The sequence below is a fragment of the Microtus oregoni genome, unplaced genomic scaffold (genome assembly GCF_018167655.1).
Source record: "Microtus oregoni isolate MIOR12 unplaced genomic scaffold, Mior012 000023F_ref0000262, whole genome shotgun sequence".
NCBI classification, from domain to species: domain Eukaryota; kingdom Metazoa; phylum Chordata; class Mammalia; order Rodentia; family Cricetidae; genus Microtus; species Microtus oregoni.
Window position 1 is genome coordinate 1,930,092 of NW_024543082.1, and position 64,573 is coordinate 1,994,664.

General features: G+C 44.0%; 1 protein-coding gene across 2 annotated transcripts; it reads left to right on the forward strand.

Annotated features, from left to right (window-relative positions):
- The first annotated feature begins 26,741 nt into the window (after positions 1–26,741).
- On the forward strand, positions 26,742–49,179 carry Tfrc (transferrin receptor). 2 transcript variants are annotated; one of them, XM_041673028.1, is made up of 19 exons: positions 26,742–26,844; positions 31,449–31,507; positions 32,189–32,390; positions 32,707–32,905; positions 33,643–33,792; positions 33,993–34,095; positions 35,505–35,618; positions 35,989–36,087; positions 36,357–36,496; positions 37,584–37,741; positions 38,733–38,852; positions 40,019–40,104; positions 40,213–40,276; positions 41,753–41,820; positions 42,605–42,663; positions 42,797–42,878; positions 43,440–43,661; positions 45,323–45,463; positions 46,516–49,179. In XM_041673028.1, the coding sequence occupies exons 2-19, from the start codon at positions 31,472–31,474 to the stop codon at positions 46,756–46,758; spliced, it is 2,286 nt and encodes a 761-aa protein (XP_041528962.1). In that variant the 5' UTR covers positions 26,742–26,844; positions 31,449–31,471; the 3' UTR covers positions 46,759–49,179. The 2 variants fall into 2 exon arrangements, with proteins under 2 accessions (XP_041528962.1, XP_041528963.1); XM_041673029.1 differs by lacking the exon at positions 26,742–26,844 and adding an exon at positions 27,255–27,365.
- Positions 49,180–64,573: the final 15,394 nt, after the last annotated feature.

A 64,573-nucleotide genomic window follows, 5' to 3' on the forward strand; every position in this document is an offset into this window, starting at 1 on the left:
TCTTATTTTCTTATTTGCCCTTCAACCCAGAGTTTATACAGCCTACAAAAATTTCACAAGATCTCACAAGATCTGCTTTAGTGCAGATACTAGGAGGTGTCTAAACACAAGGATGGAAGCCACGTGACTACAGGCTGCTTATCCACAGACGTGTGTAAACCATCAGGGCCGCTCTTCTCTAAACTCAAGGCCTGGCTTTCAGGAGCCTGTTACCTTCACGTTCTAGCTCATTCTAGCTCCGTGCAGCACCAAAGTTTCTCACACTAGAATCTGGAGAGCCAGTTACAGAAATTCTTTTTTTTTTTTTTTTTTTTTTTTGGTTTTTCGAGACAGGGTTTCTCTGTGGCTTTGGAGCCTGTCCTGGAACTAGCTCTGTAGACCAGGCTGGTCTCGAACTCACAGAGATCCGCCTGCCTCTGCCTCCCGAGTGCTGGGATTAAAGGCGTGCACCACCATCGCCCGGCTTTTTTTTTTTTTTTTGGTCAATATGAAAACTTCCTTTTATTTAGGAGACACAAGCCCATAAATGTATTCAGAAATTTCTAAAATCCCTTGCTGTTTCGTAGCACCAGATTCCTATTGTAGTAAAAAAAAAATGGTATTTTAGCCAGACATGGTAGCATGCACCTTTTATTCCAGCACTCAGGAGGAAGAAGCAGGAGGATCTCTGTGAATCTGAGGCCACCCTGGTGCATTCGGTAAACTCCAAGAAAACCGGGAATACATAGAGAGGCCCTACCCTCAAAACAAAACAAAACAAAACAAAATGATATTTTTTAAAGTGTATAGGACTGGGATGTATCTTGGTTGGGAAAGAGCTTGTCTACCATGCCCAGACCCCTGGGTTTGACCTCTAGCAACACACACATTAAATCTTTTTTAAAACATATATCCTTTCAGAAATAAATTTAAGAATAGGAACCAAAATTGGGCAGTGGTGGCGCATGCCTTTAATCCCAGCACTCAGGCAGAGGTAGGCAGATCACTGTGAGTTCGAGGTCAGCCTGGTCTACAAGTGAGTTCCAGGACAGTCCTTTAATTTGTTTGTTCTTTAATATTGTTTGTTTGTTTGTTTGTTTGTTTATTGTGGCAGGCTCTCTCTGTAGCTTTGGAGCCTGTCCTGGAACTTGCTCTGTAGACCAGGCTGGCCTCGAACTCAGAGATCCACCTGCCTCTGCCTCTTGTATGCTGGATTAAACGCATGTGCCACCATGCTGAGACTTTTAATTTTATTATTTAATTTTTAAAAGTACATCTGTTGGGCTGGATAGATGCCTCAGCAGGTGTGAACACTTGCTGCTCTTCCAGGGGACCTGAGTTAGGTTCCTAACCCCCACATCAGGCAGTTTGCAACCAACCATTTGTAATTCCAGCTCCAGAGGATCTGAGACTTCCGGCCTCCAAGGGCACTGGCATTTACATGTGCATCCATCCCCACCTGCACACACTTGCACATGCACACATGTGGTATGAAGTGTCTGAGACAGCAGATCCCCTGCAGCGGTTGTGAGGTGATTGATAGGAGCCCTGGGAAAACCAAATTTGGGTCCTGGGCAAGAACAGTGTGTGCTCATAACTGCTGAGCCATCTTCCCAGCCACTGGCCAAATAGTCTACGGCAGCGCTTCTCAACGTCCCAATGCTGACCCCAAACCGTGTTATTCTTTTTTTTAAAGATATTGGGGTATTCTTCTGCTTCCACGGGGACGGGGTCTTCTTGCCTCTTTCAAGCCTCAAGTGTAAGTGCTCCAATAAAGGGCGTTCTGAGAAGGAAAAAAAAAAAGATATTGGGGTGGGGGGTTGGCCCGTCACATGAAGGGTGGCAGTCCCACGAGGGGTAGCGGTGAGTCCGAGACAGAAAGATACGCCATACAGAGAAAGAGCTTGGGTATAGAATTTATTTAGTGGGCTATGGAGCGAAAAGGAAAGGGGTTAGAGGAGAAGAGAGAAGAAGAGAGAGAGGTATTGAGAGGGGGTGGTAGAGAGAGATAGAGGGGGAGAGAGAACAGAAGTTACCTCTTCAGGAGGGAGACAGAAAGAGAGCACTGGAGCAGTGGGGGGATCTGCTTACCTCGGTGAATGGGAGGGTTGGCATGGGCTGGGTTTGTTTCTTTCTTTCTTTTTTTTTTCCTTTTTTTTTGGTTTTTCGAGACAGGGTTTCTCTGTAGCATTGGTGCCCGTCCCGGAACTAGCTCTTGTAGACCAGGCTGGCCTCGAACTCCCAGAGATCTGCCTGCCTCTGCCTCCTGAGTGCTGGGATTAAAGGCGTGCGCCACCACCGCCTGGCTGTGCGCCACCACCACCCAGCTGGGTTTGTTTCTTAAAGGGACAAGGTACTCAGGTGACAGACCAGGCCAGCAGATCATAACAATAAGATTATTTTTTGTTGCTACTTCATAACTGTAATTTTGCTACTTTTATGAACGGTAATGGTAATATATTTTTGGAGGTAGAAGTTTGTCAAAAGGGTCGAGGCCCACAGGTTGAGAACTGCTGGTTTATAGGCTCATTCAGTTGGTGTCTGTCTGATACTTTTCTCTTTAGCTTGGGTTTGGAGTTGGAGAGAGGAAAACCAAGCACTATTTGGTCGCATTATCTCATTTTTATCAAGCATTACATAACCTGCTGCATATAATAAAATATACTACAAATTCTCTTAGCAGAAGCAGATGACTGTAATGGAGGCATATTTTCCATTAGTCCAGACAATGCTCTTCTTAATGTTCCCCAAGCTCCCAACCTCCTGGACACAGAGTAATAACTCTCCCCGGACACGCCAATCTCGTGCCATCAAAGCCCATCTGGATGGCAGTCAGGCAAACCTTTCTTTCTCCATTAGTGAGCTTGCAGTCCTAGGCAGTAGCCATTCCAGGGCTGAGCAAACACAAACCCCTCATGCCCAGTCCAGGGAGAATCTCGAACTGCGTCTCTGCACGTGAGACATACTAAAACCCTGTCCTTATGCTTCTCAAAGATGACCCAGCTTTGGCTCCCATTCAAAGAGGCCCTGCTTGGGAACCTTCTTGACTAAAGACATGTCGAGTCTTCATTTATTCTTTAACCAACCATTTATTTATATTAGTAAGATATCATTTGCTGCCGGCATTGTTAATTGTTTTTTAAGTCAGGATTTTTTGTGTAGCTCTGACTCGCCTGGAACTGTAATACAGAAGCTAAACCACCACACCTGGACACTGTCGTGTTGCTCCAAGAAGGCTTTCCTTTTTGTTTGTTGTTGTTGTTGTTCTTTCTTTCTTTCTTTCTTTCTTTCTATCTTTCTTTCTTTTTTCTTGTGATGGGGTTTGGAACTCTGTAGACAAAGCTGGCCTGGAACTCACAGAAATCTGCCTGCCTCCAGGACAGCCAGGGCTATACAGAGAAACCCTGTCTCAAAAAGACAAAATGAAACAAACAAACAAATGTTTGTTTCTGGCCATGTGAACAGTCCTAAACAACCAACAGAAAAGTGTAACCAAAGCTTATATGTTTTTAATAATACAATGAATAATACTGCCCAGCACTACGCTTAAGTCCATAGGGGTGTTATTTATTTCTCATTAATGATTTTCTCCTTGAAAAGGAAAGTGCTATCCAGATGCAGAGTCACAACCTTGACTCAGTTTCAACACTGCAGCCAAGAGGAACAGACCCACTGAAAATCAAATGATGGTTAAATCTCTTTTTCCTTCAGTGTGTAACCTTGGCTGGCCTAGAACTCTGTGTGTAGAGCAGGTTGGCTTTGAATTACAGAGATCCGCCTGCCTCTGCCTCCCTGAGTGCTGGGATTACAGGTATGCACCCCCCATACCCCCAAATAGACATTTTTAAATTGTCAAGACCAGCTGAGGGCCTGGTCCTTGGGGTCACCTAGGTTGGGACAAGACCTTGGCTCCTTTAGTTTTTCTTACCAGTTGTTCCATCTTGTGAAATAAGTCACTTCTTCCTGACTCCCTTTGGAAATACTGAAGGCACCCCCACCCCACCCCCACCCAGTCTCCTCTTTGCAGAAAATACCTCTCTGATCAAGAGGACAGGTGACTCAATAAATGTCTTTGTCACATGATCTTTTGAGAAAGGTGGCATAGTTCCCTGAGGACCTAGCTGACCTTGGAGGACAAGGGGCAAAATCTTGTCCCTGTTAGTCCCTCTGTCCTCACAGGTATAGGTCTCCAAGTATGGTGTCTGAATATCCAGAAGGTTAATTATACAACTTTGGTACTTAAAGTATTTTGAAAAACATTATTTTGCATGTGCATGCACGCCACACTACACCACACCTCACCTCTGGTTGTCAGAGGAAATCCGGCAGCGATTGGTTCTCTCCTTCCACCTTGTGGGATGATCTGGCCTGGAGCTCAAGTGGTCAGTCCTGGAAAATGCCTTTACCTGCTAAGTCATCTCTCCAGCACCATCTAATTCTGTGTACTATTTAGAGAAGGGAAAAGCCAAACAAAAACAAAGACGAACAAAGAACAACCAAAAACCAAACCCAATTTAAAATTTGATTTTGTTAAGACTCAATTAGTTACCTTAATTAGACATACACTTTATTTTGTTAAACTAATCACTGTAGATTGGCCCGGTGGTGGTGGCAGCGGCAGCAATGTCCGGCTTTAATCCCAGCTCTTGGGAGGCAGAGGCAGGTGGATCTCTGAGTTTGAAGCCAGCCAGGTCTTTGGATCAAGTTCTAGGACAGCCAGGACTACACAGAGAAACCCTGTCTCAAAAGAGAGAGAGAGAACTCTATTTAGTTAGAGGTTTGATTTGATTGAACTTTGATCTTTGAAATTTTAATATCATATGGGCTGGAGAGATGGATCAGTGGTTAAAAGCACTGGTTGCTCTTCCAGAGGTCCTAAGTTAAATTCCCAGCAACTACATGGTGACCCACAACTATGTAGAATGAGATCTGGTGCCCACTTCTGGAGTGCAGGCCTACATGCAGGCAGAGCACTGTATATATAATGAGTAAATAAACCTTAAAAAATTAATATCATACATGCATCATCTTTAAGTCTTATCTTTTGCATGTCTTATATAACTTATTTGGACTTCCTGCAGCTTACTTAAGCTTTCTGATTTTGCGTTTATCTTTCCTTTTTTGGGGATGGGGGTGTTGAGACAGGGTTTCTCTGTGTAGCCTTGGCTGTCCTGGAACTCACTTTGCAGACCAGGTTGGCCTCAAATGGGGAGGAATCCTTCCATGGGCAAGACTTGGGAGGGAGTGTTTTGTTTGCTAAGTGGACCCCAGGAAAAGGGTCAGGTAACAAGCACATGTCTTTGTGAGCCTCGGTTTATCCTTTTGGAGATGGGTAAACTTGGAGATTACAATTGAGATCCTAACATCTTAAAATCAGTGGCTCAGGGGAACAGACTCAGACCCAAGCCTAGTGGGGAGTTCCCAGTGCTGGGAATTTTGGCACATCAACCAGTGGACAAGGATCCTGAAGAAACCAGAGACCTACCAGGAAATAGAGAACAGATCCTCTGGTGAGGGCAAGGGCCCAGAAATGGAGGAGGGTAGAACCCCAGGGGTCAGTCAAGAGCCAACAAAGAGGGGCCACTAGAAATCCAGCAATTGGCAAAATGTAGGGTCAGGGCAGGGAGGGAAATGGGAACATGTGGGACCTTCAAGGCTGGCAAGCTGGTAGGATGGGAGAATGGGGTGGGGTAGGAAGAGGAGTTGAATATGAACAGGAGATGAGTGTCAAAGGGAGGGACAGGTGAAGGTTTGACAGAGGTGACAGGTGACCTGAATGTTAAGGCCAGGCCTGCAAAGGATGGATAGATAGAGTAGAGGAGGCAGAGGCAGGGAAAGGGACTCCTCATTGTGAGGAGGCAGTAGCAAAAAAAGGTTCTCAGCAGAGGCAGGCAGATTTCTGGGAATCCAAAACCACTCTGGACAACAGAGTGAGTTCCAGGACTGTTAAAAAAGAGAGAGAGAAGCTGGGCGGTGGTGGCGCACGCCTTTAATCCCAGCACTCGGGAGGCAGAGGCAGGCGGATCTCTGTGAGTTCGAGACCAGCCTGGTCTACAAGAGCTAGTTCCAGGACAGGCTCCAAAACCACAGAGAAACCCTGTCTCGAAAAACCAAAAAGAGAGAGAGAGAGAGAGAGAGAGAAGAAAAAAGAAAGAAAGAAAGAAAGAAAGAAAGAGGAAAAAGAAAAGAAAAGAAAAGAAAAGAAGGGGGCTTATCTGCAAGATCACAATGTGAGGAGGAAGGCAAATTAGGGGCAAGGTCAGATTTGAGAGGAGTGGGGTCAAATTTGGGGGCCTGACTGAAAGGATATTTGTAGAGGACCTGAGGGTCAGAGCAGGGTAAACAGAAAGGCAGGGGTGGAAATAGACAAAGGCTTGAATGGAAGGGATATTGGCCCGTTTTCTGGTACACTGGAGAAAGCTTCCAAGGTCCCCACGACCGTGGAAGTCAATGCATCCGGTCATGGGCCAGCAGCCACTGTCGTGGAGGGAGGACCATGGTGGCCAGGCCCTGTGACAGCAGAACAATAGACATTGGGTTTAACAGAGCCTTCCGTCTCTGGGCTGGTGATGTTTGTGAAGAGCCGTGGCATGATAGAGGATTGCTGGTCTCTGACAGGGGAGGAATGAGAAAACAGATCCCCCCCATAAAGAAAGGCGCACTGGGCACTGGACCTGCTGGCATCATGGGAGGGGGCAGGGGTAAAAGGAACTAGGAGGATAGAGAGAGGAAGGAATAGAGCGGAGTTCTCACAGGCGGGGCCACCCCCTCACCCCGTGACTGCCAAATGGAAGGTAGGAGGGGGAAAAGCTAGACAAGGAGCAGGTGACTCGGTTGTGACACAGGCTAGTAAAAGGGGGAAGGTCTAACGAGGGTCTCCGGCGTGACAGCGAGCTTGTCATCTGCTTATGGGCTAGGATAGTTATAAGGCAGAAAAGGAGAGAGGTAGGAGCTGAATTTTTTTCCTTTTTGGCCAGAGGTCAGCCTCTGCAAGGGGTAGCGCCGAGGTAGGGCGTGCAATGAGCTGAAGAATGTCAGATGACCGAGAAGCATCTGTGTGGTGTGGTGTGGTGGCCATGACTGGGATTGATGGGGGCAGGGAGGCAAGAATCTAGAAAAACAACCTGGAACAAAGTTAGTTTTAGTTTGGGGAATTATCATTGTTTAACTAAAACGGAGGGGCATTGCGAAACAGCGTGGCTGTTAGATTTCTGAGGCATCCTAAAGACGCAGTAGGCAGAGACCATAGTCTGAGCTCTACCAGTAAGATGGTGTTTATTAGCACACACAGCAAAAGGGGTGCCCTCTTCCATGGGAAATGGAGGAGTCTGCACAGAGAAAAGGCTGACTGGGATCTTTTACAGGGGGGCAGTTGAGGGGCTTGGGAGCAAGGATATTGTTGCAGCCGTAGGGGCTATACGAGCCAGTCTGCAGTCTCTCCCTCATGAGACTGTTTGCCCAAGGCAAAGGCAGACCATTTTAGGACACAGATTGTCCCAACGTACAGTTCTTTCTGAGCTGACCATCCTGGTTAAACAAGGTCAGTTATAATCTCATAGGAATCTGCGAGGCAGTGGTGACACATGCCTTGAATCCCAGCACTCAGAAGGCAGAGGCAGGTGGGTCTCTGTGAGTTTGAGTCCAGCCAGGTCTACAGAGCTAGTTCCAGGACAGCTAGAACTATTACACACACACACACACACACACACACACACACACACACACACACCAAAACCCTGTCTTGAAAAACAAAACAAAAACAAACAAACAAACAAAAACACCTTATAGGAATCTTATTTTTACAACCAAGGCACTTTATCATTCCAAACTCTAAAAGTATAGAAAAGAATGAAAGTGAAGGCATCAAAAGGAATGGGAACAGGGGCATCAACTCTTCCTTCCTTCTTTCTTTCTTTCTTTCTTTTTTTTTTTTTTTTTTGAGGCAGGGTTTCTCTGTATCACAGCGCTAGCTGTCTTGGAACTAGCTCTTGTAGACCAGGCTGGTCTCGAACTCACAGAGATCCGCCTACCTCTGCCTCCCGAGAGCTGGGATTAAAGGTGTGCACCACCACCATCTGGCAATCCATTATGTATTCTTTTTTTTTTTTTTTTTTTTTTGGTTTTGGTTTTTCGAGACAGGGTTTCTCTGTGGCTTTGGAGCCTGTCCTGGAACTAGCTTTGTAGACCAGGCTGGTCTCGAACTCACAGAGATCCGCCTGCCTCTGCCTCCCGAGTGCTGGGATTAAAGGCGTGCGCCACCATCGCCCGGCTCCATTATGTATTCTTAAATAAACTTTTGAGAAACACTAATGAGAGGGCTCTAAGAAGGTGATTTGATTATAGAGTATAACTGAAGACTGCCTGGGAAGGTGGGGGAAGGGAAGTAGAGGCGAGAGATAGTGAGCCCATGATAGGAAGTGGGGTATAGGGTTGATTCAGGGTGACAGTGACTTACTCCACTGCCAGGGGTGTTGCACCGAAGTGAGCTAGCAGAAGCAACAGGAGCTCCTCAGACGGGCCCCTTCCCCATTTTTTTAGTTTTTAGCCTGTAAACTCAGAAAACCTTGTGGTCTTTGCTGGACAGTGATAGCCCACACCTTGAATCCCAGTACTCAGGAGGAAGAGGCGGAAGCAGATCTCTGGGTTTGAGGTCAGCCTGTTCTACAGAGTGAGTTCTAGGATAGCCATGGCTACACAGAGAAACCCTGCTTTGAAAAATCGGATAAAAACGAAAGAGAGAGAAAGAAAACCCGAGGTCTCTATAATTAGGGCCTGACTGCATCTACCACATAGGAGGAATGACTGCTTCTCAGGTGAGCACCCAGTGACCACCTTGCCTAGCACCTTTTTTCTTTCTTTCTTTCTTTCTTTCCTTATTTTATTTTATTTATTTATTTATTTTTTTTGTTGTTTTTCAAGACAGGATTTCTCTGTGTAACCCTGGCTGTCCTGGAATTTGCTCTGTAGACCAGGCTGGCATCAAACTCAGAGATCCACTTACCTCTACCTTCCTAGTGCTGGGTGAGATTAAAGGCCTGTGCCACCACCACCTAGCTTTTTCTTTCTTTCTTTCATTCTTTCTTTCTTTCTTTCTTTCTTCCTTCCTTCCTTCCTCCCTCCCTCCCTTCCTTCCTTCCTTTCCTCCCTCCCTCCTCTTTCCCTCCCTCCCTCCCTCCCTCCCTCCCTCCCTTCCTTTCTTCTTTTTTTCAAATATGCTGCCTACAGAGCAGAACAAGTTCCAGGACAACTGAGAACAGGGAAACCCTGTCTCAACAAACCAAAAACGAAGAAGGCGGATCTCTGAGAGTTTCAACACAGCCTGGACTACATACTGATTCCCATGACAGCCAGGGTTATACAGAAACCCTGTCTCTAAAAATATCAAAAGATGGGGGCTGTAGAGATTGTTTGGCAGTTAAGAGCAGTTACTGTTTCTCCAGAGGACCAGAATTGGGTTCCCAGCACCCATATCAGGGTTCCAGGGGATCCAGTGCCCTCTGTCCTCCTTGGGCACCATTCACACATGGTGCACATAAACTCACATAGGCACATACACATAAATAAAAATAAGTTGGAAAACACACACACACACATATAAAATTAAGTCTTGTCAGCAGATGACAGACCACTATCTATAGGATGAAACTGTCCTCTATTTTTCTCAGATCTCCAACAGACAAATACAAAGCAAGCAAATTAATTTTTAAAACAACCATCAATATCTCCCAACTATACATTTTAACTGATCAGTCTCCTTTTTCAGCATCCTACAGTCTCTCCACCATTGACAAAATAGTTCATGAATGACTGGGAAAGAAAAAAAAAATTGCTGGATGGTGGTGGTGCATGTCTTTAATCCCAGCACTTAGGAGTCAGAGGCAGGCGGATCTCTGTGAGTTCGAGGCCAGCCTGGTCTACAAGAACTAGTTCCGGGACAGCTAGAACTGTTACACAGAGAAATCCTGTCTCAAAAAACAAAAACAAAAAGAGATAAATATTAAAAGAAATAAACTTAAAAAGAAGTGGGGGTGGGGAGGTGAGGGTGGTCCTACAAAACTAGTTCCAGGAAGCTGAGGTCGTCTCGAAAAACAGACAACAATCTTTCGTTCCTTTGTGTGTGTGTGTGTGTGTGTGTGTGTGTGTGTGTGTGTGTTTGTGGTGTGTGCCTTTGTATGCGTGTGATGGCTAGAGCAGGATGTTAGAGTCTTCCCCTGTAGTGCCCCTTATTGCTTTTTGGCAGCATCTTCTCCTGAACTAGATTTTGGGGTGATAGGCACATCCAGTCATGCCAAGGCTTTTAGCCAGGTGATGGAGATTCAAACTAGGACCCCCATGTTTGTGGAGCAGGCACACTCTTATCCACTGAGCCATCCCCCAGTCTTGAAAAATCAAACTCTTGAACACGTTTTGGGCATCTATCATGTACATTTTGAAATTTTAAACACTGAATTACAGTCACCATTTAACCTACAAGAACTTGCCTGTTCGTTCGTTTGTTTTGTTGTTGATTTTAGAGACAGAGTAGCCCTGGCTGTCCTAGAACTCACTCTGTAGACCAAGCTGGCGTTGAGCTCAGAGAGCCGCCTACCTCTGCGTCCAGGGCGATGGGATTGAAGGTGTGCACCATCACACCCGGTCACTTACACTACACTTTTAATCTATCAATATTTATTTTAAAAGTTATCTTGATTGCCCGAGAGTTCTAAGATGGAATAAACCAGTGGTTCCCCAGGTTATCAGAGGATCAGATAGAACACAGGTGAGCACAGGTTATCAGCTAACCTCTGGAGCTAAGTTTATGGCTCTCTGTGAATCTCACTCTTTCCTGTGCTGATGGAGCTAAGGTCATGGGAAACTGATGGAAAGTAGGGGTGTGGCTGGACAAGAGATAGGGACCCTTCAATTTTATAAACAGCAGCATTAAAATTAAACTCAGGACAATCATCCCATTCTGCCAACATCAAGGGCTGCTATTGGAGGAAGGAGTCGCCACTGAATTCATAATAATAACTTTTCCTTTTGTTTTTGTTTTGGGAGACAGGGTTTCTCTGTGTAATAGCTCTGGCTATCCTGGAACTGGCTTTATAAACCCAGACTGGCCTTGAACTCACAGAGATCTGCCTGCCTCTGCCTCCTGAGTGCTGAGATTAAAGGCATGCACCACCATTACCTGGCTTATTTTCATTTTTTAAAATATATTTATACTAGTTTAGCCTGGTGGTGGTAGTGCAGGCCTTTGAACCCAGCACTCAGGAGGCAGAGGCAGGCGGATCTCTGTGAGTTTCAGCACAGCCCGATCTACAGAGAGGGTTCCAGGACAGTCAGGGCTACAAAGAGAAATCCTGTCTCAAAACAAAACAAAACAAAACAAAGATACATCTGTGATAGGAGCCAATAAATATGGCACCGAGGTTTCCGGCTTTAAGGAGATCCTAATGATTGACAGCTGTCCTGACAAGCATGAGGAGAGAAGAAAAACAAATCCCACTATTATCTGAGTCAATGGCCCTGCTCAAGCGTTCAGTTCAAGGGCAGGCGTTAAGCAAGGCTTCATTCAGGGCTGTGGCTATGCTCGCATCAGCACCTCCAAGGCAGTTAGAGAATTTAAAGTTGGTTTCCAAATCAGGCTCCTTTGGTCCCCAAGCTGCCTGGAATACCTTCCAGACTGCAGGGGTGGGAGCTAAAGGCCTCCTGGGATGGTAGCCTGGTGTCCTGCAGAGGGAATCCATCCCATAACACAAACCAGGCCATGTGAAGCCTGGCCAAGCCAGTGTCCTTGCACTTCTCAGGAAGTGGCCTGGGATGACAGGCTGAAGTACCGAAACAGGATATGCCAATGTTCTGTTTCCTTGTGGAAAGTTGCCACTCGCCCCAAGAACATGAAGATATCAGACTCTGCTGGATGTCAAACATCAGCAGCTCCGACCTCATGACAGTCTCCCACTTCAGGACCTCTGATCTGAAGACACTGCTTCCCAACAGAGCTTCTTTGACTTGAACCCAGGCCCACAGGTGCTCCATTCAAAAACCACTTATTGAAAACCTAGGGCCGGGCCGGGCGGTGGTGGCGCATGCCTTTAATCCCAGCACTCGGGAGGCAGAGGCAGGCGGATCTCTGTGAGTTCGAGACCAGCCTGGTCTACAAGAGCTAGTTCCAGGACAGGCTCCAAAACCACAGAGAAACCCTGTCTCAAAAAAAAAAAAAAAGAAAGAAAAGAAAAAGAAAAAAGAAAACCTAGAGATGCCGGGCAGTGGTGGCGCACGCCTTTAATCCCAGCACTCAGGAGGCAGAGGCAGGTGGATCTTTATGAGTTTGAGACCAGCCTGGTCTATAAGAGCTAGTTCCAGGACAGGCTCCAAAACTACAGAGAAACCCTGTCTCAAAAAACAACAAAAAAAAAAAAAACAAACAAAAAAAGAAAGAAAGAAAGAAAGAAAGGAAAAGGAAGGAAGGAAGGAAGGAAGGAAGGAAGGAAGGAAAAGAAAACCTAGAGACTGGAAAGACTGTTCCTTAAACCTGCCAAGAACGGAAGCAGGCGACACAGGCTGTAGGAGACCAGCCTTGGAAAGCAGGCTGTTAGGCTGTCTTTGGGGCAGGTTGAATTTAAGTGGGTCAGGGTCACGCAGGCACCTGAGGGGAAGGCAGGCTCTGGAACTTAGAGACACAAGGGTCAGAGAAAAATCCCGTGAGCCTCAGAGATCTGAGTGGGAGCTGCGGTGTCTGGCCTTCAGCTCATCACATACCTTCCCTTAGGCGAAGCGTGGTGTCTGTACAGCTCAGGGCTAGTTTGTTTCTACAAAAGCTCTTGGGAGCAGGTCATTATAGAAGATTGTAGTGAGCCTTCCATCCTGGCCATGTGTCTGTGACCTCTGCTCATGGAAGAAGAATGCCTCTCTTAATATTTTAAATGCTCTTGATGCTGGACAAGAATGTCAACCTTGGAAAGACCTCTCCCCTGTAGGCACCTGATGGACACATCATCAGAGAGAAAGCTGGAGGGTTGCTCAGGAGAAACTCTTGATTACGACGGCTCAACAGAGCCTGCTGCAGCCGCACAGTAGATAGCTGACAGACATTTTATCAAAGCCCCGATGAACAAGGGGAGAAGGATGGGTGTGTGGGGATGAAGGCACAGCCATTCTCAGGCATAGAGTCCATTCTGTGAACAGGTGGAAAATGAGAGGCATCCCTGAGTCAGGAAGTAGGGGCTGCACAGATCACCCCAGAGCAAACACAGGCCTAGGACCAGGGTGAGACAGTACGGTCCTGACAGAGGTAGCAGATGCTGTTCACACCAGCACTGGGTAGGAACCCTCTGCCAGTCAGGCCTCAACACAAGTCTGGATCCAGCCCAGTGACTGTGCCTAGCATCCAAAGGCTGGCCCAGAGATATTCAGATAGACTGGGGTGCTAAAAGTCTGGGTGGGCCAGAAAGATGCTGACTAGAGTCTCATGAAGGGATAATTGGTGAGCCTGTTCTAGGTAAGAGATGAAGAGATGATTGGTGGGTTCTAAACACCACCCTCTCTGAACTCACAGTGTGCATTCTGCCTCCCAAGTGCCGGGATTAAAGGCAAGGCTTGTGTGCACTGCTGCTGCCCAGCTGAGAGACCTCGCTTCGAATCAGAGACCTGGAAAAGAAGAAGTGAGCCAAGTCTAGTGCCAGACTCAAGGATCTTGACCAGGCCCTCGTTGGAAGTTCTCCAAATACGTCCTTCGGGATCCGCTTCCTTCTTGTCTTGTGACTATATAAGTGGGTAGGAGCAGGGGAAATCGTGATTTTTGTATTTGTTTCCCAGTAAGATTTTTGTTGTTACTTTTTATTTCTTTGAGATTGGGACACTGATGGTATTTGCTTTAGAAAAATCCTGCCCTAGCTCTAGCCATGGCCTGTTTGCAGGAGCACTTCCAGCGTGGAGCTGTGGAGACCAGCTAGCTAGTCAAAGAACAGCCCTTTCCAGAGCACCTGATAGAGTTCTCTGGCTGCTCCTCCGGTTTGTAGCTTCAGAAGCTTCATTTTATTAGCGCATTGAAGGTTATCAAGAAGTCTGTTAGCCAGGGGCATGGGGCACTGATTTGGAAGGCCACTCACTTTATTTGTGCAGAGCAAGAACCAGTCTGTTCTTCAGACTGGTATCTAGTGTCTTCTCAGGAGGGAGAATCCTCACAAGAATTAGGAAGGTGGATTGCTGGGTAATCAGTAGAGTACTGGGTGGTCTGAAGGCTGCTTGATTTAACTTTGGGTGGGGTAGCCTCAGGAACTGTCAGCGTCATCAAAAGATATTGTAAAACAATAGACCGCACAGCTACAAAAAATTTAACTGCCAGGTAGATACCAGCTGGTAAGCTGGCCACACAGTGCCCTATCTGTGAGAAGAAGAAGGAGCAGCTAATATAATTTCCTTCCCCTGCAGTCCAGCAGCCCAGCTGGTTAGAAATGCAAAGTCATCCCCCACCCCCTTATGCTTCTAAATCAGAATCTGCACACACATTAAAGTTTAAGGCGTTCTGGGCTGGAGTCAAGGCTCCCAGAGAAAGGCACTTTTATCCTAACTCCGCAGGGGAATCTGCCGTCTCTTGATGTCAAGGTGAGAGAGCTCCATCTTAGCCCCACAGGAGAGTGACTGGCTTGAAGAGGTGGGTGGGGCTCAGCAGGACGGACTCCCCCCCCCCCCCCAGGATTCTCTCTCTTCAGCTCTTGCTGCTGTTATTGCTCACAGTAACTCCTGGATTTGACTTTATTACAGAAGCGAGGGATATAAATAAAGATCCAGATCTCACTGGAACCCAGTTTCAGAAGCAACAAACTTGTTTTTGTTCTGCTTTACCTTTTCCTTTTCCTTTTTTTTTTTCCTTGAGGAGAGTGTTTTTTTCGAGACAGGATCTCACTAGCCCTGGCTGTCTTGGAATTCACTCTATAGACCAGGTTGGCCTCGAACTCACAGAAACACCCTTACCTCTGTCTCCCAAGTGCTAGAATTAAAGGTTTGTGCCTCTTTACCTGACTCAGAAGCAATAAGCTTTAGTTTTTAAGATGACTTATTATTTTTTGTGTGTGTGCATTGTTGTTTTGTCTGCATGTATGTCTGTGTGAGGGAGCCAGATGCCATGGAACTGGAGTAACCTGTGGGTGTAATATGTAGCTGCAGAGAATTGGGTCCTGGTTTTCTGGAAGAGCAGCCAGTGTTCTTAACCTGTCCCCAGAAGCAGTACTCTTATGCAAGCTTGGAGTTGCGCTGTCATGCATATATATATTAGACAGGGTTTATCTGTAGCTTTTGGAGCCTGTCCTGGAACTAGCTCTTCTAGACCAGGCTGGCCTCGAATTTACAGAGATCCGCCTGCCTCTGCCTCCCGAGTGCTGGGATTAAAGGATGCACCACCACCTCCCGGCTCATGCTTATACTTTAGGTTAGCTGTCTTTAACCATGGTTTCTTAGGCAGCATGGGCCTTCATCTCATTAGTTAAGCTGATTATAAATCCCTCTGCAGGGGAGACCACATCTAGGGGAGCATTTGGGAAAGTTACCCTAGGCACACTTTTTTTTTTTTTTTTGGTTTTTCGAGACAGGGTTTCTCTGTGGCTTTGGAGCCTATCCTGGAACTAGCTCTGTAGACCAGGCTGGTCTCGAACTCACAGAGATCCGCCTACCTCTGCCTCCCGAGTGCTGGGATTAAAGGCGTGCGCCACCATCGCCCGGCTCCTAGGCACACTTTTGACCTAGTCACTTGGGTTTTTTTATTTGTTTGTTTGTTTGTTGTTTTTGATTTTTCAAGACAGGGTTTCTCTGTAGCTTTGAAACCTATCCTGGAACAAACTCTGTAGACCAGGGCTGGCCTCGAACTCACAGAGATCCACCTGTTACTGCTTCCAGATTGCTGGGATTAAAAGTGTGTGCCACCACGGCCCGGCTTCATTTGGGTTTTTTAAAATTGTTGTTGTTTAGATTTGTTTTTAGGAGGAGCTTAATCGCGACTCTGTCATCAAAATCCTAAGACTGGCAGGAGCATATAAATCCTTCTCCGGTGGAAACAAAGCTTCAATCTTTTTTTTAAGGGGGGTGGAGTGGGGGACAGGGTTTCTTGCTATAACCCTAATGTCCTGGAACTCACTCTGGAGACCAGGCTGCGAAGTGTTGGGATTAAAGAAAAGCTTCAATCTTTTGTCTTCCAAATTAGTTTAAATAATTCAGTGCCTGCTATGCAGTAAAAACCAGTTCTAAAACAGAATCTCAAAACTTCAAAGACTCTGGGCTCTACTATTAAAAGCTCCCGTCACGTGTAGACAATGATCCTATCATCTTCATCTATAAAATGGGTTGGCTTCCCTCCCAATTTACAGAATTGTCGGAGGCCAAATAAGAGGACAGAGACAAGCACTAGCTCTGAGCCTGCATAGTTAAGGGACTCGGAGGCCTCGGGACTCCGGCCACGGAATTCTGCTCTTCCCACATTTAGGACTCAGGTGACATGAACCGGAGGGAGCCAGCCCAGCCCTCCCAGATGTGAGCACCATAAAGTTGCCTCCTTGACCACATTTCCATGTCTAAGAAATGAAAGTTTGGGCAGAACCATTTTCCAAACAGGAAAATTTTGTCTACTGTGCATATTAGGTCAAGAAAAACCAAAAAAATTCTGATGATTTGGTATTTTTCCTGCACATTGAATTTGCTGACTTGGAATTTTTATTCCTTGTCTTCTAACTTCATATATATATATATATATATATATATATAAATTTTAATTAAACTCATGCAGTCAGGATTGGCAGCAGGCACCTTTAACCACTGAGTCACCCTGCTGAGCCAAGTGGCTTCTTTCTTTCTACATTTATTCAATTTTCCCATAATATCAACAGTTCCAATGTTCTTTTCAAAGGCCTTTCCTTAATCTAAACAAACATAAATATAAAAACCTCTCTCAGCTTAACTAGTGCTTGACCATATGATACAAGTTTATCAGATTTTAATTATGGAGGCAGGAAAATTCAGACAGACAAAAGAGCAGATGAAAACGTGAGACGCCAAACTGACTCACTGATGTTTGAGAAACAAAATTAATATAATTCTTTTGGTTTACTAGCTGTCCTCAGCAAAGGCAGATACACAGACCCTGGGAGTGTAAAAATATCAGCTGTCCAGAACAGAAATGGGGTTGCATGAGGCTGTCCAATGGGGCCATCTGTAGAGTTACATGGCAGGGTCGAGCTTTCCAGGATTATCTGGGATTGCCCTTCAATATAAATATGAATGCAGATTTTGAAAATGAAATTGAATCTGGGGGGATCTTATAGGTACTCCCTCAAATTGTCCCACTCAAGTTGAAGGGACTCTGGCCAATTAGAGCATGGCAAACTTGGCTATGGCAGGCCTTGTCCTTCTCCCTAATTCCCTCTGCCTTGCTAAAAAATCTTTAGATTACATTCCTAAAGCTAGCCACCAAGGTCTATTTCCTTATTTGGCTACTTCCTCCTCCTGAGGTTGACGACCAAGGATCAGCTATCAAAGTTTTGAGTGGAGCAAGCAAAAGCTCCCATTGACTCACATAACATGCCCAGTTAAAATTAACAACATCCTAACACAGGGGTTCCCCTTTTATAGACTGTCATTTTCCTATGGGCATGTCTGCCTCCTCTCCATCCTGAGGAGTCCTTTGTACCCCAAGTCTCCTCTATTTCTTGTTCTCTCTATTTTGTGTGTGTGTGTGGGGGGGGGGGGGATTTTGAGATAAGGGTTCTCTGTAGCTCTGGAGTCTGTCCTGGAACTCACTCTGCAGACCAGGCAGAATCCATAGAGTTCCACCTGTCTCTGCCTCCCAAGTGCTGGGCTTAAAGGAGGGCACCACCACCGCCTGGCTCTGTCTTTGTCTCTTATTCTCTGTCCCTCTAGGGCAAATACATCTCCTTATGCTGATGGTCTTGGGGTGTCCTGGGCCGATCCTGATCCCTTCACAAGTGGTCCATGCAGCCCTGTGACTGAGAAGTCAGGAGGAAAATATGTGGTGCTGAAGTCTAGGTCATGATTGGGTCTGTGGGGAGCTGGAGTGTGGAGTTTGAGAAGCTGGGTGGCTTAGCTTTGAGTTCTGGTTATTTCAGTTTAGGCAGATTGTTCAGCTTCTGTATAATGCCAGTTGCCATGCTGAAACAGGTTTTTGCTTCTGGGACACCAACCAGCTCCCAAATCATGACACGGAGACTTCTTATTACTTATGAATGTTTGCCCTTCTCTTAGCTCTTTTAACCTAACCTGTTTCTCTTCATCTATGTTTTGCCTGGGGGCTTTTTACCTTTCTTTCCTTCTGTATGTCTTCCTTTCACCGCTTCCTGTGTCTGGCTGGAAGCTGCCTGGCATCTGGCCCTGGGCTTGTCCCTCTCTTTCTCTCTTATTCTTACCTCCTTCTCTCTTGAGCCTAGATTCGCCTCTCAGTTATTCTCTCTGCCAGCTAGCCTTACCTAATCTTTCCCGTCTAGCTATTCAGCTTTTTATTAGCTCCATCAGGCGGGTAAGATGAAACAGCAACAAAATCTTTTCGCAATTAAACAAAGGCAGCATAAACAAATGTAACACATCTTTGCCTAGTTAAAATAATATTCCACAATACTGTGCCTGGAAAATGGTCGTGATATCAGTTTTAATTTCTAAGGATTTTGATGAGGGTTATATGAACTGGTCTGTTTAAGACCTTATGAGGCCAGCACAAACTATATGCTTGAGAAATTTTAACTATTGTCCCATTTTTTTGTTTTGTTTTATGATACAGGGTTTCTCTGTGTAGTCCTGGCTGTCTTGGAACTCACTCTGTAAATCAGGCTGGCCTTGAACTCATAGAGACCCACCAAACTATTGTCCTTTACGGAAAGGTTGTTTGTTCGGTTGGAATCTCCAGCTTGCCCATGAATGATCCCAGTATGTCCCATTCCTCTCTCTCTCTCTCTCTCTCTCTCTCTCTCTCTCTCTCTCTCTCTCTCTCTAAATCCTTCCCACTCAGCAAATCTCCAAACAAAAAGAAGGCATAAATCCAGCTTGTGGTGGACACATCATAACCCCTTACCTATAACCTATAAAGTTATAACCTGCTTTAGTCCAGGTGTGCAGCTTCTCTGGCCTCAATCTCTGGGACTAGAGAGCTCACCTGGGAGTTGCTTTGCTCAAATAAGACCCATGAGATCAGGTGTGGTGGTACATGCCTTTAATTCTAACATTCAACAGGCAGATGCAGGTCCACGTCTGTGAGTTCAAGGTCAGCATGATCCACAAACTGAGTTTTAGAACAGCCTAGGCCACACAGTAAGATCCTGTGTCAAATAAGTAAACAAATGTGCTTCCTTTGAACTCTGCTGGTGGCCAACTATGGCTGTAGTACTTACAACGAAAGAATGACGGCCCTGTTCCTTCTGAAAAGAGCAGTAGTGCCAGGCTTCTAAAAGTGGCCAGAAGCCTGGGAGATACTGAACCACAGCCACCGTGGTAGGTCTTCACTGCCTGTTTGCCTGGATTTAGAGTAGCCTAGAAGAGGGTGTCTGTGGGGACACTTTAGAGCACTAACCAAGGAGGAAGACTCATCCTGAGCATGGTTGGTGACCCAGGAAGAATGAAAGGGAAGGGAGCTGATGAGTGGGAAAGACACTTGCTGCTTCTCCTGATCATCTGAATTTGCTTAGAGTCCCACATGGTGGGAGGAGAGAGAAAAAAACCCCCCCGCAAGCTGTCCTCTGCTGTGGAACATGCGTGCCTCCTCCAACAGAGAATAAATGAGTAGCGTGTGATAATTTTTCGGCGGGAGACAAAGAGAAAGCTAGAAGAGCCTGGAATTCTCTGCGTCCTGGCCTGCCATGATGTGAGGGGGCCACAGTGCCGTGCCTTCCCTCCCACTGAAGTCTCTCACCAGGAGCCAATACACATCTTTCCTGTTGTACTTCCTTCAGGTACTCTGGTTGCCACAGCGAGAAGAGCTAAGCAGAAGAGAAGGAGGTCTGAGCACCCAGCTTGAGAAGGATTCTAGGGACAGCGAAGCAGTCTTCAGACACCATTTAATTTACTGAAAGTAGAAGAAGGAATGCAGCTCAGGGCAGCTAAGAGCCGTCTTTCGTCTGTGTTGGTTAATGTCTCTGCGGTTGTGACAACTTACCTAAGAACAACTAAAAGACGACCTGTTTTAGCTCCCACCTTCAGTCTTTTTGGGACTATGCTGAAGGAGCACAGTCATGGCCAAAGGCCACAGTGGGGTGAAGCTGGTCACCCTACAGTTATCAGAAAGCAGAGAGTCACCCCTAGTGACCTTCCTCTAACTAGCCTCACTTCCTAATAGCTGGTTCAGCTCTGAACACCAAGTTTCCCCCCCCCCAACCCCCATAATAAGTTTCTCAGCTGATGCAGTAAGCCTGGGCAAGGCGAATTGAAAGTGTATAAAACAGGTTGTTTGAGCAAAGCAACTCCTGGATGAGTTCTCCAGACCCAGAGATGAAGGCTGGAGAAGCTGAACCCCCTTCCCCTCCCCAGAACTAAACCCCTCTCTACTCCCCAACGAAAGCAGGGAGACTTTATAGGTTGTAGGCGAGGGGTGATGAAAGGTTTGCCACAAGATGGGTTTGTGTCCAAGGATGGTCAAAAGCCGAGCGCTTAGGTGGGGACTTGGATGATTGGCAGCTTCAGGGGAGGAAGCTGCAGTAGCTGCCAAGAATGTGGGAATGGGCATTTTGATGCCTTTGCTTTGTTCCCAGACTCTCTGAGCAGGCAGGGTTTGGAGAGACAGAGAGACAGAGAGAGCGCTTAGGAGAGAGAGAGAGAGAGAGAGAGAGAGAGAGAGAGAGAGAGAGAGAGAAGTGGGACTTTCCGGGGTTGTGAAATAAACAAACATATGAATAGATTCATCCATTAATGAATTCGATACACTCTCCAACTGCCTGGCAATAGTGCTGTCAGCCAGAGACCAGGCCTCCAACACAAGGCCCACCCCCTCTTTGTGGTGGAGTGCTTCATATTTAAGTTCAAACTACCCAAGGTTCTGGGAAGAGTTGTCTCTTCAGCAATTATAGATTTACTCATTGGAGATGAGAGAGAGAGACTCTAGCCACTCGTTTGGATGAAGTAGTAAGGAATTTAACTTTCTTTTTTTTCCTCTTTTTTTTTTGGTTTTTCAAGACAGGGTTTCTCTGTAGCTTTGGAGCCTGTGCTTTGTAGACCAGGCTGTTCTTGAACTCACAGAGATCCACCTGTCTCTGCCTCCCAAGTGCTCGGATTAAAGCATGCACCATCACTGCCCAGAGAATTTAGCTTTTATTTACAGAGCACTTACTAAGGAAAAGGCCAACACACGAGTTAATGTTGCTTCCAAACAGAAAATTCTATTATGATATTAGTTCTGTTTTGCTCAAGTATAACTAAATCTCATGCCCTATATCTTCACATCATTATATTAGTTGGTATAAACATCCTTATAATTAACTAAAAATTAATTGCCTTCCTTTCCCCCAACTAAATAACCTTGGGCTTTGCTGTAAAGTGGGGCAGACTCCTTCCTATTAGTCTGGATATTGCTTCTATTCCATCATCTTGCGTGTGTTTACCTTTTGCCCTAGGGAAACAAGACTATAATGTGATCATTAGTATAAGGACTGGGAAATGAAAGGTTCCAAGTTAACGTCGGAAGGAGAAAAAAGTTGGGGAAACAGTACCACCCTCAAGAGCATGGATTGATGACCACACCCTCTTTGGACCTCATCCTGCTCCCAAAGCAGCAGAGTTTCATATTTTATGAGTCTGGATCTAAAGTTATTTCCCTGGGCTCCAATTCTGTGGAAATGAAAAAGGAGCCAGCATGTTACCCTGGCACCATGGTCAGAACTCCCTGTGGGTGAGAGTGGTCTAGAGGTCTCTGGGAAGACCTGCTTTGCCATCACCAGCCAAAGCGTGTGTCGCCTCTTGAGAGGCTCTCAAAAGGCTTCCTGCATCTGTGCTTTCTGCCTCAGCCTCCAACTCAAAAACCCAAGTCAATATTTGTTCAAGTGCAGAGTGCTAGAGACTGGAAGCAGTGGGCAGAGGACCAGGCAGAAACCTTCACTTTGAGTAAGTCCTTTATTCTGCTCACTGGGAAGGTTTGTTCCTGAGAAAGAAGGCCTTGGACCACCTCCTGAGGTTGTCATCCGCAGGCCAGACAGCCCACCAGGAAATCAACCGGATGGGTTGAAAGCAGCATTTTTAAAATCTTGGTCTTGAAGAGCGTAGAAAACTTCAGTATGTATGTACATAGTTGAGTGTTGTCACGAACTTACACACACACACACACACACACACACACACACACACACACACACACACAGGTTGGGAGAGAAGATGGCATTGTTCCATGGAGTATAGTTAAAAATGTTTGAGAAAGATTGATCAAAAGGGCTCTACCACTGATTTGAACTTGTACCACTGATTTGAGCATGTAGTACTCCATAAGGAACATTTATTTGGAGGACAGACAAATGATATTTCTGTTTGGTTGGGTTGGGTTTTATGGAGGGGCAAGGAGGAGTTGAGGCAGGGTCTCACTACGTAGCCCCGGTTGTCCTGGAATTCACTATATTGAGCAGACTGGCCTTGAACTCTGAGATGGGCCTGCCTCTGCCTCTCAGCGCTGGGACTAAAGTGCACATCACCACACCCAGACTGTTTTTTTTTTTTTAATGTAATAAAATATACACAACATAAACAGATTTGTTTTAAACCTCAAAGCTAGGCCAGGCATGGTGGCGCATGCTTTTAATCCCAGTACTTGGGAGGGAGGCAAGGCAGAGGGGTCTCTGTAAACTTCAGGACAGCCAGAGCTTTGCAGAAAGATTCTGTCTCAAAAAACCAAACAAACCAACCAACCAACCAAAACAAAACAAAACAAAAAAACTCAACAAATCAAACAACAACGAAACAAAATCAAAAAAACAAAAGTTCACAAGCCTCTTCCCTTCTGTGTGCCATCACCCGACAGACAGATCTTTGTTCTCAGTGCCCCCCTCCCCCCCAACTTTGCTGCTTTCTGGTGCCTAGTCGGCAGTTCACACGAGATATGTGTTATGACTTTGCTCTTGTAGGGAAACAGCAAAGGCTCTTTTTTAGAGCTGGGACTGAGGAGGAGAAAGTGTTTGGATGAAAGCGTCATCCCAGGCCCTGGCACCTATCCTTGGAGCAGGAAGCTTCATTTCAAGCCCCTTCCCCTGGGAGTCACCTTGGTCCAGACTCCACCTCCCGGAAAGTGCGCCAAGCAGAGACCCCTCCTTCCCCAGGGAGGGTCAGGACCACTCCCACAGGCTATTTAGGCTGCGGCCCAGAAAAGGAACACGGAGTCTCTCCTCCCTCTCCCCCTCGCCATACTTTCCAGGTATCACCCCAGAGAGCTGCATTAAACATGGGCATCTTTTATTCGGTCTAATTTGGTCTGATTGGAACTATTTGTGTCAGCGGAGAGGCTCGTCTTAAGAAATATACCTAACAGAAAATAGTTTCATTCAGTTTTACTTTTACATTAAAAACATTGGGACTAGCCAGGTGTGGTGATTCTTGCCATTATCCCATCATTCAGATGCAGAGACAGGGGGATTGCTGAGTTTGAAGCCAGCCCAGTCTACATAGTTAATTACAAGACAGCCGGGGCTAAAAAGAAAGACACTGTCTCAAGCAAAAATAAAATAAGTAAAAATAAAAGCATCCTTTCTGGCCCCCCTTTGTACCAGACACACATTGACGAAATCTACGTCATCATTTGGAACAAAAGAGAACCTTAGCTGAGCCTCTGGGAAAACAGCACAAGCCTTTCAGTTGGTGCAGTTGGCTGTCAGACTAAGTCTCACTTTTATTTTTTGTTCACATTCAACATTTGCATGCTGTTTTTAAAATTAAATTTATATTTAACCCATACACAAAAACATAAAAAGTGATGCTTTGATACATTTACACAGTGTATAATATTTATTTATTTGTTTGTTTATTAATTTATTTTGTTTTTTGGAACAGGGTTTCTTTATGTAACAGTCCTGGCTGTCCTAGAACTCACTGGATCAGGCTGCCTCTGTCTACCAAGTGCTGGGATTAAAGGTGTGGGCCACCCGGCCAGTGTGTAATGTTTAAATCAATTTAAACATATTTTTTTTTCCTTTCGTAAAACATTCAAAATCTTTTCTAGAAGCTTATGTGTCCTTGACTAGCTTTGAATTTCCAATGTAGCCTAGGCTGGTCTGGAACTTGAAATTATTGTTATTACATGAATCTTACTGTGAGAGATCACAGTAGAACCCCTTGCTCCTGTGCTTTCTTAAAATATTTTCTCATGAGTATATATGTTCATATATGTGTCTAGATGCACATGCACATGTGTGTATATGGGTGCAAAGGCCAGAGATGAACCGTTCTCCACTTGGTTATCTGACAGGATCTCTCACGAAACCTGGAGCTAGGCCCTTCCACAATCTAGCTAGCCACTCTGCCTTGGGAATCCATCTCTGCTTCCAAGCGCTGGATTTACAGATAGACCACATGCTTGCCCAGCTTTTGAGGGGGTTCTAGGAATCTGAACTCAGTTCCATCTTCCCAGCCCTTTTGCTTCTGTCTAACTGTACCTCAGTTCTTTCTGATCAACATTTTCCCATACCCTTTACTCTTCCCAGACTCAGGTAGCCACTATTCTACTCCCAATTTCCATATATGTTGTTGGAAATGATAGGATTTCATTTTTGTTGTTGTTGTTTTGTTTGTATTTGGTTTTTGGTTTTTCGAGACAGGGTTTCTCTGTAGCTTTGATGCCTATCCTGGAACTAGCTCTTATAGACCAGGCTGACCTCGAATTCACCGAGATCCGCCTACCTCTGCCTCCTGAGTACTGGAATTAAGGGCCTGTGCCGTTACTGCCCGGCTCCCCGCCCGGCTCTTTACGTCTCTTTTCCCACTGTGTAGCATTACTCAATATATAATAATGCTGTTACCTTGGTCAACACAAAACACAGCTGTCTTCAAAGAGAAAAGAGTGATTCTTGAACCAAATATGAATGACCACGGTCCAAGGAGCACAGATTCTATTGTCCCGAATAACACAATTCCTCTGAGAACAATTCCATGTTTTATAGTTTCCAAACAACAACAAAGGAATAAATGAAAGCATTTTTCTCTGAACACATTGATGGTAACAGTGGATTTTTAAAAACTTCACTTCTTTTAAATATTCTTTTTTGAGATTTTGAGTATTTACTGTGTTTTTGAACTCACCCATGAGTTCAAGGCCAGCCTGGTCTACAGAGTGAGTTCCAGGACAGCCAGGACTACACACGGAAACCCTACCTCTCGAAAACCACAAAACAAAACCAAACGACCACCACCACCACCACCACCAAAAACCCTAAAAAAACCCCAACCCAACAAGAACAAAAAAAACCACATTAATTGCAATTTCATAGAAACGAATGACAATGAACGTTTTCTAAGTCATTCTTGTGACAAGGGTATAAATTTCACCTCTGGACTTGGGTGCAGTTCAGTTGGTAGAGTGCTCACCCACCAACCAGGAGGCCCTGGTTCCCATCTTCAGCACCCTAGGTGTGGCAATGTCTGCTTGCAACCCCAGCACCTGAGAGATATGGAGCCTGGAGGATCAGAAGTTCAAGACCAGCCTGGGCTCTGTAAGACCTAGGCCTTTTGTTTTGTATTTTTTTTTTTTTGTTTTGTTTTGTTATTCTGGCTGTCCCGGGGTTCTCAATAGACCAGGCTGGCCTAGAATTCAGAGATTCGCTTGCCTCTGCCCCTGGAGCGCTGGTATTAAAGGCTTTTAAAGTTGTGCAACCCCACGCCTGGTTAATAAATTTCAAAGAGATCCCCCAATGACCAGCCCAAGAATTCAGTCTTCTACCAATTCGTAGTGGTACTCCGGATTATAAAATTATATACTTCAGGAGTAGCACAGTTCGGACATGAATGTAAAGGGGCCAGCAGTCAGCAAATCCTAAATAACTTGCTGCACTTTAGGGCAGATGAAGCAGAGGCTGGGAAGTAGCACTTTAAAAAAAAAAAAAGACATTTCCAGGGACCCTAAGGGCTCCACCAGGGAGTCCTTTATCTGTAATCCTTTCATGGTCTAGAACACCCTCCCTTTGTAGTTCTTTGTACACTTATCTCAGACTGGACAGTAAATTATAGATAGGAGGGAAAGGGTGTGAATGTTTGTAGCTTAACTGAACTCCTTTTATTTGCTATGCATGGCAACAATCCTCTAACACCAATAAAGGCGATAAACAGGCGAGTTAATCTACAATCTTATCTCTGGTTTCTATTTTCTCTCCCGTCTTTAACTTAATTAAGCGTTCCCAGCTCTTTGCTTGACTCGCGCGCTGCCTGTTAAGATCTTAAAAAAATATTTGCATTTTACACTAAAGTATCTCCTTTTCAAAGCATTTCCGAGTCTGCAAAACGTTTTCATGATTTGGTTTCTCAACACCGCCGGCAGAACCGTTTCGGAGTAAAGGCTGTCGCTTCTGACCTTGCACCGCGTGGCTGGCTCGGCGGTCAAGGTTAGGGGCAGGGCGACCGGCCAGCTCGGGCTCCCCTGCGGGGGAGGGGTGCGGCGGAGAACGGCCCAGCCAATCGCGGGCGCCCTCCCGACACCTGCCGCCTTCGCGCCTTTTCTCTTGAACGCCGCGCACGCCCAAGCTGCGCGCGCATCGCGCCCCCAGCGGTCTTGGAAAGGGGCACCTCAGAAGGTGTACGTGAGGCAGGAAGTGACGTAAGCCAGAGTGCCGGTAGGAGGCGGGACCGGGCTATAAGCTTCGGCGAGGAGACCGCGGTCGAGGCAGAAGGCGTGCGGCGCGCGACCGGTGATCTCGGCCACTGCGGAGGAGCCTCAGAGTGAGTGACGCGCCTGTCAGCGCCCCGGAGCCTCGTGCTCCTCGTGCGGCGGGCGGACTGGGGCGAGAGGTCGGGGCTGGCGGGCGGGGAGGCTGCGAGGAGCTGCGGAGCTGGGGCTTGCAGGTGCAGCGGGGTGGGTGCGGAGCCGCCGTAGCCTGCGTCCTCCGGCTCGGCGCTGCAGGGCGGTCGTAGGCCGCGGGTTCGAGAGTGAAAGGGCCACCGCGTTGCAGCGCAGACCCGTTCCGCTGGGAACACGTGGTGGCTGCTCCAGGAAGTCGCCCCAGGGAACGGCTGTCGGGGTACGTGGGTGACCTTGGGGCTCCTCGCAGGCGGGCGTCGACAGCTGAAAAGGACAAAGCTGTTCTCTATTCGGTCGCTAGTGTCCTGGGCACTTAGAGAGGTTCCAAGAACCGCACATTGGAGCTGCGGCACCACCAGGGTCTTTCTTGCCAGGCTCTCCGCCTCTTGGCAGTGCGTGTGGAATCTCATTTTCCAGGGCAGAATAGATATAAACATTGCAGGTAATACTAAGAATGTCGCTAGCAGTCCTCAAGCTATGGGAATAAGATATTTTTGTAAGAGCTATTTAGAAATAACTGTAGAAAAGTCAGCGTGCTCACAGTGTTGGACAGCTCTAAAATAGTGAATGAGGGTAAGAAAATTGTTTTTGCAGAGTCGTCAGTTAATATACTTTGTCCCGTGCTTAAAATGAAATGATCCAGTGGACTGGATTTCTTTGCTTTTTTTTTTTTAAAGTATGAGAATTTAAATGGGAAACAGTCGTGTTACAGAAATTCTCGGCTACCTGATATCTTTAGGATTAGATGAATTTAGAATACTAAATGGCTAATGCAGTTGGCTCCGAGCTGTGAAATATGACCTCTTTGACAAAAGACATTTAAGTTGATTCAGGGCTTTATCTACAAAGAAAATGGAATTTAGCCAGTGTGGATCCTCCTTTTGTTGTTGTTTTTTGATTCGGGATTATGTAAAACTCTGCTTTATACAGGAATCCGATATCATACTTTATCATATTTTTTCAAAGGGTTATATGCTTTAAGGGAATGCTGTCAAGGAATGGTGGGTTGACCCTAGTCTGTTGATTCTGGGTAGAGATCAGGTCTGGCTAACAATTGCCTCCCCAAGGCTAGGCAATGTGCTTATCTGTAATGGAACAAGGTTAACCTTGAATTAAACCACGGCAGAAATTATTGAAAATGAACCTCTGGCTTTGTGGGACTGTGGAGTTCCTTCTCTCCCAGAGTGCAACACAAAATGAACTTGATTGACCCCCCCAAGTGGTTCTGACCTTTGGGTTGCTAGCTTTATTTCCTCGATTGCTTTTTCATTTCAAGCCCGTAGAGACTTCTCTAGTGAAAGTCACACTTGAATTCAAGGGATGGTATAGCCTGGAGCTCAGAGATACACCTACTCCTGCAGCAGAGTGTTTAAAAGTGATTAAAGGCCTGTGCCACCACACCCAGGAAAGTTGGGCTCTTAACCAAGACCTTAATGTGTGGGCATGGTGGCACACACCTTTGATCCCAGCATTTGGGCAAGGCAGGTGGATTATTGAGTTTGAGGTCAGCCAGGCTGAAGAGTAAGAACCTGTTTAAAGACAAATAAAAAGCAGAAACGAGCCATCTCTTGACAAGTCATTCTAAGTATTTACAACTTTGACTAGTATTTTTTGTTTTTTAAATATCAACAGAAAAGACTGGGTAAAGTCAGGGACTTGTGCTATCTAATTTTGAAGATAGTGGACATGAACTTAAAAGGGAAGGAAGATCTGGCTCAGGTCCTCAGAGGAACTTCCTTTTATGTGAGCACAAAGGTTTTGAAAGGCATTTATCTAATGAAGTGTGCTTGTGAGAACCCTAACCCTAACCTATGGATATGTGAAATAATATTTTGGTATCTCACTCTGCCTTTGCCCCACCCCACCCAACCTCCCTGTATTAATTACAGAGCCGTGGTTATAAAATGGCTGAAAGTAGATTTCAAGGTAATCGTGTGTCGGTTTGGTTTGTGATTAGTCTGGCTAATATCTTCGCTTATCTACCATTTCACAGCCCAAAGTTAAGATCATGGATCAAAATATGTAAAACCTTATTTTTTAAATCATTAGGATTAAATGGCTTTCCTAATCTTTGTGAAAAAAGATGTCTAAGTAAATAATGTGTGAAAATTAAGATTAACTTTCTCTTGCCAAAGATTGTTGGCATTGGTGACATCTTGGAATAATAAGGCAAATGAAAATTGTTTTGCTAATTTAAGCGTGGCCCTTCCACAGCTACCAGCTTTGAGTGGGAATGGTATTTTCGCTGGTGTATGTCTCTGCCGTGCTTGCAGAATGTAGATTCAGTGCTTTAGCTTGGAAGAAAATTCAAAAGAGGTTCTTAGAAAGCTGTTTCTGGACACGGGTGCTCTGCTCTCAGGAGGCAGAGGCAGGCGAGTCTACAGAGTGAGTCCTGGACAGCCAGGGCTCTTCACAGAGAAACACTGCCTCCAAAAACATAAATAAATAAATAGAGCCATGCTGGTGTGAGATTTTAAGTGAGTGAAGTTTTCCGTATGAAACTTAAGAACTAACTGGGTTTATCTTCCCTGAGGTCTGCACTTCATGGCTGTTTTGGAACTGCTCTAGTGTTCACAAATGCAAGTTTAGTGATGAGGGTAAATGGGAATTTCCCAAGGTAATTTTTTCTGGCTTTTTTAAGGCAGGGTTTCTATCCAGTATTGGGATTAAAGGCTATGATTTTTTGTTGTTGTTGTTAAATTTTGGTTCTGGCCAGGTGGTGGTGGTACACACCTCTAATCCCAGCACTTGGGAGGCAGAGGCAGGTGGATCTCTAAGTTCGAGGCCAGCCTGGTCTACAAGAGCTAGTTCCAGGACAGCCAAAGCTACAGAGAAAGCTTGTCTCAAAAACAAACAAACAAACAAAAAATTTGGTTCTGTAGATTAAATAAAAATAACACATTTCTTGGGGAAAATATGTACTTGGGTTATAATACAAAGCCAAATTTAGTCGTTGATACCATCAGTCTGTTTTCTTCAAACTCAAAATGTTCAGTCTTATTTAGGTCATTTATTTAATTAAATGTGTTATCACATTAATGGTGAGCAGTAGAGGACTTAGCATGGATAAAGTGTCCTTTCTTGGTTGGATCTCCAGAATTTCAAAGCTAAATAAATGCCAGCTCAAGACTAGACTAGAGTAATTTAAGGTGGCTATTTCACACAAGCGTTAAAGTGGAAGCTGTTTTTCCTAGAAAAGATGGTTGAAATTGACTCAGGGTGGGGCCTTCTCGTTCTGGCTCCAGCAATTGGGTTTGTTGGTGCAGTGTAGTGATAAACTTAGTAACAGAAGGGGCAAGAGATTGTGCTTCTGAGAACATGTATGAGATCACTTGCACATGGTCTAATCATCAAAGCATGGGGATTCAAGATCCCCATGAATAGACTTGATTAGGCTGGACTCGAACTCAGGAGATCCAAGTGCTGGGATTAAAGGCATGCACCACCACCAACCTCCCAATACACAGCCAGCGTGGTTTTTTTGTTCTTTTGATACAGGGTCTTACTTTATAGCTCAGGCTGGCCTTGAACTCACCATCCTCCATCCTTCCAAGTGCTGTGATTATAGCCTGTGTTACCAGACCTGACTATTAGAGAATGAAAGTCTTGACTTAATTCTCCTAGTTTTTGTGTTTTTTGATTTTTTTTTTCAGGTGGTAGTTTGTCTTTGAATTAGTCCCTTTGGATACCAAGTTAATAATCATTTATCTGGGCACGATACACACCTGCAGTCCGAGCATGTGGGAGGCAGACAAGCAGAAGGGTCATGAGTTCAAGGACAGTTTGGGCGACTTGGTAAAATTGAAAGGGGTTGCCACCTCTGTTTTTATGTTTGTCTGTTTGTTTGTTTGTTTTTTTTTTTTTGTTACTTAAACATCACTTAATAGTGATGGTATTCTAACTAGTTTTTTATCCTATATTTTGGGGGGTTTGTTTGTTTGTTTGGTTTTTCTGTGTGTGTTTCAAGACAGGATTTCTCTGTGTAGCCCTGGCTGGCTGCTCAAACTCAGAATTGTCTCTGTCTCCCAAGTGCTGCTGGAATTGAATGTGTGCACATTACCTGGTTGATATGACTCTTAATTCTTAAGTTCTTCAATTTTTAATCTAAGAACAGTGATTTAATACATTATCACACTCCCTGGATCTAATAACATTATTCATAAGATTTCTTATTTGTCCCAGTCCTATCCTTTCTAGCTTTTCCTCTGCTGTCCACTTCAGTGCAGCATCAGGCAAGGATTACATTAAATAGGTTGTCGGTAATTATAAACACTTTAGTTAATGTCTAGGAAGCAGATGATATGGTTGTCCTTGTAATCTCAGTTCTGAGAAGTTGATAGAGTAGGATCCCAGTTAAAGGCCAGCTAGAACTCCATAGTGAGATTCTAATTCAATAAACACAAAGCTTTTCAAGAAAGGTGATATCTAGGATTAAGTTTGATATATTATAATTAACATAGAATGGAAGTCCTTCGTTAATCTGATGCAGTGAGCTCTATCTCATATTTCTCTGTTCTAATGTTAGGTGCTTCCTTGTGGCGGCTCGGAATGATGGATCAAGCCAGATCAGCAATCTCTAACTTGGTAAGATTTCCATCCATCTGTAAAAATGCAGTAGAGGAACTTGACTTCACTCAGTGTACAGAAAGAACACCCCAAATTCCCACCAGGCATTCCTTTATCTGACTAGTAGTCTTGAGGAATAACAGATCCCACATAAGAAAGGCATGCTCTGGTTTCACATGTTTGAGACAGGGTCTCGCTGTGTCTCAGGTTGTCCTTGAACTCAGTCTTCCTTTGTTTCCCAAGTGCTGAGAATAGAGATAGGTATCACAAAACCCATATATGAAGATGTTCAGTTTCAATTAAGATTAAGTAGGAAAATACTCTAAGGATAGGGTAGCGTTGGCTGTTTGGGAGTTACGTAGCTAGGTGGAACTAAAGTGTGTGCCAATAGTTTCAGCTGCACTGGAGGTTGAGTCGAGGATTGCTTGGCCTCCAAGTTCTGGGCCAGTCTGAGTAACGTGGTGAGAACCCCATCTCTTTTTTTAAAAATTAATTTAAAAAGGTTATAGCAAACTTACAAACTAGAAACCCTGGGAAAATCTGTTGGCTAGTCTTCATCTGCCGATGACAGAACTGGGCACAGAGAAGAGTATGTTGGAAAGCTTCCCTTATGTATGTCATACATAGTATATTATGACCAAACTTTGTAATTCATTCATACTTTTTGTATCACTTCCTTTCCTTTTCAAAAAATACCAGTTTGGTGGGGAACCATTGTCGTATACCCGCTTTAGCCTGGCTCGGCAAGTAGATGGAGACAACAGTCATGTGGAAATGAAACTGGCTGTGGATGAAGAGGAGAATGCGGACAATAACATGAAGGCCGGTGTCAGGAAACCCAGAAGGTTTAATGGAAGACTCTGCTTTGGGACAGTTGTAATAGTCATCTTTTTCTTGATGGGTAAGAATATATTTTAAGAAATTCAAAAAGGCCTTATTTCAGGCCAGGTGATAGATACTTTGTACATTTTTTTATATTAGGAATATACATAGGCTATTTAGAATGGTTCCAGGGATAGCTTCTAGTACATCAAGGTGTTCACCCATGTCTTGAACAGGTCACTGTATAAAATAATGGCTATTGTAGTAATTTAAAATTCCATAAAACTGAGACTCAGGTAGTTCTTTTACACCCTTAGAATTTAATTAGAAGGTGATGTTTTCGGTGATAAGTTAGAACCTAAGTCTGAATTTAGCTCTACAACTTCTGTCTTTAGGATTTATGATTGGCTACCTGGGCTACTGTAAACGAGTAGAACAGAAAGACTGTGTGAAACTGGCAGAAACGGAGACTGGCTATTCAGAAAACTCTGAAATAGAACAAGACATTCCTAAATCTGCTCGCTTGTATTGGGCTGACGTCAAAAAGCTGTTGTCAGAGAAACTGGACGCCATAGAGTTCACTGACACCATCAGGTAAACAAAACAAAAAAGCAAGAAGTGCTATAACCACAGCCATCTCTGTAGCCCTCTTTAAAAATGTTCTTGATTTGTATCTGTATGTGTGCGGTCGCAGTACAGTACTTCGAGTGTTCATTGATACTGCAAGCTGTTTGACTTGCTTCTCCAGGTCTGCAAGAAAAGTTAGGCTGGGGTTTTTAATGGGATCTTCATGGTAATTTTTGTTTTTGTTTTTTTTTAATATTTATTTATTTATTTATTTATTATGTATACAACATTCTGCCTCGATGTATGCCCGCATGCCAGAGCAGGGCGCCAGATCTCAGTACAGATGGTTGTGAGCCACCATGTGGTTGCTGGGAATTGAACTCAGGACCTCTGGAAGAGCAGCCAGTACTCTTAACCTCTGAGCCATCTCTCTAGCCCCTTAATTTTTGTTTTTAAAACAAGCTTGAAGGAATATGTTCTTAAGGCATTGGTACATTTTATTTCTCTCTGTAACGGTTTAATCCAGCAGTTTTGAATCATAGTTCATTTATCTTGAATATGAAGGATGTTTTTAAAGCAATTTGTTTGATCCTTATTTATTTAAAATAGATATTTTAATGCAGAAACTTATTAGTTGGCTGGTGGTGGTGGTGCATCCTTTTAGTCTCAGCACTTGTAAGGCAGAAGCAGGTTGATTTCTGAGTTCCAGGACAGCTACATAGAAACCCCATCTGAAAAACAAAACTAAAGACTTTTTCTTGCAGGCAGCTGAGCCAGACTCCATACATCCCTCGGGAGGCTGGATCTCAAAAAGATGAAGATCTTGCCTACTACGTTGAAAATCAGTTCCGTGACTTTAAACTCAGCAAAGTCTGGCGAGATGAACATTATGTGAAGATTCAGGTGAAAGGCAGGTATGTTGAAATACATACAGTAGCTTATTATAACCGCTTTCAGATATATATGTTCAGTAGATCAGACTTTTAGAATGAAAGATGAGGTTAAGATTTAGACATCAGTTTCCTTAAGCCAATCAATGCAAATCAAATACTATGTATTAAAGCTCTTGAATTTTTCTTCAAGAATGGCTAAAACTTTTTTTATTATATTTTAGTGTTGCTCAAAACTCAGTGACCATAATAAATACAAATGGTGGCTTGTACCTGCTGGAGAATCCTGAGGGTTATGTGGCATACAGTAAGGCTGCAGAAGTTACTGTGAGTACATGTGACTGTTTGCTGGTCTCTAAGGAAACTAGATGTCCGGTATATATTAACTGAGGTACCTAATCTACAACCTCCATTATCATAGAATAAATTCCAAGGACCTTAAATCTGATCCAGTGTCCCTTTAATACAGTTCCTTATTTTGTGGCATCCCCCAATTCGTAAAATTATTTTGCTACTTCATAACTGTAATTTTTTTAATATTTATTTATTTATTATGTATACAATATTCTTTTGCGTGTATGTCTGAAGGCCAGAAGAGGGCACCAGACCTCATTACAGATGGTTGTGAGCCACCATGTGGTTGCTGGGAATTGAACTCAGGACCTTTGGAAGAGCAGGCAATGCTCTTAACCGCTGAGCCATCTCTCCAACCCCTCATAACTGTAATTTTGCTACCGTTATGAAGTGTAATGTAAATATCTGTTTCTAATGGTCGCCTCTACCCACAGGGAGAACTACTGTCCTAACTCTTGCTCAGCCTGTTCCCATTACATGGCTCTAATTCATGTGCACACATTCAAGCCAGCTCCCACCTAACTAAAGAAAGACCTTGTTAAATCTTTTCCATCAGTCATAAATCAAGGAAATGGTCCACAGACATGCCTGCAAGGAAGATTTCCCCAGTTCAGTCTCTTCTTTCAGATGACTGACTTCTGTCAAGCTGAAAAACTGAAGAGCTCAGTTACCTTGGATACCTTAGGTTGTCTTTTGACCTCCAAACACACACAATTTATTCCTATATGTTTTCAACTGTTTGAGATTCTGGTGTGGAAACATGTAATTGATGCGTCCGTGCCTTACCTGTTTCTGTTTATCCTGGTGTCTTTACCCTAGACATAGCTGAAGCAATGTAAAGGCAGAATAAAGTATAAAGCATAAGGCTAGAAATGTTGGGTTTTTACTTCTAATAATGCTATTTAGGTTTTGCTTTAAACCGTAGGTTTGGGCTGGGCGGTGGTGACATATGCCTTTAATTCCAGCACTTGGGAGGCAGAGACAGGAGAGTCTCTATGAGTTCAAGGACAGCCTGGTCTACACACTGAGTTCCAGGACAGGCTCCAAAGCTACAAATAAACCATGTCTCAGGAAAAAAAAAAGAAAGAAGAAAAACCTGTCAATTGGGGATTTGATTTCTGTCCCCTTATTGTTTTCCATTTCTTTCTCTTTTTTGTTTTTTTGTTTGTTTGGTGTTTTTGAAGCAGGGCTCCTCTGTAGCTCTGACTGTCCTGGAACTCTCTGTACACGGCTGGCCTCAAGTTTAGAGCTCCGCTTGCATTTGCCTCCTGAGTGCTGAAATTAATGCACACCCTCCCTTGTTTCTTATCTTAGGATTTGTTTGTCAGATTATAGTGATATTGATACATTGATCCTCACTAAACCTAATGTCTTTATTTTAGGGTAAACTGGTCCATGCTAATTTTGGCACTAAAAAGGACTTTGAAGGTTTAAATTATGCTGTGAATGGATCTTTAGTGATTGTTAGAGCAGGGGGAATCACTTTTGCAGAAAAGGTAAGTATGGGTTTTAAATATACTAGTCTTACTATTTTTGTGGATTATTTCCCCCCTTCCATTTCATCCCTTCAAACCTACCTATATGCCTTTCCTTGTTCTTTATTCATGGCCTCTTGTATAAATTTGTGTGTGTGTATGTGTGTGTGTGTGTGTGTGTGTGTGCCTAAATAGAGAAATACAGCTTGCTTAGTCATAATTGCTGTATGTACATTTGCAGCTGACTGTTTAACATTGTATTACTAATTGCTGTGCTCTTCCCTGGTGAGGATTCCTCTCTAATAGCTTGCCTTTTAGCATAAATTCCAGTATGTGTGATTTTCATTTTGTATGAGCAGACTTTCATGTCCCGCTTTTCTCTGTTTCTTAGGTTGCGAATGCCCAGAGCTTTAATGCGATTGGTGTCCTGATCTACATGGACCAAACTAAGTTTCCCGTTGTGGAGGCAAACCTCCCACTGTTTGGACATGTGAGTTGTCCCTGCATTGGATATGCTGTGCTTTCTTAGATCCTCTCTGGAGACTTAGCAGGAAGAAGATAATTACTGAATATGTTATTAATAGTTCCTCAAATTGGAAATTTTTTTTGATGCAGTATTTTTTAAGCTACATTTTATAAAAATTCTTAGACTTTGAGGCTTTTGGTCAATAAATAGTTTGGGCTCTAACCTCAGACCATATCTGAGCCTTACAGGCAACTTGAGTAAGTGGATAGAACTAATTATTCTCTGTTCACTAGGCTCATCTAGGAACTGGTGACCCATATACACCTGGCTTTCCATCTTTCAACCATACTCAGTTTCCACCATCTCAGTCATCAGGATTGCCTGCTATCCCTGTTCAGACAATCTCAAGAGAGGCTGCGGAAAAGCTGTTTCAGTAAGTGCATCTGAAAACTCAGTATGGTGAGGTTCTAATTATGCAAGAATGCTAATAGCCTAAGTTGGTTAAATAAACCTAAAAAGAGTTGGCTATAGAAAGTTTACATTTGGAAGTTTAGGGATAGTTAACTGTTATTGTGTATAGATGAAAAACAATTTCCTTGGTAAAGGGATCTTGATAAGGGACTCAGTTACTATAGAAAATATGTTGGATCCTGTTGGACCTGACATCTAAAATCCATGTGTAACCAACCATTCTGAATGTTCATTTGCTGCACAGAATTATTCTAGTGAGTTTCCAGCTGCTTTATGGTAATACTTCTATAGGTGTGCCTGGTAGTACACACCTTTAATCACACCACTCAGGGTGCAGAAGCAAGGGATTGCTGAGGTCAAGGCCAGCCAAATTTATATAGCAAGTTCCAGGCCAACCAGGACTTGACAAGATCCTTTCCAAAAATCATTGCACTTTATCTTGACTTGGTAGACTTGTTACTTAAACCCATTTTCAAACTCTTGCTTATTGTACAACAAGTTATGCTAACCCCTCTATTCTTGTTTCTTCAATTTAGTTGGAAAACTAAAATACATTTTAGTGAATAGAGTGGTCACAGATAAGGAGCATTTTATTTATGTGAGGGCTTCGTGAAGCACTAGGTGGCTCAGAATCAATCCTAAAAGTCTCAGTGTTTGGTGATTCGCAATAACTTGTTCTACCCAACACTTGTCTCTTTGGAGTCCTCCCCTCCATCATACTCTATTGTACCGAGGGACTTATTTCTGTAAGTCAGACATATTGAGAACCTGTAATAAATGACATTGGCTAGGTAAAGAGCTTTAAAATCAGCATCTGAGTATTTTGTAAGGATACAAAATACCTTTGTTAGTGGAAGGGTTGGGAAACATGAAAATACACTAACAGATTGCTAAGACTTTCATTATGGATCCATCTTAGCATTTATTTTTAATGCAAAGTAACCATAGCTGTGTCCTTTAATGCAGAACCTTTCTGGACAGATTACAGATTTCTAAATCAGAGAAAGAATTACTGGCTCAAAATGCTAATACCTTTTTTCTATTTCTAGAAACATGGAAGGAAACTGTCCTACTAGTTGGAACATAGATTCTTCGTGTAGGCTGAAACTGTCCCAGGATAAAAATGTGAAACTCAGTGTAAACAACGTACTGAAAGAAATAAGAATACTTAACATCTTTGGAGTTATTAAAGGTTTTGAGGAACCAGGTACAGACCCTGCCTTGATCTTAGTGTTTTGCTTACTCTAGGTGCCTAGTGAAGGAAGGGGACAAAAAAAAAAAAAAGCTTGACTTGCTTTTATGCAGTACTAACTCTTGTTTGCCCTAAAGGGAATTTTGCATATATGTGTTTGTGTACTTATACCTATCTGACCATGTCTGCTTGTGCAGAGGGCCAGAGTTCAGCATCAGGTAACTTCCTCTCGTGTGTGTGGATGTATGAGTGCCACACAGACGCCAGTGGACAGATTGCAGGAGTCATGTCTGTGTCGGTCCTGGGGATTGAGCTCACAGGGACTGAACTCGGGCTTGGCAGCAAACAGTTTTCTACTGTGCTGTCTTCCCCACTAGAGCTAATTATTTAGAATTAAAAGCATTGGAAGATAACAAAGCCTTGTGATATCATCTTATTAAAACTAACCGTTAATGGATAGGAGCTCTGCTTTATAAGTAAGCAATGTTTTCCTTTTTTCAGAAGAGTAATTTTTGCAAGGGATCATGTACATGATCTATATCATGTATTTTGAACCCTGGTCTGAAACTATCCAATTCTGCCCATATAGCATAAAAGCAGCGTAACTAGATTAGTGAACAGGGTATAGTCCCTGGGGTAGACTGCATTAAACAGTCACTTATTGAATAAGGGAAGTTCTTGGATTTTGGTTGTTAAGTGGCTGATGTGTTTAAAGAGTATCAGTAATTGTCCTGTAAATTTTAATCCCCGGAATCCTAAGTCATGTGACATTAGGCTTTTATCCTTCGTAGTTAGCATGCTCATTTTAGATTTCATTAATAGAACCAGTTTGAAATTAAACAAAAACCACACACACACAAAGCTGGACATGGTAGCACACCTATAATCCCAGTGCTAGAATGCGGGGGTGGGAGAATCATCAAAATTGGATGCCAGTCTGTGCTACTTGGTGAGGCCTTGTCTCAGAATAAAACAGTATAATTGTTTCCTTTTTCTGTCTTTTTAGACCGTTACATTGTAGTAGGCGCCCAGAGAGATGCCTGGGGTCCTGGTGCTGCAAAGTCCAGTGTGGGAACAGGTCTTCTGTTGAAACTTGCCCAAGTATTCTCAGATATGGTTTCAAGAGGTACAGTAGAAAAGTTTTGACTTTAAAATATTGTGAGCTCCCCTGGGCAGTGGTGGTGCACACCTTTAATGACAGAACTTGGGAGGCAGAGGCAGGAGGATCTGAGTTCAAGGCCAGCTTAGTCTAGTACAAGAGCTAGTTCCAGGATAGGCTCCAAAGACAGAGAAACCCTGCCCAAAAACTAGCTAAATAAGTGTGAGTTCCATGTCATCCTAGCAGTTACATTCTGCATTTAATCGCTGACTTTAACCTGTGATCCAGACATGTTTAGGGTGTACATACGACCACCGTAGACATCTTATGTTCGCCTATGGCAGTTTTCACTGACTTCTTTATTTTAAATATTTCTCCAGGAAGTATCTTCATTGAACTAGCAATCATCTAGTTCTTTGAAATTGAAAAGTATTTAGTATAAGCCTTGATACTTATTATTTAGTATAAGCTATATTTAGTATTTATATTAGTATTTAGTATAAGCCATAATTCTTAGTTCAACATGTACAGAAAAATAAACTAAATCTAACATGACTCATAAGGCGTTTACTTGAAAATAACCCATACCTTTATATAATGTGCTAAGGTTAACATCTTCATAATTCTACTTGATAGGCATTCTCTTGTGTTGTGGTACCTTGCTACACAGGCTTACAAGCAAATATCTTACATTCTTAATTGAGGTCTAAAGTGACTATGTTAATAGGGTAGTTGGCAGACTGGAACATGGACTGCCTAAGGAGTTGTCACTTTTTGAAACTTATAGGTATAGTCTGGTGTGATGCCATCGTAGTTCCAGTTAATTGGGAGCCTAAAGCAGGGGGTTGCTTGTGACTTTAAAGTGAACAAGGTAGATAGTCTGAGAATAAGGTAAATAATTCATATTTTAAGTGATTTGCTTCTAAGCAGATTGTCCTCAAAGAGGATACACACACATACCTCAACCCTGCAACTCAGAAACTTCAGAGGTTAAAAGTAAGGGACTAAAGACAAAGGGAGTAACCACTAATAATTTGCCATGCCATGTACTCAAAATGGTATAAAGTTGTTATCCTACAAAGATTATTTAAGATTTTGTCCTTAATTGGGTTTTTAAATCTTGAATTTATCTTTAGTTACCCACCTGCCTGTAACCACTCAAAAGGTGAACCTAAGTTTTTGTCCATTTCCAGGTGGGTTTAAACCCAGCAGAAGCATTATCTTCGCCAGCTGGAGTGCAGGAGACTTCGGAGCTGTTGGTGCCACCGAGTGGCTAGAGGTATTCCATAAGTAGTGGGTCCTTACAGTAGCTGTCTGTGATAGGTTAATGCTTATTAATGTGTACATGATGGGTATGAGTATATTAACATTATCACTTCTCTTCTAGGGATACCTTTCATCTCTGCATTTAAAAGCTTTCACTTATATTAATCTGGATAAAGTTGTCCTTGGTAAGCATCCATTCCTAGTTTTTTGGGTTTTGTGTGTGTGTGTGTGTGTCGTATTCTGCCTACATGTGTGCCTGCGGTCCAGAAGAGGGCACCAGATCTCATTATAGATAGTTGTAAGCCTTTAGACAAGCAGGCGATGCTCTTAACCACTGAGCCATCTCCTCCCACACTCCCTTTTTCTAGTTTTTAGTTTTTATGTGGAGTTCTGTTGGTCTTGGAACTCACTCCGTAGACCAGGCTGGGCTCGAACCCAGAGCTCCTCCTGCCTCTACCTACTGAGTGCTGGGATTAAAGGTTTATACCACCACAACTGAGTTTTTGTGTTTTGTTTTTTTTTAATATATATTTATTTATTATGTATACAGTGTTCTGCCTGCATGTGTGCCTATACACCAGAAGAGGGCACCAGTTCTCATTACAGATGGTTGTGAGCCACCATGTGGTTGCTGGGAATTGAACTCAGGACCTTTGGAAGAGCAGGCAATGCTCTTAACCTCTGAGCCATCTCTCCAGCCCCCCTGAGTTTTTGTTTTTAATTTAATTTTGGAGAGAGTGTGGATTCATTTTGTATTTGTGTGTATGTGGACATCTAAGATAATTGACAGTTTGTTCTCTCCTTTCCACCATGTGGGTCTTCTGAAAACTCGGGTTTTCAGGCTTGGCCACAAATATCTTTATCCGTTGAGCTGTCTCAGAAATTGGATGGGGATTCAATAAAAGTGTTAAGATTAAGGCTATTTAAAATGCAGGTATGGGGGCTGGAGAGATGGCTCAGCAGTTAAGAGCACTGGCTGCTCTTCCAGAGGTCCTGAGTTCAATTCCCAGCAACCACATGGTGGCTCACAGCCATCTGTAATGAGATCTGGTGCCCCCTTCTGGTGTGCAGGTGTACATGGAAGGAATGTTGTATACCTAATAAATAATAAATAAATCTTTAAAAAAATTAAAATAAAATGCAGGTATAAATCAGGCATGGTGGTGCATGCCTTTAATTCCAGCACTCAGGAGACAGAAGCAGGTGGATCTTCGAGTTTGAGGCCAACTGGGTCTACAAGGCGAGTTCTGGCAGCTCAAACTACAGAGAAACCCTGTCTCAAAAACAAAAAAAAATTACATATTGAGACTATCTTGAGATACGACTTTGTAGTAGAACATAAGGTACTGGGGTCAGACCCCAGTACTGCCAAACAGAAAAAATCTCTTAACTTTACTTGACTCGTAAGTTTGTTTTGTTTTGAGACAGAATTTCTTTGTGTGGCCCTGGCTGTCCTGGAACTCACTCTGTAGACCAGGCTGGTCTCAAAGATCTTCCTGCCTCTGCATCCTGAGTGTGCTGGGGTTGGTATATGCTACTACACTGACTCCTAACCTAAATTTCTACTTTACTAATAGTTATTGTATAGGTCCTGTCTTTAGAATTCTATCTGAAAATTGCTTGTGTAGACAGAGGAAAATATTAAAGTAATTTCTTTATAGGCACTAGCAACTTCAAGGTTTCTGCCAGCCCTCTATTATATACACTTATTGGGAAGACAATGCAGGACGTGAGTATACCTAGTTGCAAAATTTTGTAACTTTTTATTAATTAAAAAAAAAGAAACCAAAAACATGATCAATAGCCAATGGTAGGAATTGAAAGTAAATTCTAAAGCAGTATTAGTCATGTTCTTGGCTTATTGATCCTAAGTCTACTGAATTGAGAGATGGAGTATATGAAAGATTCTCTGAATACATCTTTAGGATTATTGCCTTCAGGCCTGAACTGTTGTAGGCACTTACAAGAGATTGTAAGTCAGAATTCTAAGGAAGATTCAGAAGTACTTGAGAAATACCCAAGACAGTACCTACTGGGGAAAGGCAATTATGTCAGTTTTGAGTGAGGAAAGAATACATTGAAGAGAATATTTGCAGAGTAGTGGATCTCTCCAGTGCAGTTGAAGAGAATGTTGGAGTGATTAAAGATGGAGGGAAGCAACTGATAGATTGACTTTCCCCTTTGGGATGTGTGGGTCGATTTAGGCTCTCAGACAAGATAGTACGCATGCTGGTTAGCCTGGCAGTCTAACTTGTGCTACAGAGAAGTGAGCAGGAAGAAGACAGGAATGTTTATGTAGGTTAGAGAGGGTTTAAAAAGTAGTTTATGCAGCCTAGAAGATGTAGTTAAGGACTATCAAAAGAAAGAAAGCAGAAAGTCAGGTGTTCAGGAGAGAATCTACCCTTCCTAAGGGACTGATAGTGTAGCCCACAGGAGAACAGATTTTAAGTATTTGTAGAGGAAAGAAATGTGCAGAAAAATTAGGTTTTAATGGACTATTTCTCGTTTTACAGGTAAAGCATCCACTTGATGGGAGATCTCTATATCGAGACACCAATTGGATCAGCAAAGTGTAAGTTGATATAAGTAGATGGAGCTGTAAGCCTACCCTACCCTGTAGGTGGACCTTGGGTATCAGGGAAGTGGGAAGTGCCTGGTAGGTCTCTGTTTCGGGATACTAAAGATGGCCCTTGTTCTCCTCGCAGTGAGAAATTTTCCCTTGACAACGCTGCTCTCCCTTTCCTTGCGTATTCTGGGATCCCAGCAGTTTCTTTCTGGTTTTGTGAGGTAAGACTGAAGAACTCAGCAGCATTTTCAGTAGATCCTGTAATAACTGAAACCAAATTTCTCATTTAAAATATTAATGTTATTTAACCTTGTAATTATTTTAGATACCTATTAAGTATTCTAGGTGTTGAAATGTTCTCTTAGCAACAACCAAACAAGTATAAGGTAAATATAAGACAATGTTGAACTGATCACATTGTCTTCCTAAGAGCCAGTAAGAAGGCACTGAAGGCCAACCAAGCAGAACAAACAAAATTAGTAGCTATCAGTGGAGGCCAGAACCCAAGTGACTTGAATCATTTTGGAAAGTCTAGGGACTAATGAAACACCTGATCTGGAGATTGACATGACTAGAGTTTCTTTTACTCTTTTAAGAAACACAATTATTTTGTTTGTCGCATGTTTGGCCTGGTGTATATGGGGTCAGGACAACTTGTTACCATTGGGTTCTGGGAATAGAACCTGAGTGTCCATGCTTCTGACTGATGGTAAACCTAGAAGGTAAGGCCTCCACTCTTAGCCCTCACCAGTACAAAGACAAGACCTTTCTTCCTCTTCTAGAATGAGGACTATCCTTACTTGGGCACTCCTTTGGATACTTATGAAAAATTGATTATGAAAATTCCTCAACTGAACAAAATGGTTCGTGCAGCAGCAGAAGTGGCCGGTCAGTTCATTATTAAACTCACCCATGAAGTTGAACTGAACCTGGATTATGATATGTATAACAACAAAATACTGTCATTTGTGAAGGATCTGAACCAGTTCAGAGCAGATATCAAGGTAAGCTACTGTTATTTTTTAACTGGCTTTTGTTTTACTCTACTTTAGTACCTTTACCCTTCTTGCTACTTCTCCAGCTTTTGGTAACTCATTTGTGTGTACGTGCATGCAGTTTTCTGAAGCAGAGAATCTCGCTGTAGCTCAGGCTGGCCTTGAACTTGGGATAATCCTCTGCCTCAACCTTCAGGTCTTGAGTTTTTCCAGCAACTTTTTGTTTTTCCTTTAGCATGGATTATAGTAACCTTCCTCAGGACCGCCAGCCCGCAAAAATGACATGGAGACCTTTTTTTTTTTTCTCTCTCTTTTTTTGGTGTGTGTGTGTGTGTGTGTGGAGTGTTTGGTTTTTTGAGACAGGGTTTCTCTGGCTTAGGAGCCTGTCCCGGAACTCCCTCTGTAGACCAGGCTGGCCTCAGTCCACCTGATTCTGCCTCCTGAGTGCTGGGACTAAAGGCATGGGCCACTACTGCCTGGTTTACCTTGTATCTAGTTTAGTATACTCCTCATGGTACGCCTAGCTTCATCTTCCCTAACGTCTCTCTCTGCTCAGAAGTTCTGCTTAGCTATTGGTCAATCAGCTTTATTAGTATGGGTGTTTTGGCCCCATGTATGTGCAGAACTTTCATGTGGGGTGAAACTGGCTTTTCAGACTATGCTGAGCCGCCCTGTGGGTGCTGGGAATGAAACCCAGGTCTGCTGGAACAGCAGTCAGTGCTCTTAACCTCTGCATCATCTCCCCCATTCGGCTTTTTATTCAACAGATCATGGCAGCACATCTTCACGGTGTACAGAAGATTACTCCACAACAGTAGATTCCATTATAGTACTTGGCTAGATAAACCTTTTGGTTATAGACAGTGTCTCTTTGTACAGCTTTTGGCTGGCCTGGTTCTCACTGTTGACTAGACTGGCCTCGGTCTGCCTGCTTCTGCCTCTCCCAGAAATAGGAGTCAAACCCCTTCAAAATAATGACTGAATCTTAATTATGATGGCTTTTTTGAAATAAACTGTTCAGAACATGGAATTTACCAAATCAAAGTGTTAGAAGTTCCCCTTGTAGGGAAATGAAACTGGAAACTTTTTCTTAATTATTTTGAATTTCTTAATAGTTTCTTTATGAGGCTAGGAATATATAATTGAAACCAGGTGGTGGCGCGCACCTTTAATCCCAGCACTTGGAAGACAGAGATAGGCGGATCTCTGAGTTTGAGGCCAGCCTGGTCTACAGAGCTAGTTCCAGGACAGGCTCCAAAGCTACACAGAGAAACCCTGTCTCGAAACCCACCCTCCCAAAAAATAGATAATTGAATTAGCTTGTCTGGCTCTAAGATTAATTTATTACTGTAGTTTATAGGGCCTCAGATTTCAAGGAGCTGAAGTATAGTGTTTGGGATCTTAAATTTACATGAATTGCTTATTTTATAATTAATAATTGTCAAGCCTAATTGGGAAGATACATACAGTAACATCTTTAGAAATAGAATTTCTGTAGTCGGTGAGATGGCTCATGTCTAATTCCAGTACTCATGAAGATGAGGTAGGAAGATCGCCTGGGGCTGTAGGGTCCGCCAGAGCAACCATAATGAGAGCTGGCTATTGAATATGTGACCCCTGCCTTTAAAGAAGTATAACATCTAATGAACAATTTGACTTATCTTTGACAGGCGATGGATCTGAGTCTACAGTGGCTGTATTCTGCTCGTGGAGACTTCTTCCGTGCTACATCTAGACTAACGACTGATTTCCATAATGCTGAGAAAACAAACAGATTTTTCATGAGGGAGATCAATGACCGTATTATGAAAGTAAGTGTGCTCTTAGGAAAGAAGGAACTGAATTAGGTAGTTTTAGTTAGCAATGCTCTAAAAGTGGGGAGCACTGGGGGCGTAGCATCCTTAGTTGCTTTAGAATTGAACACAAATTTTAAGTTATAAGATGATCAAAATCAAACCTAGAAATATAAGACATTTATCTTGTTTTATGCTTTAGGAACAGCAGAGCTCAGTGGTAATGAGTTTTATGTGCGTGTTTTGCTTACTTGTACATACATGTACAGCTGCATGGGCCTGGTATTGGAGAAGGCTAGAAGATTTTTCTGATAACCATGGAACTGGAGTTAGAGAGTTTGAAGCTACCATGTGAACTGAGGTCCTATAAGAGCAGCAAGTGCTCTTAACCTTCTAACCACTGAGCCATCTCTGCAGTCCAACCTTAGCAATTTTTCGAAGAAATCTTTAATAAGTGTTGGCCATGAGTAGAGCCTTACTAAGCATCCTAGTCAGTTTCAGAGACTTATGTGAATTAGGAATTAGGCTGGGCGTAGTGGTGTATTGTTACAGTCTTAACACTGAGGCAAGTAGATCTGAGTTGGAGGCATACGTAGTAAATTCCAGGTCAAGTATAACTATAATGTGAGACATTGTCTCAGACAACCTCCCCAAAAACAAAGGGACACCTCAGTAGGTAAAAGCAATTACTTTGCAAACTTAGTTACCTAAGGTAGATCCTGAGAACTGTAAAGGTGACAGAGCTGACCCCACTGTGTGGCATGCATACCCAGGCATACAACGCACACAGGGTCCCACTGTCGTTCTAACTGTCATGAAACTCACTCTAGACCACACAGTCCTGAGGTCCACCTTCCTTTGCCTCCCAAGGCAGGTGGTTAGTGTGCCCTGCCTGGCTACATTAAATTTTTTAATTAAAAAAAAAATATCTCCATTCAAAATTGTCCTCAAAAATTGTCGTCAGACTTAGAAGGCAGTGATGTAGCTGAGTTCCCAGTAGTCTCATCCAGAGGGAGTTAGAATTTGAAAGGAGAATGAGTCACGTCACAGCTGTTTTGTCTCTTTTCTAGGTGGAATATCACTTCCTGTCACCCTACGTGTCTCCCAGAGAGTCTCCTTTCCGACACATCTTCTGGGGCTCTGGCTCTCACACTCTCTCAGCTTTAGTGGAGAACTTGAAGCTTCGTCAGAGAAATATGAGTGCTTTTAATGAAACACTCTTCAGAAACCAGTTGGCCCTAGCTACATGGACTATTCAGGGAGCTGCAAATGCCCTCTCTGGTGACATTTGGGATATTGACAATGAGTTTTAAGTGTAACATAAATAAGAACAGGGTAGTCTGTTTCTAGACATGTACTGGTTGTGCTAAATTTTCATTAGAGCTCAAATCTAATGTTACAATTCTACCCAATCGTCTTGATACTAAATATCTTTAGGCAGCAGCTTTTAGTGCAGGGTTGGACCTACACTTGAAGTTATTACAGTGGATAACACTTGATGTTCGTGATATCGCCTCAGATTATCTTTAGAATTTTGAGTCCTTTGTAATAACTTCCAGTTTGCGTCATGGCCATGAAAATGGGAACCAGTTATGAAAACATTGCTTTCTTCAGTCCTGAGGGTATTGGCTAGTATCTCTGGAGGTGGGAGGACGATGGATGTTGAGGGTCATTGTGGTAGCTGGGAGTGTTTGCTCCCCGCCTTCATCTGATCCTTATTGGGATTCTCCAGATAAACTATGTGCTCTTGGGATTAGCTGGTTTCTGTTCCCTAAACTAGACAGTTACTTTCAGAAGAGGTAGGACTGCTTCTGCCAGCGGGGTTGACATAGGTCCTGCTGATAAAAGGGAGTTTGTCCGCTTACTGCAGGCATAGGCCTTACTGGTTAACCTTATTTGTGATGGGAAACCAGGAGCCAACGATGTCACGTTCTCTCCACTGACATCTGCCCAGTAGTCTTTAGTTCTTTGTTTTTCTCAACATTTTCTAAAAAAGAACAAGTTTTAGACTCAGTTTGTCAGACTTTAAAGAACACACTGCCAAATTTTGGCCAAAGTGTTAGTCTTTGGGGGAAACTCTATCATTTTGGCACTGAGATATTTATTTATTTATCAGTGACAGAGTTCACTATAAATAGTGTTTTTTTTTTATAGAAGATAATTATCGGAAGCAGTGCCTTCCATAATTATGACAGTTATACTGTCGTTTTCTTTTAATAAAGCAGCATCTGCTAATAGGACCCAACAGATACTGGAAGTTTTGCACTAATGGTCAGCACTTGCGGGTTTAGGAGAAAGTCACAAGCCAACAGGTTAAGACCTAGAAGAGAACTGAAAGTAACAAGAGATTCATCATAATCCAGTTAGACTTTTACTATCCAGAAAAAGTTAGTTCTCCTAGGTGCAGTGAGTTGTGGCCAAGTTAAAAGATAATGCCATTTAAAGGACTTACATCTGCAAAATTTTACAGCTCAATTTATTCAAGATGTAACTCAAATTCAATTTTGCAAAATTTCCAGTACCTTTGTCACAAACTTATCTCACATTATCGGGAGCAGTGTCTTCCATAATGTATAAAGAACAAGGTAGTTTTTGCCTACCACAGTGTCTATATCGGAGACAGTGATCTCCATATGTTACACTAAGGGTGTACATAATTATCGGGAACAGTGTTTCCCATAATTTTCTTCATGCAATGACATCTTCAAAGCTTGAAGATCGTTAGTATCTAACATGAATTCTCAACTTGTAACTCCTTAGTTTTAGTTGCAGAAACGTTTGTGGTCATTAAACATTTGGGAAATTCAACTGCTATACAATAAAATCACTACTTCAAGATTTTTCTTTTCAATTTAATGTGGGTGTTTTGTTATCTCTGGTTTCTAAGGTTTTCTTGTCTTACGGAATAGAAGCGTACATTTGTAATGTCTGCTGGTGATATAGGGATGTAACTATCTCCTTTATTTGCATGTTAATTCCTAAACATAGTTGAAGCAGATTTGAGTCCAGTTTTGGTTTAAGGGAATTTTGGAAGGTAGGGAGTAGGAAATAAAGGGTGTTGGGAAACAGAGTTTGCAAAAGGATCTTGATGTACCTGTCTGTCACTATGACGACTAAATTATGTAGATGAAACAAGATTTAAGGTTACATTGACAAGGACTAGTTAGCCATCTGCATCTGATCAGATCAGCTTTGCAAAGCTGCCGCTTGAGTCACTAGGGTCTCAAGGTTCTTGGCACCACTCACCTAAGTTACATCGCAGGTTTTTTACAGCCTCACCCATCTCCTTTAATCTTCGCAGTGTTTCTCTTGTACTGATACTTGAGAATCATATGTAACCATAATGGGATTTCAAGGCACATGAAGGGCATGGGTTTTGCCATAGTCTCTTTAATAAAAATAGCATTTTCCATGATAAGGGTTGTTTCTAACCAAAGCAGTACGTTGGTGAGGTGTAATCTTGGGTAAATGTTATCTGATGAGTAATAGCCTGTTACTCATCAGGTTATTTCTGGTTAAAACAGTAGATTTTGGTAAGAATAGAGTGAGCGTCGTCATGATTCACTGCTTTAGGATTTGCATGACCTTTACTGTGTTAGCTTTTGAATGTCCTTTGAAGTATGGGCTTGCCAACCTACGCTCAGCCATTTTTGTAGACACCCTTATAAATGTATGCAGCCGGTGTGTAGCAATGTGAAGATTCTTTACCTGACTTAATAAAGTGCTTGGACATACTGCGTTGTCAGACTCTTTCATAACTGCCATATCCCTCCCCCACTATCAACCTCACACCAGGGTGGTAGTTACACAGCATGATCACCCAAAGACCAGTTACATTATTGCTCTCTTTAGGTAGACACTCTGATTTACTTCCTTGTCTTTAGTGTATTTAGAAAGATTCCAGAGCAACAAAGATTGGTTACAAGTACCTACGACTCCAGCCCTAGAGATCTGTTGCTCTGATGGCCGGCCTCCACAGGTACTGAGTACCTATGCATAGGCATATATGCAGGTAATATACATAAGATAGAAAAGTGTTCTAAGTCTATTCCATTAAAAACTTCAGCTGCATTCCTAAAGTGCTAAATTTTCACCACATTCTTAACTGCCATTGAGGCAAATCTCATAAGGAAGAGAGGTGTGGTAGGAGCATAAGGTGATGATAATGCTTCCTGTTAAGTGGAGGCCATTTAGGAGATGGTGGTGCATGCCTTTAATCCCAGTACTTGGGAGGCAGAGGCAGATGGATTTCCAAGTTTGTGGCCTGAAGTAATAAGGGTGGCGGCGCTGTGTCCCCAGCACCCCAGCCGCCTGCCCAGCTAGCTTATGCCCCGAAATAATTACACAGACACTGTATTCTTTTAATCACTGCTTGGCCCTTCTGCCCTAGCCCTTACTGGCTAATTCTGATATCCCGATCAACCCATCTCTAATAATCGGTGAGCACCGGTCTTACCGGGAAGATTCTAGCCTAGTCCATCCTGGGTCGAGCTTCATGGCGTGTGTCTGCCTGGGAGCTGGGAGTATGGCATCTCCCTGAGGCGTCTGCTCCCGAGAGCAGAGCGGTGGAGTCTCTCTGCTCACTTCCTCTTCCTCCCAGCATTTTGTTCTGTTTACTCCTCCCACCTATCCTCTAACCAATAAAATGGGCCAACGCAGTTCCTTTATTAGCCAATGACCTTCCTCCATCAGTGGCCAGCCTGGTCTACAGAGTGAGTTCTAGGACAGCCATGGCTACCCAGAAAAACCCTGTCTCAAAAAACGAGGGCTGAGCCGGGCGGTGGTGGTGCACGCCTTTAATCCCAGCACTTGGGAGGCAGAGGCAGGCGGATGTCTGTGAGTTCGAGGCCAGCCTGGTCTACAAAGGGAGTTCCAGGACAGGCTCCAAAGCTACAGAGAAACCCTGTCTCGAAAAACCAAAGAAAAAAAAAGGGGGGGGGGCTGGAGAGATGGCTCAGTGGTTAAGAGCACTGCCTGCTCTTCCAAAGGTCCAAAGTTCAATTCCCAGCAACCATGTGGTGGCTCACAACCATCTGGTATCCTCTTTTGGCCTGCAGGTGTACATGCAGACAGAATACTGAGAATACTGTATACATAATAAATAAATAATAGAAATTGAATTGGGGCTGGAGAGATGGCTCAGAGGTTAAGAGCACTGACTGCTCTTCCAGAGGTGTAGTAATAGGGGCGGCGGGGCTGCGTTCCCAGCACCCCAGCTGCCTGCATGGCTAGCTTATGCCCGAAATAACAACACACAGACTGTATTCATTTAAACACTGCTTGGCCCTTTAGCCCTAGCCCTTACTGGCTAATTCTCACATATTAATTCAGCCCATTTCTAATCATCTGTGTGTAGCACCCCAAGGTGCGCTTACCGGGAAGATTCTAGCCTATGTCCATCCTGGGTCGGAGCTTCATCCCGGGAGCAGGGCATGGCGTCTCTCTCAGGCGTCTGCTCCCGAGAGGAGAGCTGTGGAGTCTGACCTCACTTCCTCTTCCTTCCAGCATTTTGTTCTGTTTACTCCACCCACAGGGCCAAGCAGTTTCTTTATTGCTTAACCAATGAAATATACAGATTGATATATGACACTCCCACATCACAGAGGTACTGAGTTCAATTCTCAGCAACCACATGGTGGTGCATAGCCATCTGTAATGATATCTGGTGCCCTCTTCAGGCCTGCAGGCATACATGCAGACAATACTGAGAATACTGTATACATAATAAATAAATCTTAAAAAAAAAAGAAAGAAATTGAAGAGAATGGCACATAGGAGTATCCTTCAGGACAACCACCATCTTGTAGCATTAAACTGCTCACTTGGAAAAGATCAGCCCATCTCAGCATCCTCTCAAGGAGAGCTGGGAAGAGCCATTGGAGTTTCCAACAGCCCCCAACAACCTTTGCGACTGTGCCTTAACTACAGGTGGCCTTGGGGTGAGACTACTATAGATCTATGGCTCTATAGGAAAGTCATTTCTGCTGGGTATAGACTCCTGGTGTGGCCTCCAGTAAGTAACTTATCACCTATGCTCTGTAACCAAACCAAATAAACTCATTGGTCTCCAGAGTGAACTTTGATGAAATGGTATCACAGTTTGTGGTCTGGACCTTGATGCTTGCATCTCCCCTAGCGAAGGAATTGTAGCAACAGCTGGCTTTTCCCTCTCTCCTTATAAATCAATTTTCAACAATGTCCATAGGATAATGCTATCCACATTCATGATAGATCTTCCCTCCAAGTAACCTCAGGAAATTGTTTCATGGATAACATCCAGGTGTGACTAAGTCCTGTCAAGGTGACAATGTCTGTTCAGTTATTTTGCTGCCTCTGGTTCTATTAGTGATGTAGAAGAAAGAATGTGTGGACATGTTCACGTGGAGGTCAGGGGACAGCGTTCGGAAGTTCTACCTTGTTGAGGCAGGGTCTTTGTTTCTGTCAGTCTAGTACTGGCAAGCTTCCAGGAGGCCAACACCTGCAGTTACTGAAGCCTCTCCTAGAAGCGTGGAGAACAAACTGAGACAAATGCACTTGATTATCCTGATTCACCTATTGTGAGAGGCAAGGAATAAGGTGGCTGCATGCATAGCACATTTGACAATTTAGGAAAATAATGATGCTGACTTATTTCTTCTAGCATCTCCAGATAAAATGATTAAGGACAAGCATGAGCTCCATGTTAAAATCAACCAGCTTCTAGCATCTCAGGATAAGAAAGCACAACAATGAGCTCTGATAACATGGACCAGGCTCCAGATACACAGAGACAATCTAAAGGCTTCTAAGTGTGCCCTGAAAGAGAATCTCTACAGAAGCCACATAGCTTGTTTCAGAAAATCAAACCAAAACCCCCAGAAGGATTGGCGGAACTAAAACAAAATTTCAAGTGACAGCCTTGGAGGGTGTCGGTCGTTAAAGTGAGAGCACTGACTGGTGAGGAACGGGATGCTGTAATAAGATAGAGACCTGTGGAAGACCCTCCTGAGGCTGGGGACTGAATTCCCGGATTCTCAAGGCTTTAGCTCACCTGCGGAAGAAGTCACCACCCTCTGCAGAGGATACATACCCAACTTCTGAAGTATTGCCCCCCCAGCCTTTGCCTGAGGAAATTAATCCTTCATTGTCTGAGATATCAGACTAGACAATACTGATGTCCCTGAGGACCCACCAATAGTCCGCCTCTAGACCTATAACCAGACTCAAGGCTACGCAGGCTCCTAGAGGGGAGGTAGAAAGTGTAGTCCATGTAGGAATAGACTTTAAGGGTGTGGGATAATGGGAAAAGAACATAAAACTGGATCAGGCTGAGTTTATTGATATGGGCCCTCTAAATGGAGATTCTAGGTTTAATATGGAAGTTTGCATAGTTAAAAATGGTGTTAAAGGCTGGAGAGATGGCCTAGCAGTTAAGAACACTGGCTGATCTTCCAAAGGTTCTGACTTCAATTCCCAGCAACCACATGGTGACTCATAGCCGTCTGTAATGAGATCTGGTGCTCTCTTTTGGCCTGCAGGTATATATGCAGTCAGGACACTGTATGCATAATAAATAAATCTTCTTTAAAAAGTGATGTTAAGGGAGCTGGAGAGATGGCTCAGAGGTTAAGAGCATTGCCTGCTCTTCCAAAGGTCCTGAGTTCAATTCCCAGCAACCACATGGTGGCTCACAACCATCTGTAATGAGGTCTGGTGCCCTCTTCTGGCCTGCAGGCATATACACAGACAGAATATTGTATACATAATAAATAAATATTAAAAAAAAAAGTGATGTTAAAAGGTTTTGGCTGGTTGACTAAAGCCTTTGTCAAAAGATGGCCTACTGAAAAGCAACTGGAGATGCCTGGTATCCCAAGGTTTGGACTTGATGAAGGGATTTTTTTTTTTTTTTTTGATTTTTCGAGACAGGGTTTCTCTGTAGCTTTTGGTTCCTGTCCTGGAACTAGCTCTTGTAGACCAGGCTGGCCTCGAACTCACAGAGATCCGCCTGCCTCTGCCTCCCGAGTGCTGGGATTAAAGGCGTGCGCCACCACCGCCCGGCATGAAGGGATTTTTTTAAGACTTGGGGAAATTGCTGGAGTGAGTACGCTGTGTAAAACCTATTCCTCCACCGTGGGAAAGTCCAGAAGACACATCCTTCACTCATCCTATAAGATACAAAATGGAGACTGAATAAGCATGGGATAAAACCGGACTCTCTGAATATGGCGGACAATGAGGGCTGTTGAGAAGCCAAGGACAATGGCACTGAGTTCTGACTCTACCGCATGTCCTGGCTTTGTGGGAGCCTAGCCAGTTTGGATGCTCACCTTCCTAGACCTGGATGGAGGGGGAAGGACCTTGGGCTACCCACAGGGCAGGGAACTCTGACTGCTCTTTGGACTGGAGGGGGAGGGGGAGGGGAGTGGGGGGAGGGAAGGGGGAGGCGGAAATTTTTAATAAAAAAAATTTTAATAAAAAAATGAAAAAAAGCCGGGCGATGGTGGCGCACGCCTTTAATCCCAGCACTCGGGAGGCAGAGGCAGGCGGATCTCTGTGAGTTCGAGACCAGCCTGGTCTACAGAGCTAGTTCCAGGACAGGCTCCAAAGCCACAGAGAAACCCTGTCTCAAAAAACAAAAAACAAAAAAAAAAAAGAAAGAAAGAAAGAAAAGAAAAAAGAAAAAAATGAAAAAAAAAGATACAAAATGGAGCTGGAGTGATGGATGGCTCAGAGGTTAAGAACACTGACTGCTTTTCCAGAGGTCCTGAGTTCAATTCCTAGCAACCATATAATGAGATCTGGTGCCCCCTGCCGGCCTGCAGGCATACATGCAGGCAGAACACTATACATCATAAATAAATGTTAGATAAAAGATGGCTAGCCGGGCGGTGGTGGCGCACACCTTTAATCCCAGCACTCGGGAGGCAGAGGCAGGCGGATCTCTGTGAGTTCGAGGCCAGCCTGGTCTACAAGAGCTAGTTCCAGGACAGGAACCAAAAGCTACGGAGAAACCCTGTCTCGAAAAATAAAAAAAAAAAAAAAAAAAAAAAAAGATAAAAGATGGCTAGAGAGGCACCAGCATACTTGAAGAGCCCTTTCCCTTGTGCCAGACCTTAGGGTTGGAGATGCTGCTGCTCATTAGGATGAATTAAATGTAATGGGATTTAATTGGGCCCAAGGTAGTAGGAGCCAGGTGGCAGCTCTGAATTGCCAAAGGCCAGACGGTTATAGTTTTCATACAGGCAGCATAGGCTTATAGTGGCCAGCACAAGAAAAGCAATTTTTTTTTATAGTGGCATGATTCCTATGACCTTTTTTTTTTTTTTCTATTTGAAGCAGGGTAGGCCCTGGCTGTCCTGGAACTCACTCTGTAGACCAAGCTGGCCTCAAACTCACAGAGATCCGCCTGCCTCTGCCTCCCGAGTGCTGGGATTAAAGGCGTGCAAGAACACAGCCCGCCCTCCTAAGGACATTTGGTACTGGCTGACTGGTCATGGTGCTTCTAAGTGTGAAATAGGTAAGAAGTCTACTGCATTTTTTGTTTTGAAGAGTCCAAGAATAAGAATACAAAAATGTAGATTCCAAAAATAAATAGAAATAAATAAATATAAAGTTGTAAGCCTAGGAGAATAAGAGCAGGCTGTCCTCAGCTTTCTCCGAGCTTAAGGATTAACTATTAACAGCGGGTTACTCCGCTTTACAACCCAGAGCTCTATTTGTGAGGCTGAAGCAGTTCTCTGCAAACTTAGGGTCGTTCTGCAAACTGAGGATCAGCTTTTAGATACCCGCCCCCCCCCCCCCCCGACCGGCCACTCATGACCAGCAATTGATGTGAGCTAAGTTACTTTTTGGTTGTGCCTTTTCCCATACCCTTCCCTGCCCTGTGAAACTGGCAGTGTCAGGAGAGGCGCAGAGCCTTGGTAAACACTGTCAGGGGACACTAGAGAAAGCAATGGACTGAATACAAACACTAGTTTAACTGAAAGACTCACTTAGTGGAAATTGCAAAGAGGGGCAATTTGTGTCTAAGTTTCACCTCAAGATTGTAAAAATTCCTTTGTTATTGCCTAATGCTTGTTGCTTCTTAATATAAAAACGGGGGGGGGGGGGCTTCAAAAACTGTCCATTGCCACAGCCTGACAAGCCCAAACTCTGGCTGTGGTCTCAGCTAGCTGATAAGCTTTTTGTGCCCCATGGAGATTTATTTTTCTTCCTGGAATAAAGTTTGCTTCTGGTTTGTTAGTCTGTCCCCATCTTTGCACAACCCCGTGGACCCAACAATTTGATCTGTATAAGCAAATAAATTCTCAAACAAATGGAAGAAAAAGCTACATCGAATCGTGAGGAGAGGGAATCTCAGCCTATGAACCACTTCCGGACAAGCCAGTTTGCAAATCTAGAGCTCCTTGAATGAAAAGATGGCCAGGTCTCCCAAGGGAAGGGAAAACAAAACAAAACCTAAGCAGTGGTTTTCAATCTGTGGGTTGAGACCCCTTTGGGGGGGGAGGTCGTATATTGGATATCCTGCATATCAGATCTTTACATTATGATTCATAGCAGCACAAAATTAAAGTTATGAAGCAGCAACGAAAGGAACTATATTAAAGGGTCAGAACCCCTCAACAATTAAAAGCACTGGTTACTCTTCCAGAGGACCCAGGTTTGATTCCCACCACTCACAAGGAATCTAAAGACCTCTTCTGACCCTCAAGAGGAATGGGACCCACACATAGTGCACACATAGGAACCTGCAGGCAAAACGCTAACACAAAAACACAAGTAAGCAAATCTAAAAAGCTTGATTTTTTTGCCTTGAAGACATTTTCCATGAGGAATTATAAAGTCTGCTAGGATTTTTAACCTTTCTGGAGTCCTGTTAGTAGAATTGTACTGTCTGGACTCTGTTAATGTACTCCTCAACACTGTCTCTCTGGTGATTTCATCTGCTCTGGGTGAGAGTTTTTCAACTTGGTTTTCTAACTCCCTCTTGAAAGTTTTGCTACTATAATTTTAAATTTCAAGAACTACTTTCTCTCTGACTGTTGCTTTTCACACCCTTGTATTCTTGTATCATGGATGGGATCTTTTTTTATCTCTCAATAGTAATATACTTTTGAGACTTTCTCCTGTTTTTGCTTCTTGCTTTCCCCGAGTTTGTTCATTTTTCCTTTTCCAAAGATGTGAACCTTTTCCCCAAGTATGTGGGGTTTGGTATCTGTCTATTTTTTAAAGAGAGAGCATGTGTAATATGCATTTGTTTATCTGAGAACCCCCTCAGGGGAGTAATTGGCAGAGCCCTGACACTCTACTGGGCACCAGTAGCTGCAAGTCTTACTCCTAAACATATCTGTCTCGCTAGTTTCTTGTTTTTTAATCTAGAGCAGCGATTCTCAACCTGTGGGTCGCAACCCATTGGGGTCAAACAACCCTTTCACAGGAAAGCACAGATATTTACGTTACAATTCATAAGAGTAGTACAATTGCAGTTATGAAGTAACAAATACAAATAATTTTATGGTATGGGGGTCACCACATGAGGAACTGTGTTAAAGGGTCGCACACAGCATTAGGAAGATTGAGAAACACCATTCTAGGTAATTGTAAATTCAATTATTGGTGATCTAAGCCCAAGGGAGCGAGCCTGCAGCCTAGCCATATACTCATGGCTTTGAATAGGGCTTTTTGTGCCCACTCCCAGAACCTCCAGTTTCCAGCTGCCCTTGGTGAGTCTCTTGTCATCTGTAGGCAGGAATGGGAAAGGTGTCTACAGATCTTAAGGTTCCTGTTTGTTTAAACAAGGTCTCACTCTGTAGTCCAGGATGGCCTCAAACTTGTGGTAATCCTCCAACTTTGGACTCCTGAGTGCTGCTGGGATTCCCCATTCCAAGGGCAAAGACTTTTCATCCCTCGCAGACCCAGGATGTAGATTCGTCCTGCAAACCTCCTTGTGGCTTCTGGTCTTCCTCAGCTAAGGAATCAGTTCCCCTCTGCCTCACTCAACAGTAAAGAGAGTTTCTACCACTGAAACGAAGCTGAGCTATCTGCTGCCCTAGGGGAAGGTGGTGTATGCCTATTTGAATTCCTACATCAAAGCAAATCTCCCATAAATTAAAGATTCAAAGTTGATGGGCTGGAGAGATGGCTCAGAGGTTAAGAGCATTGACTGCTCTTCCAAAGGTCCTGAGTTCAATTCCCAGCAACCACATGGTGGCTAACAACCATCTATAATGAGATCTGGTGCCCTCTTTTGGTATGCAGACAGGCATGGAAGGAATGTTGTATACATAATAAATAAATATTTTTAAAAAAAAAGATTCAAAGTTGAAAAATAAAACCATAGTGGCTGTGTGTGTCGAGGAGGGTGGGGGTGAGGGGGAAATGAGGGTTGGGTGTGGGGGTGGTGCATGTGTGTGATGGGTAGGGGCTATGGGGGTGGATGAGTGAGGGGGTTGGGTGTGTGGGTGGGGTGTGTTTGTGGGTGTGAGTGCGTGTTTGTGGGGTGAGGATGGGGTGTGTGGGCTGAGTGGTAAGGATGGGGGCGACATGGTGTGTGTGTGTGTGTGTGTGTGTGTGTGTGTGTGTGTGTGTTTGAAAGAGAGAGAGGGGGTGGGGTGGGGTAGAGGTATGCTCAGTTAGGAAAGCGCTTGTCTTGCAAGTAAAGACTAAATCATGAATACTTTCTGTCTATAAACCCCCAGAGTCTCTTAAAATATTTGACTTCCCTCCCTTTTTAAAAAATGTATGTGTTTTAATTACGATTCTGTTGCTGTGATAAAATACTGCGACCAAGGGCTGGAGAGATGACTCAGCCCTTAAGAATACTGGCTGTTCTTCCAAAGGACCCAGATTCAATTCCCAGCACCCACATGGCAGCACAAAACTCCAGTTCCAGGGGATCCGACACCTTTGCACAGACAACCATGCAGGTGAAACACCAGCGTATGTAAAATAAAAAAAATATTAAAAATGCAATATCCAGGCTGGAGAGATGGCTCAGAGGTTAAGAGCACTGACTGCTCTTCCAGAGATCCTGAGTTCAATTCCCAGCAACCACATGGTGGCTCACAGCCATCTATAATGAGATCTGATGCCCTCTTCTGGCCTACAAGCATACATGGACGGAATGTTGTATATATAATAAATACATAAATCTAAAAAAAAATGCAATAACCAAGGCAGCTGACAGAAAGAGAGTTTATTTGGGCTTTTAGTTTCAGGGGATAAGTCTATTACTCAGGCTTTTCTAGAGAAAAAGAACTTACAGATGATGAAGGAAGGCTCCCTTTTCCAGACTGGACCTCCTCAAAAGACCTCTGTGGTCGAGGCTGCTCCTGGAGACCATGTTGGCCTCTGTGGTCCATTGCCCCAGTCTGTGCTGAAGCCTGAGGTTCATGTGGATGTCTGTGGTCCCACAGCAGCCAGGGACCGTGTCGATGTGAGTGGCCAGAGCCGCCACCCGAGGGCCGTGTTGATGTCTGTGTTGATGCTGTGGCCTTTGGCCATGTCTGGGTCAGTGGTCCAGCTTCAGCCATGTTGATGTCTGAGGCCAGAGTCCACCACTAAGGGCCATGTTGATGTCTGTGGGCTGTGCTGCCACCAGAGACCATGCTGTGGTCCATGGCACATGCTGATGTTGGAGAGCATGTAGAAGCCCGTGTCTCATGCTCTGGCTGACTGGAAAGGACAAGGAAGCTGCTTTTGCAGTGGTATTGATGACTTGGGGAAGGACTCAAGGGGCCAGCCATGGTGAGTTTGACCATGCTCCAGTGAGTATATGGGCAACACAAATTGGACTTTTTTTTTTGGAGGGGGGGAGGAGGTCACAAGGTGAGGGGATGGCTTGGGAGGACCTGGAAGTGAGTGTGATCAGGGTTCATCATGTGAAATTCTCAAATAATAAAAATATTTTTAAAAAGCGTTTTGGGTCTGGAGAGATGGCTCAGTGGTTAAGTGCACTTGTTGCTCTTGCAGAGGACCTGGGCTTGATTCCCAGCACCTACATGGTGGCTCACAACCATCCATAACTTCAATTCCAGGGGACCAAACGCCCTCTTCTGATCTTCCTAGGCAGCCAGACACATATGTGGCACACAGATACGTGAAGGCAAAGCACTCAGTTTACCACTGTATTTGTGGTAGCGTGAACCTGGGAGAAGGGGGCCTAAAAGTGAGGCAGACCAAAGTCTCATGCAATCAGAGTCAGCTTTAGTCAGAGCATCAGGCAGTGAATACTCTGAGGGCAGGAAGAACCCCCGGACTGAGGTGTGCAATCACAAGGTCAAGCCACAAGTGGAAAAACATGTTTTTCCATAGAGACACATGACTAACAACCTGACATAGACTCACCCCTTTCTGCTACACCTGGGAGGAACACGAAAAAACATTCCAAGACCAATTCTGTGTTCTGAAGACACCAAGGTCACAAGACCTGATGATCCCTTAGAGTTTCCTCACAAGTGCTCAGAATTCTCACAGGAGTCCATTCCTGGACTGTGTTCTGACAACTTATTAACGTAAAATAAAATAAACCTTTAAAAATTCTAAAAGAATATTTCTTGTTTTAAGCCCAGATTCAGTTTGTCCTTTTAGGGTGCCTTTATGGGGCAGGGTTGGGGGTGTCCCTCAGTTGGCAGAGTGCTCACCTGACGTGTATAAAGTCCTGGGACCCAGCCCCAGTGATTCATAGACTGCGTGTGAGGGCACACCCAGCGCTCAGGAGTTGGAGGCCAGAGGTTCGGAAGTTCAAGGTCATCCTCCGTCACCTAGAGTTTAGCTGGCCTCGAAAAGACAACCTGAAAGGAGAGCCAAACCTGGCTCAGTGCAGCCTCTGAGGTGCCTCATGATTGTTGCTTCCTCCTGACCACAAGTGCGTTAGTCGGAGTTCTCTAGAGTCACAGAATTTAGGGGGTGAATCTCTCCATGTATATTTTAAAAGGGGATTCGTTGGAATGCTGTATGGGCTACAACCCAGCTAATCCAACAGTGGCTAGTTGTGAACAGAAAGTCCAGGAATCTAGTAGCTGCTCAGTCCCACGAGACTGGATGTCTCAGATGGTCTTCTGTATATGACGGAACCCTGAAGACGTAGCTCCAGTGCCAGGGAAGGAATGGATGTGCCGGCAAGGGCGAGCAGGCAAAGGGCGAAGGTTCCCTCCTTCTGTGTCCTTAAATAGACTTCCAACAGAAGGCGTGGCCCGTATCGTATTCAAGCTGTGTCTTCCTGCCTCAAGATCCAGATCAAAGTGTGTGTCTGTCTCTTTCTACCTCTAAGGTCCAGACTAGAAGTAGATTCACTCACTTCAAACCAAACAGAAAATCTCTCTCACGTGTCCCTGAGATTTCTGGGTTGTAGATCATTCCAGATGTAGTCAAGTTGAAAACCAAGAACAGCCACTACGACAAGCATAGGGGATATCTTTGCAAACTCCTTCAAGGGCCATTTTGGCAAAACGAAGTGTGCCTTCTCATGGTAGACCTGGCTACTGCAGAGAATACAGTAGCCTGAACAGACAGAAGCTGGCTAAAACAGTGACTACCATTCCATCCCTGGGTTCCACCTGGAGGCCACTGAGCACAAGAATGTCGTCATCTTCACTGTGTGGGATGTAGGTGACCGCAGGACACGGGCCAGCCAATGTGGCACCACTACTTCCAGAACACTCCAGGCTGACAGTAATGGCAGAGGCTGTGTGAAAGAGACCCATGAGAAACTCATGAGAATGCTGGTCAAGGGGGCTGGAGAGATGGCTCAGAGGTTACGAGCACTGGCTGCTCCCGGCTTCAATTCCCAGCAACACTATGGTGGCTCACAGCCATCTAGGATGAGATCTGGTGCCCTCTGCTGGTGTGCGGGCATACATGCAGACATAACACTGTATACATAGTAAATCTTTAAAAACAAAAAACAAAACAAAAAGAAAAGAGAATGCTGGGAAGGACGGGCTCTACGATGCTGTTCTCCTGGTGTTCGCCAACACGCAGGACCACAATGCCAAGAATGTAGCCAAAATCACAAGCTGGGGTTGCACTCTCTACACCACAGGGACAGGTACATTCAGGCCACCTGTGCCACCAGTATGACTGGGCTTTATAAAGGACTAGACCAGGTGTCCAATCCGCTCAAGGTTGATCCAGTCCGCCACTCCCTCCTCACGCCCTCCTCTGTCTTCCACGTTCCTCTCAATACTCTGTAGTCCATTAAGGCAGTTTCTGGTACTCAGTGCAATATTACTCAGCTTTTTTTTTTTAATCCTAAAAAGAAAAGTCATCTCACTCTTAGTCCAAGAAGGGATTTTGATGTCCGAGTGCCTGGATTCTGGGAGCTAATGGATTGAAGATTGGTATAAGAATCTGCTTGCTGGTTGTTTGTTGAACCAAACTCTGTGCATTTTAAAACATAATTAAAAATATAAGACAACCAGGGGCTGGAGAGATGGCTCAATGGTCAAGAGTGCTCGTTGCTCCCAGCAGCCACGTCAAGCAGCTCACAACTGCCTGTTAACTCCAGCTGCGAAGGGGGGCCCAATTCTTTTTCTTCTTCTCCTTTTCCTTCTTCTTCTTCTTCTTCTTCTTCTTCTTCTTCTTCTTCTTCTTCTTCTTCTTCTCCTCCTCCTTATGCTTCTCCTCCTCCTCCTTCAACTTCTCCTCCTCCTCCTTCAACTTCTCCTCCTCCTCCTGTTTTTAAGACAGGGTTTCTCTGTGTAACAGCCCTAGCTGTCCTGGAGCTAGCTCTGTAGACCAGGCTGGCCTCGAACTCACAGAGATCCTCCTGCCTCTGCTTCCCAAGTGCTGGGATTAAGGCATGTGCCACCACCACCTGGCAAGAGTGCCCATTTCTGAACTCTGTAGGCAAATACATACACACACACACAAATGAGTGAAACAAACAAATCTGTAAAACGATGCTAAAAAAGCTCAGTGTGGTGCGACATGTTTTTAATTCAACGCTTGGGGGCAGAGGCAGGAAGGTCTCTGTGAGTTCATGGCCAGCCTGGTCTACACACTGAGTTCCAGAACAGCCAGGACTACAGAGAGAGATCCTGTCTCAAACAAATAGATGAGAATAAATAAATAAATAAATAAATAAATAAATAAATAAATAAAGCGATGCTAGATGTTGTGGGGTGTTCACCAGAGCAGACTGCTCCAGCACGGCCTTAAGGCAGTACAGTCTTACTAGCCGGCCAGAGACTACAGTGGGCATTCCGGATCCCAGTGCAGCACTGAGCCTTTCTCAGGGTGAGCTTTTAAAACATGAGCACAAAAGGCATGTTCTGGGTTGACGTACTCCAGTTAACAAGAGCAGTTGGCCAGAAGCAGAACTGCGGGAGCTGAACAGCAAGGGTAGTACTTTTGAGACTTTCCCAGAACCACGTGCTTTGATGAATTAGGCCTTTGTTTTAGCTTTGGCAGGAGGTGCTGTCTCCATGCTGAGTGTTACAGTCAGAATGTTACCCCCATCATGGAGTCAGTTGTGCTAAGTCGGGGGGACCTATTACACCATAGCCTGAAGCTAGTCCCTGGGACTGGCTGTCTCCCTGTGGGAATGGACACCATCCACAGCATGGTCACAATGGAGCCCTCATGACTTGTCTACCTTTGGGTCACCAGCACACTCTCTAGCATTGTGCTTCTAGTCATGCTCACCTAGCCAGCTAGGGGTGACCTGGAGAACTCTGTGGGGTGCAGGGCCCAGCCTTGTATTTGATTAAGAATGATTGGGCAGAATTCCCAGCTACTCTTGGACCCACTTGGACATGCTGCCAGGAGGCATGAGTCTCACCAGCAAGGACACATGCAAGCTGGGAGGGTTGGTCCGCTTAGGATCAAATCTCTTAGTGTGCTACCTCTACCTGTGAAGTAGAGTCTTCCCTCAACCTGAAAGAGTCCAATTTACTGGTTGTCTTAGGGTTCCTATTGCTGTGTAGAGACCATGACCTGGGCAACTCTTACAAAGGAAAACATTTCTTTGGAGTGACTCGCTTACAATTTCAGAGGTTTAGTCCTTTACCATCATGGTGGGACAAGGCTGTGTGGAGGTCAATCTGGTGCTGGAAAAGAACCTGAGAGTTCTACATCTTGGTCCTCAGACAGCAGAAGGGAACTCTATTACTGGAAGTGGCTTGAGCATATATGAGACCTCAAAGCCCATCCCCACAGTGACACACTTCTTCCAACAAGGCCATACCTCCTCCAACAAAGCCACATGTCCTAATAGTGCCACTCCCTGTGGGGGTCATTTTCTTCCAAAGCACCACACAAACCAAAGATGACCTCTACTTTCTTTGTTTGTGACTGCTAAGCACTGAAGAAGCTGGAGCTGTAACATTTATCATCCGGGAAACTGTGGGCAGGGTTTTCTGTTACACAAGCCTATTCCCAAATAACCACACAGAGACTTATTGTTAATTATAAATGCATGGCCGATAGCTTAGGCTTATTACTAACTAGCTCTTACAACTTGACCCATATTTCTTATCTATGCTCTACCACATGGTGATAACTTTTGTCAGCACAGCATGTCCACCTCCGGCTTCCTCTGCATCTCCTGGCAACTCCATTGTTGCCAAGAGTCTTTCTGCCTTCTTTTTATACCAGAAGACCTGCTTAACCTCTACCTGCCTAGCTATTGGCCATTTAGCCCTTTATTAAACCAATCTGAGTGACAAATCTTCACTGATTATGAAGTGATTATTTCACAGCAGGAAACCTCGGGTCTGCTTTACTTGGGCATCCTGGACCCTCCCACTTTTTTGAATAAACAGTGATCAACCAGTAAGCAGACAAAACACAGGACACCTTTGTAATCTCCTCACCGTTCAGTAACCTAGAGGTGCCTCTGGGAACCTGTATTCATCTGTTTACCTTGCAGACAGCCGTCTAAACCTGAGCATCTGTCCTGACTGCCCCAGCTAGCGTTCCTCTTGATCTTCTTACCATCCAATCTCTTGAAGCCAACGATACTAAGTCATCTTAGATGGCTAAAGTGACATTTCCAGGAACTGGCTGTCTTGCTAGGGACATACCTCATAGGTCAGCACCCTCACTTTTGCTGTTCACTGCCCTGATTTCTGACGCATTGATCTTGTCTTCTGGAAGCACGATTTCCTAGAATGGTAACTCGCAAACTTGAGTTGGCTTCTGTTT

What these genes read in the sequence shown, in the direction of transcription:
- Tfrc (XM_041673028.1), top strand. Translation starts at nt 31,472, where the DNA reads ATGATGGATCAAGCCAGATCAGCAATCTCTAACTTG. An exon ending in GATCAGCAATCTCTAACTTG is followed by an intron (nt 31,508 to 32,188) that starts GTAAGATTTCCA and finishes AAAAAATACCAG; the next exon opens with TTTGGTGGGGAACCATTGTC. An exon ending in ACCTCCCACTGTTTGGACAT is followed by an intron (nt 36,088 to 36,356) that starts GTGAGTTGTCCC and finishes TCTGTTCACTAG; the next exon opens with GCTCATCTAGGAACTGGTGA.